Source organism: Cebus imitator, unplaced genomic scaffold, assembly GCF_001604975.1.
Source record: "Cebus imitator isolate Cc_AM_T3 unplaced genomic scaffold, Cebus_imitator-1.0 Scaffold594, whole genome shotgun sequence".
NCBI lineage: Eukaryota > Metazoa > Chordata > Mammalia > Primates > Cebidae > Cebus > Cebus imitator.
The window spans coordinates 656,380-726,836 of NW_016107909.1; the positions used below are offsets into that span (position 1 = coordinate 656,380).

General features: G+C 36.6%; 1 protein-coding gene across 1 annotated transcript; it reads left to right on the forward strand.

Moving 5' to 3' along the window:
- Positions 1 to 4,484: 4,484 nt before the first annotated feature.
- On the forward strand, positions 4,485 to 54,840 carry TMPRSS11A (transmembrane serine protease 11A). Its single transcript, XM_037734241.1, has 10 exons — positions 4,485 to 4,631; positions 16,835 to 16,956; positions 18,808 to 18,926; positions 32,229 to 32,296; positions 34,266 to 34,426; positions 39,104 to 39,142; positions 40,323 to 40,494; positions 43,817 to 44,076; positions 48,287 to 48,429; positions 53,500 to 54,840. Exons 1-10 carry the CDS (start codon positions 4,621 to 4,623, stop codon positions 53,659 to 53,661), a joined length of 1,257 nt encoding a protein of 418 aa, XP_037590169.1. The 5' UTR covers positions 4,485 to 4,620; the 3' UTR covers positions 53,662 to 54,840.
- Positions 54,841 to 70,457: the final 15,617 nt, after the last annotated feature.

Here is a 70,457-nt window from a genome sequence, read left to right on the forward strand (position 1 = left end):
TCCTAAGTGAATAAATTCTTACTTATCCAGTCTTTCATTCAGCCCTCCATGATCAACCACTCTCAAAACCTTATGTCAGGAGCCAATACATAGTCACCAATTCTCACAATTCTTTTAGTACGTAGTGTCTTTTTTACCTTATCACGCCCTGTATGTTACTAGCTGAGCCACTGACCTGGTTGTCAGTTGAAGAGGTGAGACTATCTTGTGAGGAGGCACCTGTTGCCTTTTGGGAGAAACAGCTCTATAGCTAGCCGGTCACAGTGGCTCACACCTGTAATCCCAGCCCTTTGGGAGGCCAAAGTGGGTGGATCATGAGGTCATGGGTTCGAGACCAGCCTGACCAATATGGTGAAACCCTGTCTCTACTTAAAAATATAAAAATTAGCTGGGTGTGGTGGCATGCACCTGTAATCCCAGCTACTTGGGAGACTGAGGCAGGAGAATTGCTTGAACCCGGGAGGCGGAGGTTGCAGGGAGCTGACAGCACGCCATTGCACTCCAGCCTGGGTGACAGAGCAAGACTCTGTTTCACAAGAAACAAAACCAAACAAAAAACAGCTCTATAGCATCTTTCAACAGGGGAGAAGAGCTAGCTCAGGGGGTCTGCAGAACCAACATCCTCAAAGACATGCATCCAGTTGTCCCATTTTATATTTCAAGTTCCTGGGTTTTTCCAATTAGGACCCTGACCAAAGCATAGCAAATCAGCTTTGACTAAGCATTCAAACTCTGGGCATCTAACTATTAGATATTTAGCCTGCTGCTTGGCTATGTCTACTCTTCCTCTGTAGGAAATAAGAGCTTTTTTGTAACTGGTTCTCATACTTAGCCTTGAACGTATTTTAAACGGCCTTCAGTTTCTCCTTATCCCTATGCAGGATGATGATGCAATTTAGCAGTAACCAGCCAACTCCACTATCTTTGTAAGAGGTATTCTTCTCTCCTATCTTTCAGCTGCCTGAACTGTCACCTACAATGGTGTTCCCTCCATCAGGAACACCAAAAAGTTTTCCCAGGCTACTGCTGATGAGATCTTTTACAATGCAGCTGCCACCTTATGCTTGGGATTGTCTCTGCCTTGCAGCCATTCAGCATGGCATCCTCTACCCAACAAACAGTGAGGTAAGCTAATCAGTTCCACATTTTCTAAGACCACTCTATCAGACCTCAAGATGAGATTTGAGGTGCAAGATAACTACTAAGGAAAACGTCTGTGAAGAAAATAGTATGCTTGTTGGAAGAGTCACAGAGACACTTAATGCCATGCAGCTCTGACCCTTGTGTAGTATAGAAGGAAGTAAAAAGAGTTGGATAGAAAGAGTTGCACATTGCAGTGCAGCTTTAAGAAGATTTGGCCAAGCCTTTGGGAAGTCCTCAAGTCAAAGTGACTCATCAAAGGAATTCCACATCTTTCAGAAATGGGCTTACCTTAAAAACCCTGCTGTGCTTAGTCACAGGCTAGGAGGAGCTCGTGGGAAATGTGGCCTCAGTATGAGTGCAGCATTGGGCTCACAGCACAGAAGCTGAGCCATTTATCAATTATATTCCCCAGAGCATGAGATCTTAGAGACACACATTTTCAGGATCACCACAACCATAGAACCTTACCTAAAATGACGCAAAGGTAGGCTTCAAAAACTGATTAGCGATCTGAGTAACAACTGATCATGTTAATACTAAAAAAGGAAGAATATTTTTGCAACATAGGGTAAGGAATAAATTGTTTCAGAAATGCTTAGAAAGTATTAAATGCAAGGCAAAAATAAGATACATTTGACTATTGACTATTTCTGTTATGCAACTAATAAACTAACACTATAGATAGAATTGAGGAAGATACTTAAATTATCTAAAGTGGACAATGCACTGATATCTACAATATACAGGATAATCCAGCAAATCAATTAGGAAAACAATAATCTCAGTAGAAACATGGGTAAAGCACATGAAAAAAAATTTACAAACACAAAAACCTAGCAAGGATATTTTTTAAAAGGCGCAAATAATGAGTATTCAGAAAACTACAATTAAAACAAAACTAAGGCACAACGTTACATCTAATAAACAAATGGAATAATTTGAGTGTAGGCAAGGATGTAGAACCTTCACAGAATGCTAGTAGTAGCAGCAAATTTTAGTTGAATTACATATATGTATGCTCTATGACCCAGGAATTCTGTAACAGCCAATATCATGTACGAAGTCACTTTCAGGTTGTATTCCAGTACATTTTCTTCAGATTAGACTAGAATCAATAATCTATCTTTGTATTTAATTGTTGAAGGACGAAGAACGGTTTCCTCACACTGAATAAAGATCCCAAGGTGGTTAGAATAAGTAGTAAAGAATTACCCTAGCATTCTTTGCAAAATAATCAACATAAAATTTCATTTCTCAGAGTTGCAGGCAATATAAAGAGAAAGTTTTGGACATTGGACTTCTACTTAACTCTGGTAAATAAATATCATATTTATAACAAATACTTGTAACTAACTGCACTAACTGGCACTCACAGAGACCCAGGAGTTTTGCATACCCCAGACCCAGGAATTATGGCAAGGTAAGAGATCCATCCATGCATGCCCCTCGAAAGGGGTGAATATAGGAACCCAAATGGCATGGTTATGCAGGCCCCACTCCCACGACACCACACAAGTTAAGATCCACTGGCTTGGAATTGGAGCTCGCCAGCAGCAGCAGCCTGGAGACTGAGATGGAGTGAGTTCCCATGTAGATCGTGGCCAGACTGATTCTTTAAGTGGTACCCAGAACCGTCTCAGGAACCAGGACCTCCTTACTGTGTGGGGCCTCCCTGTGGGAATTTCAACTACTCCAGCAAGATTCATATGGACAGAACTCTAATGTCTTCCTGAAATGGAGTCCCCAGGGGAAGGGCAACTGTCATTTCTGTGTTTCAGCTGCCTTCGCCTTTCCAGGCTGCTGACTCTGGAGAAGCCAGGAAGTTGGTGCAGCACATCTGCTCTGCCAGGAGGCAGTCAGATTGTTTCTTTAGGCAGGTCTCTGATCCAGTTACTCCTGACTGGGTAAGATCTCCCAACATGAGTCTCCAGACACCTCCAACAGGAGTATTCAGCATCAGGTTGGTGACCCCTGGAATGGAGCTGCCAAAGGAAGGAGCAGGCTTCCATCTTTGCTGTTCTGGTGAGATCTTCAGATATGGGAGGGACCAAGGCAACTAGGGTCTGAAGTAGACCCCCAGAAAGAACAGAAGCCCTGAGTTGCCTGACTGTTTAAAAAACAAGCAAACAGAAAGCAGCAACAACAAAATCAACGGAAAAGATCTCGCAAAACCCTATTAAAAGGTCAGCAACCACAGAGATTAGAGGTAGATAAGCCCACAAAGATGAGAAAAATATGGTGCAAAAATGCTGAAAACTAAAAAAGCCAGAGTGCTTCTACTCCTCCAGATGACCACAACGCTTTTACAGCAAAGGCACAGAACTGGGCTGCAGCTAAGATGGCTAAACTGCCAGAAGTAGTCTTTGGAAGCTGGATAATAACAAACTTCACTTAGCTGAAGAAGCATGTTCTAACCCAACACAAAGTAGCTAAGAATCATGATAAAACAATACAGGAGGTGATAACAAAAATAGCCAGTTTAAAAAGGAACATAACTAACCTGATGGAATTGAAAAACACAACACAAGGACTACACTATACAACCACAACTTTCAGTAGCAAAATAGACCAAGTGGAGGAAAGATAGACTTAAATAGTAGCCAAGGGCTGCTATTTCCCCACCCACAACTTCCACAATCAGCTGGTGATGGGGAAAATAAACTATTATTTTTTAGAGCTAGATTTTTATCAAGCACCATTCATATAGTAATTCTAATTGATAAAGAGGAGAGTCTTTGGTATCAGAAAAACCTGGAGGGAAATGCTGACTCTATCATTTACAGAAATATGAGACTAGTCAAATTATTTCACATCTATGAGCCTCAGTTTTTATTTCTGTAAAATGAGGTTAATTCCTCCCTACTGTTGTGAAGTATTAAATAAGATAATGCATGTAAAGTATTGATGGCTGGCCTTTGATGAGTACTATTTATTTGCAATAATTATACTTTCATTTTAAAAAATTTCAACTTTTATTTTAGATATAGTGGATATGGAGATACCTGCTGTTCAACAAGAATTTACGGAGTATTTCTTGAGTCATATTTATATTATGTATTTAGGTTTTAAGAAGATCTGAGTGTTTTTATCGAGAGCTTTTAAGTAAAAGTTTCTTTAAGATACTTGTATACTTACCAATAATCTTCTTTAAACTTTTAATTCTAGCATATTCCTAAGATATTTTTCATTCAAATCTTTGTAACCAGTTTCTTCTCCTTTAACAAAATTAGTCCACACCAAAAATATATATATTGCTTTCTGGTTGGGACTATGCTGTCTCTGGCTTTCTTCAAGGTATTCTATGGGTTGAAACCTCTGTTCAGACTTGTCCAACTAGTTTCATTTCAACTACTTGTAATTTGTTTCCTTATTTCTTTGAGCCGTAGACTTCCTATGTATCTAGGGATGTCATATAGTTGATTAGAAAGTGGAGTTCAGTGGGTGCAGAGCTGCAAGATCATATTCTTCCTCCTGTCCATGATGTATCGGTAAGTTCAGTTCTGTTTTATAGATGGCTTGCTTGCTGTACTGTCTGCCAGTGACCAGATACCTGATGTGTCAGAGGACTGCTAGTGAGATGTCTTTAGTGGAGTCAATCTGCATTGGATTTTTAAAAATTTCTGGAGTTATGATAGCATCCTGGATTAATTAATCTCTGTGTTTCAAATCAATGTTTTTGTATAAAAATTGTTAGCATTATTTCACGTTGCCAAGTTAGTAGTTAAGATTTTAGAAAAGGTTAATTAAACACTATGTTATATTGTATCCTAACTGGTTTTAATTTTGTGTGTGTGTGGAAGGAGGGTGTTTATGTGTTTTAAAGCAAGCCTCCTTTCAGCAATCTTGACAAAATTAAGCCTCTAAAGCATTTTCTCTTTTGTTGTGTTTACTTGTCCCTTATGGTGAGTACTTGTGGGACTAACGCAGATTGAGAGGTAAATAGCTGCAGAGACACCTGCCTCCATTTAGAAGACCCAGGGCTTCCTTGTGGGAGGATAAGAAAACAAGCTCAATATTGGGAAAACATCCCTATTCTCTACAATTCTTCCCATTATATTTTGAAGAAAAAATATACGAATTACTTAGATATTGTTTTTCAAAATGGGTTTTCCATGTGCAAAGAATAGGAAAAAATAAGATTCCTTGGCATAACTCTATATACAGTTAAAATAATGATTTTAAACATCCATGATATTATTAAATATATAATATTTGATAATATTTCACCATTGTTTAGACTTATACTATTTTCCAAACATCTTTATGTATGTTATTTCCTTTAATAGCCAAGACAGTCTTGTGGCTAAGTAGAACAATAATCGCAAGTATCGTTAACTCCCACTTTAAAGAAAGGAATTTGAAGAAAGCAGAAGTTAGGGGACGTCTCCCAGTCTAGAGCACTGTCAGACACCAGAACCATGACTATAATTCCTTGGAGTCCTCAGCTCCTTAGAGTCCAGACTTCCTTATTAGCTTCTGCAACCTGTCAGGGTGGCTAAGATTCCACCCTGACAGGTGGAATTCAGAGATGATTTTCAGAGGTGAGTTTCAGAGATGATAATTTGATACTAGATTGACCACTAAGTTAGTGAACTTCACTAGGCTTCCTTAAACACTCATAAAATGCATGCTTGCATCAGTCCTTCAGTATGCATACAGTAATTGACAAAAGGTCTCTGAGACCCTCAGAAAGGGTCTCCAATGCTTTAAACATAATCAGCACTCCATAAATATTTGCTGAACAAATTAATGGGCAAACATGTAAATATCTATCATTAATGTTTGACTATTAATAATTATTTTAAAAATTTAATAACTTCCTATTAAATTATTAAAGCATATTGAATGAGAAAATGCATATCCATGTCTGTAGAATTATGATATTGTAAAACAGGTTTCCAGTTTTTCATATTTCATATTCCACAAATTATTTTTTAAAAATATCAAACTTATAGGCACCAAACATGTTCTTTTCTATAAACGTTGATATATTTATGGGAGTCTCTGCAGCTAGGGAAGTAAGTTACAGAGGTAGAATCAGTGGGCAATGCCATTGTCCTGGATATCAGTGACACCTATGGATAAAGAAAGGAAACAGGCTGGGCAAGATAATCCCTGCACTTTAGGAGGCCAAGGCAGGCAAGTCGCTTGAGGTCAAAAGTTAGAGAGCAGCCTGGCCAACATAGTGAAACCTTATCTCTACTAGGAATACAACCATTAGCTCGGTGTAGTGGCGTGCACCTGTAGTCCCAGCTACTTGGGAGGTGGGGGCAAGAAAATAGCTTGAACCCGAGAGTTCGAGGTTGCAGTGAGCTGAGATCACACCACTGCACTTTAGCCTGGGCAAGAAAGTGAGAGAAAAAGAGGGGGGGGGAAGGGAGGGAGGGAGGGAGGGAGGGAAAGAAAGAAGGAAAGGAAGGAAGGAAAAGAAAGAAAGAAGGGAAGGAAGGAAGGAAAAGAAAGAAGGAAGGAAGGAGGGTAGTAATATCACTGATTTGATAATGGAAAGAAAAAAATGAAAAAGATAAAAAAGAAAGAAAGTTAGAAAGAGAAAGAATGAAAGAAAAAGAGAGAGAGAAAGAGAGAGGGAGGGTGGAAGGAAGGAGCAAAGGAAGGAAGGAGAAAGGAAACAGTAGGAAACATTGAATGGTTATGGTTTTTTAAAGACAAATTCATGCAATATTAGTTTAGGATCTGGAGGATTTGCAGAAGGTGTGAGGTCACACCAACAAGCAGGTTTAAGAATTGAGGTAAAGCAGATGCTTAATTACTACAATACCCTATGTTTCACCTACACTCATTCCACAATATGTCCTACAGTCATGCTCGCCATTCTTACTTCTCCATTAGCAAGAAACACAATGTGGAGGCCTTGTCAAATAGATTCAATTTGTATCTTTGCTCTTTCTGCTGTCATGAACCTTGGAACTCTTCTCTATGGGTTTTGTTACCCTCTTCTCTGTATTGCAGCGATGCAGGGATTTTTTCTGTTTCGATGTGAGTCTCTGTTTGAATTTTCCTTTAGAAATAGCCATATACCTACTTTTTTCCTATACTTCGTTAATTGAGTGATTCACTCACTTGGACACCTCAATTATCTCTCTTATGAAAGACTGAAATACCAAATGACTTCTTCGGGTGAGATTCCTATCCTGTTCCCAGAGGTCTGGCATCTCTCTTTTTCCATAGCTCTTTATTTTCAGTACTGTTTAATAAATGCAAAAAATCAGAATTCCCCTCTTCCTCATCACATTTAGAGAAAAAGATAGTCCTGGGCAGGTCCTTTGTAAGCTTTCATGTTTTATATTTTAATTTCACTTCAGATGATTGTTTCAATCAACTTTCAATTTACCATGAGCATTTCCTAATATATTCTAAAATTATACCTTCAGAATTAAAACAAAAATAGAAAATCTCCATGTTAGTTACTAATTATTAAACTTGTTATAAATTATCAATTAAATATTGATAATTTTAATTATCAATTAAATATTGATAATTTTAATTATCAATTAAATTAATTGATTTAATTTGATACCAATTAAGCTTAGATTGTAAGAATTTATGATCAGATAAGCATATGATTCCACACTGGGTGATGATTCAACAGCTACCATTCATTATACACTTATTAAATTTGAATAATTTGTGCACATTATCTCATTTATTCCTTATAATCTTCATATGAGTTAGGCCCTATGCTTGCCCTATTTTACAGGCACAAAAAGGTTTCCCAGATCACAGAATTACTGGACATAAACTGAAGCTATCCATATCTTCCTATTCCCAACAGTTTCATAGATATATTTCTGAAATATCTCTGGCAATGACAAGAAATTTACCCACTGGAGATATGAAAGTAATATAAGCAACATCTCAATACACAATATTAAAGGCTTTTATGTCATTATCAGGTGATCTGGTTACAAACAAAACAGATAGCTTTGAAGTCAGACAGATAAGTCCTTCCCTTACCTTAGCTCTGTGACTTGTGTTGCTTTTCCTCTCTGAACCCAAGTTTCCTCACTAGTAAAATGGTAATAATAAAGCCTACCACATCAAGCTAAAGCAACAATTACATGAGCTCACCTATATGACAACTCTGACCCAGAATAGGACTTGTGCTGGAGTCCTTCATTTACTCACTTCACGCCTTTACGTCTCTAGGCAGTATTTATTATCATCAATTTACATGTGAGAAAACTGAAATTCAGAGAGGTTTTATAAACTTCTCAAGATACACATTAGAGTCATAAGCAAGGACTGACACCAAAGTTTGCTGACTCTAAAAGGTATTTCCATATCTGCAATACCAAGATGCCTATAGAAGGTCTCTCTTTTTCAAGAAAAAATCTTAAATTCTCATTTTTGTTAACTTAATGGAAATTTATTTGTGTTACTTTAAATATTTACATAAAATAAGTTTACAATGTTTCATGATTTTCAATGTCATAACACAGCTTGAGCAAAAGTACTAAAGATTGTACCATAATTTGCACGAGGACAGAGAAACCATGTCTTATTCATCCCTGCCTCCCTAACCCAACATGAAGCCTAAAGTATAGTAGAGGCCCATTAAAGCATTGTGGGAAACAAAAATAGGTTGCTGGGTGGATGGATGGATGAACAGTTGAATGAATCCTGAAATAGACAAAAGAAAGGACAATGATGAAATCATAAATATTGTAATGGCTGATAATTCTTAGAAGTAGTTTGTTAAGGCATATTTATATTGGACAGGACTCTGACACAGGCATTTGAATACAAACAATTCCTTTTGCCCACAGGCATATCATTCCAGCATGAGCCTTAACCTCCAACCTGATACGTAGCTTACAAGCCTTAGTAGGTGATACTGTACCTAGTGCCAAAACATGTTAAAGCTAAGTGTACCTCCACACACATGTATGTGCACAAACACACACTGCGTAATGTTAAGCACTACCTACCTTTTCTAGAAAAGTAGAACATTCTGTAATAAGTTTTATTTTGTGATTCAATCCCTTATTTCCTTTTTAATATTGTACCAATTAAACAGCATCTTCCTTTTATTATGTCATTCTAGGCCACACTGGAGTACACTTTTTGTTGCCTAATGTTGCATTATAAACATTCTGGTACTTCCTGTTACCCAACCTATCTAAACTTTCTCCTATGGGGCAACTCCAAGATGATCTTAAAATCCCAAATGCTACTGTTATCAAAATTACATACAAAATATATCCTCACACTAAAATGCTCATTTTTCTCAGCATGACTAGTTTCTATCAGGTATGTAATAATAATAACAATAAAAAGAATGATGATAACATCTCACATTTATTAATTATTTACTCTATGTAGGGTACATTTAATATGTATTCATGCATTTACTCTTCATGCAAATCTTTTGATAGGTAATTTTATTCGCATTTTACAAATGGAAGAGCTAAGATACAAAAGGGCCAAATTCTTTGTCTCACATTGAAAAACTAGCAAGTGGCCGGCTAGGATTTGAACTCAAGCAGTCTGGCTCCAGATAGTGGCTCTTATTGTTAATGCTATACCACTCCCAATTAGAAGTCAGCTCATTCAAGTCACATTAATTTAAATGTGATCAACAGTGAGTATTTGTGTGCTTGTTCTGAAGTAGCAGGGGATTGAAGTACCCTCCATGGAGATGAAGGACATCCATGGGGAACCCAGGAACGGTTCTCTCAATCCCCTTCAGGCTTAATCTTCTCAGTTATCATTTAATTTTTCCCTTTTTCTGTTTTGTTTTGGTTAGCTTGCCCAATTTATGTCCCTGGGACCAGGATGAAGGCGTTTTTCTAGATAGGTGAGGAAATGAAGTATTTTCTTTCCTCGGTCCCTAACTTTCCTTCCCTGAGTTCCTTGAACTCAGCTCAGCCTGAATCTCTTCATCATTTTACACATGGAATTACGTTTGGTCTGGATTCACAGTGGTATTTTATTCAATGTTGCAACTCCCTCTTTGCTCCACCTCACCCCCACTCCTATCTGGGAGGTAGGTGTAAAGGAACAGAAAATGTTTTCTTTGCTCTTTCCTCTTCTATTGACCTATCTGACCATGAGGTATCCCATGAGAATACATTGAGAACCATGTTTTCAAACCTTCTGTGGAGCAGAAAGAAATACTTTTTACCACCATCACAGTAGAGATGTGAGTAAAAAGTATATTTGAAAACCTTTTATTTCAGTCTAATTCAATAAACAGTTTTCAAGTATGTAAGAGCTAGGTGGTGTATTAGGCCCTGGGGTTATATTAGTTATCAGACATTTAAAAAAACTAAGAAAAGCTGCTCATCTTCAATCTCACTTGAAAACATGCAAGACACTAAGACTTCCAGAAGTGAGGATTCTATTTAACTTTATTTAAACCAGGGGTCCCCATGTCCAGGGCTGCAGACCTGTACTGGTCCATGGCGGGTTAAGAGCTAGGCAGCACAGTGGGAGGTGAGCAGTGGGAAAGTGAGCATTACTACCCAAGCTCTGCCTCCTGTTAGATCAACAGAGGCATTAGCGTCCCGTAGAATCATGAACCCTATTGTAAACTGTGCATGCGTGGGACCTAGGTTATATGCACCTTATGCAAATCTAATGCCTGATGATCTGAGATAGAACAGATTCCCAAGCCATCTCTCCTACCCCTGTCCATGAAAAACTTGTCTTTTCACAAAACCAGTCCCTGGTGCCAAAAAGCTGGGGCTGCTGATTTAAACCATTTTTTCCAAGCCTGTTTGAATATGTGAAAACTCTCTTTTCCCCACTACTCGGAAACACTGTTTGAGAAATTCCCCAATGATGCATATGATTTATTTACCATCTTCAAGATCCTGCACACTTAGGGAGAAGAAGATATGTGTACGCATAACATATCAAGAATTGAAACATATAGAGAATATTTGGAAGCACAGAAAGAAGTGTCAAATTAAATAAAAGCCTTTGAAGTTTACAAACAAACCCAAATACAGTCACTAATTTTTTCATACACACCTACCTCACAGGCCTCCTTCCGATGACATTACCTTGGCCACCATTTTGGGAACCTCTGTGGGGATGGGGAGGAAAGGAATTCTAACTTTTTGAAAGTATGTGAGAATTTAAAGCCAGTGGAAAGGGGAGAGATATGAAAGCAAAATGAAATTCAAAACATAATCACAATGAAGATTGGTTGAGCTTCCTATCAGAAAAACCACCTCTACACTCATTTTATAAAATCTTTCACTTATATCTGTGCTACTTGAAGTTCCACAAATTATTCATTTAGGTTAAAAGGAAGCCCTTTCCGAAGAAGGGGGGAAAAATCTTTCTCTAGGGCAATTTGACATTACAGAGAAAACAGGCTTCTAAGTCATAGCAGCCACAGTAGGTTGTAACTCTGCATATTGACTGTGTGAATTGAGCAAGTTATTGCTCTCTCAGAGCAAGTTATTCACATATAAAATGACGACAAATAATTCTACTGACGAAAGTGTTTGGAGAATAAAATGGGATAATAGATCAACAATCCCTACAAAGTCAGCACTTCCTAAATAACAGTTCTGTATTCTATCATTTTGGGTATTAAATGGTCATTCTAAAAGAGTCATAGAGTACCCAGAGAGATACCCACATATCAGAGTATATTAAGTCACCACAAAATGTTGCTTTCCTTGTAGCAAATAACTAAGTTCAGTCCCTGAAAAAGAAACACAATTTCCTTTAGTAACAGGAGAGTTATGCTTGGCTTCTATGAGAACTTTCTTTCAGGAATAGCTACTAAGCTAGGAAAAGCGAAGCGAAGCTTTCTGGGTGAAATGGCTCCATGGAATTTAGTACCTTAGGACCTTTGTTCAGTTGCATTAGGAGTTAAGTAGTCTTGTAGTTGGGCCTGGAAAGCTGACCAATAATCTTCTTTAAAATCAGATAGTATATTTTGTACTTCTTTATGAAGACTTGTGAAAAAATGTCCTATTTGTAAATTGGCGTTTGTGTAATAGTCACATGCATCTACATTTATACACTGGTAATATGTATCTACAAAAAAAAAGTCCCCCAAAAAGAAGAGACTTGGAGCTAAGAGATAAAATGTGGTTGATCTTGCAGTGGCCAAATTAGCTGCCTGTTTTTCTAGGAAAAGTAAGATCCTTGTGAAGTAAAGGGTTTACAATGTTTTTGTCTTGACTCAAGTTATCTTTGAGCTCACATACACAGAAATTACCAGCTTAGAGCTTTGTTCCTAAAAAACCTGCAAATCCCAGCTCTGATCATTAACAATCTGTACTTCTCTATATATTCTTCAGTGAATGTGTCTTTTAGTCTGCAAGAATGCAGAAAGCAAAGTCACAAACTTATTCAAATTATCACCATATTTTCATTGACAACATCTTTAGAAAAAACCTGGCATGACTACATCCTTCTAAATACCAAATAATCAAACTGGATGAAGGTCTAATGGATGTGAATTGGTCTAATTGGATTTCATGGAAATTATAGGTTGTGCCACTCTGAGTAAGGATAATGTGCTACTGTGGGTAAGGATCATCTGTACTTAGGGCACCCACATCCATTGGGTGTCTCTGTCCCAGAGGGATCTGCCCCATCTCTTGTTTGGCCAGCTGACCTCCAAAGGTGGCACCTGCCTTTGCCTTGGCCCACCAAGGCTCTTCTACATCTCCAGGGCTCCTTCTTAGCCACCTTTACATCCCCAAAGACTGCAGAGTGCCAAGTAGTCATAATCAGGGATTATTTTAGCCTTCTTCCCATTTTAATTTTTAAGAGTTTACTTTGTATTTCCAAAATTGTTACTTAAGTAAAATATCCCTTAGCTATTTTTAATTCTATGCTTAACATAAAATTCCCTTTTCATCAAATAGTTCTCCCTCACCACCTCTACAAAAATTAAAGAATATTCAAATCTTACATGCTTTCTTTGAAGGCTATGGGTTTCTTTTCCTTTCATTTTCCTGAAAGTCATAGTATTTTCACTTTTAGCAGGCAGAATTCTAAGAGGGCCCCCAAGATTCCCACCCTTCGGTGTACACAAATTTTCTCCCAATTGTCAGTCAAACACTAATCTAGGTGCTGCTGTGAGGAGATTTTGTAGATGTAATAAAGGTCCCAAATCAATTGATTTGAAGATGGTAGAGTATCCTTGATGAGCCCACCCTAATCAGATGACATTTTTAAAGAGTCTGGGCTTTCCCAGTAGAGAGATTCAAAGTGTGAGAGATTTGATGTGAGGAAGACTCTCCACGGCTGGCTTTGAAGATGGAGATGGCCAAGTGGGAAGTAATGGATAGCATCTGAGAGCTGAGAGAGGCCTCTAACTCACAGCCAGCAAGAGAACAGAGACCTCAGTTTAGCTTTAAGGAATTGAGTTCTGCCTAAAACCTAAATGAGCTTGGAAGAGGATCACAAATTTCAGATGAGAAAGGAGCCCCAATCAACCACCTTGATTTCAGCCATGTGAGATCCTGAGCAGAAACCCATCTATGCCACATACAGAGCTGTGAGCTAATAAATAGGTGTTGCTCTAAGCAGAGAAATTTGTGGTAATTTGTTACAAAGCAAGAGAAAATTAATACACCTCTGTTTGTTTTATGAGCACAAGCAAAGCACAGAAAAATACGGAAGCAAAATGGTGCATCTTTAATATCCATAAGGTTAGATTCCAAAAGGCTTTACCAAGTATATTTCTTTTCAAATCTGAAGTAATATTCCACAGATGACTAACATGACTTCTCCATAACGGAAAGGTGATGATATATTTTTCCTGTTTTTGAGACAGAGTCTCGCTCTGTCACCCAGCCTGGAGTACAGTGGTGCAATCTCAGCTCACTACAACCTCCGCCTTCCTGGTTCAAGCAATTCTGGTGCCTCAGTCTCCCAAGTAGCTGGGATTATAGAAGTACACCACCACACCTAGCTAATTTTTGTATTTTTAGTAGAAAAAAGTTTTCACCACATTGGTCAGGAGGGTCATGAGCTCCTGACCTCAAGTGATCTGCCCACCTCAGCCTCCCAAAGTGCTGGGATTACAAGCATGAGCCACCACACCTGGTGGTGATTCATTCTTGTTTTTATTTATTCCTTGTTTATATTCATAAAAGTGGGCAGTAAGTTGAAAATATATTCAGATAGGGTTTAGTAGCTGTAGCTTTAACCTATGGTTTCTGCAGCTTTTGTAATCTGGCAGTGTACATCTGCTTCATTACCTAAATGTTTCCTCAAAAGGAGAAACACTCTAACAACTTATCACCCTAGTCTGTTGGCCACCATTTTCTCTCTGATGCTCACAGCTCCTTCTGTGGAATTTGAACATATGACTTCCATGACACTTGATCAGTGTGTCAATGGGTATGGAACCAATCTTCAGCTCTGATCCCATGGTTCAGTTCCTAGCAGTGTGACATTATGTGTGTCTTGGTGGTGGGAGATGTGATTCTTTCATCAACTTTCTCTATTTATCTTACTCAGAGCAACCGTGCTCTAATGGGAAAATAGATTTAAAGCTTATAAATTTCCTTGAGTTTTAACTTTTCTCCTTTGGTCTTTTTTTCTTTTCAAATGACTTGGAGACATATTGATAAGATTCTATGAGAAAACAAAGAGTCAAACAAATTGAACATGTATGAGTGAATGAATAGATTAATATATAAATGATGATAAATTTTTTCAGTAATTTGAATGAAATCAATGGAGGGGCACTGAGAATAAATTTGTGTCCTAGAAGTTAGAAGATCTGAGTTTGAGATGACTACTAGTTCTATTATACTGGAAAAATTACTTCATCATCACTGGACTTCATTTTTGTCATTTGGAGAGTGATTGTTTTACACTAAACAGTCTTTAAGTTCTCCGTCACTTATGAATTTATGTTTTAATTCATTTAGGAGGTTAAACAATGTCACGTTCCATGGGACTTCTGTTTGTTGTTATATTCAAGCATGTTAGCGCGTGTCTATCAGAGGAACTGCTGCCTTTCCACAGCCAGTTCTCTACATAATTTTTCCTCAGTCAGTGCACACATGGTCAATATTTACTCAATAGAATTCAGGTCTTTCAAATTCCACTACATTGCTTGATTAATTTTATTACTTATGCCAAAGCTATTATCTTCTTAACTATTTTATGTCCAAACAGTTTTACCTTTTATCCTGATATTTATATATAAAAATAGTTTTATATTCAAAACAAAAACTTTTTATAAATCAACCAATTCTGTGAAAAAAATATGAAAAATATCCTGTTTCTAAAGAAAAAAATCTAGGCTACCAATATATACACATAAAGAGATAAACTCTGCTAAAATGTATAAATAAAATTCACTATTATAGCAAGTTTTCGAGAACAAGCGTGAGAGTTAGACCGCCTGGGCCCTTAAACAGATATCCCATCTCTCATCTTCTGTTATTTCCTGCGTAATGTTGGTATCATTCCTGCCTGACTCTCATAGATTTATACGATTCCTACTCTGCATCAGGTGCCTTATTGGGTCATAGCGGTAAAAAGAGGAACAAGACTAACGCAGCTCATTGCGAAGTTATCTGTAAGTCAACATGCATGGAAACTAATACTTGATTCAATGTGATAAGCACTGTTGCTGATCACAGGTGCTGGTGTGATGCAATATAAAATACACAATACCACCTTTGAAGTATTCTTGCCAAATAAGTTCAACCAAAATCTAATCAAGGCTTCAGATCTAAAGAAAACCTAAAGGTAATCCAACTTATAGGAAATGAGGGATATAGAAGAACAAGTTAAATAATACCACAGGAAAGCTTTCAGACAAGTCCAGAATGTAAGACGTTCTAAAGTATGATTAGCTTGATCTCTTCAGCAGTCAATGTCATTAAGAACCAAAAAAGAGGCAGGATTCTTTTAGATTAAAAGAAATTAAGAAGGCATAACAACCAAGTGTACTAGATGGTCCTTGATTATTTCCTAGTTTTTACAAACCATTTGTAATTATAATGAAACTAATGGAGGGAATTTGAAGATGGACTAGGTTTTGATGATATGGCAGAAATATCATTAAACTTTTCAGGAGTGCTAATAGTATCACGGTTATGTTGGATATATCCTAATTGTTTATAATAATGATTTGGTAAAAAGTCATGATGTCTTATTTCACATTAAAGTACAGCAGCAGAAAAAAATGAATGAGCCAAATAGAGTAAAAGTGTTAACAATTGATATAACAACATGATATACATATAGAAAGATAGATAGGTGTTCATTACACTATTCTTCCTAATTTTTTATGTTTGAACATTTTCATAATAGTTAAAAATAAAAGACAAAAATAAATAAGATATTAGATTTAAAATCACTCTGTGAGCTCTAAAAGGATAGATAGATAAAAGAGATAACAAAGTGCCGGAGAAAGGTGGAAAAGTCCTTTTTCAAACATGTGTGCCACCTTGGACCATGACACTAGGAGAAACTATTCCTCACCACCACAAAGAGGCCACCAAATGCCTCTAGAATAGAAACCAGGAGAAACACTGGGATTCCCAGATCCTGATGTGTTTTTTTTATTTAACACACCTTCTCAGACCAAAATGACCTTGAACAAAATTAAAGACAAATGACTTCTTGCAGGGAAAGGCAGGCTAGAGCAATTTGAACTTTTCTAAGGAAAGCAGGAAAACCTGCAAGCATTACAATCTGAAAGTAACCAGTGCGTCCTTCCTTTTTGCAGGACAGTAGGATTTGGCACCCGAAGTAGAAATCTGAAGCCATGGATGATTGCCCTTCTCATTGTGTTATCCCTGACAGTGGTGGCGGTAACCATAGGTCTCCTGGTTCACTTCCTAGTATTTGGTAGGTAAAATTAAAGATTCCACTCTATTTGATTTTGTTTTTCTGCAAAGCTTTATTTACTTATATGTTAATAAAATTTTATCTAAAAAAATTGCACACTTACCTGCAAATTTCCACAGTCAGAGTATTTTTAATTTTTTCAGCCATCTAATCAACAAGTAAGCACTAAATTCTCATTATATGCGAGTACTTTTCTGGATACTCAGGATACAGCTTTGAGCAAAGTGGACAGATTTCTAATTTCCTTGGAGTTCTCAATCCAGAATTATTTTGTGTATTTACACAAAAAGATCAAAAATTATCATTGTCTGAAACTTACTAGTAATTATAATAAAGAAGCAATTACTTATTATATATTAAAATGAAAAGCTATGATAAATTAGTTATTAAAATTGGCTCTTTCACCCATGAACTATCATTTTCTGTCTGACATTTCTAGGGCAAAAGAAAAGCACATGTCTACTAAAATAAGAAATTTCAAAATGATTGAAAACCTATAAGTATGACATGATATTACCATTTACTTTTCGAGAAAAAAATGTTACTCTTTCCAAAACAATATTCAGAGATCGTATTTTTATCGACTAACGTATTTGTAATTACACAAATAATGCACTTCAAGATCCTCTTTTTACATTGAGTCTCTTTCTGGGAAGAATACAAGCCATTTATATTTTTTGACAAATCTCTACAATGTTACTCTCACATGGATGTATGTGATAAAACAAATAACTCAGGCTGCTCACTTTAATGGGCTTACCTGTTGTCAACTTCCACAGAGTCAATGGGGGAGCAAAGACTCTATTTGGGGCCTTAAAGGGCTTAAGGTCATAGTAATAGGCCTTTTATGACAACCCCAGCTGTAGTTTATACCATTGGCAAAAGATTCTCAGATCAGTTTATTTGGTTGCATAAAAGCCACTTTACAATGAGAGTAAGGTTTGAAAACAGTGTGGATTATATGGATAAGCAATCAGGACGTCTAAAAAAGTATTACAAGGTCCACATTTTTCCCACTTAAGACATATGCTATTGAGATCCCTCTTTCTTTCCTTGGTTTGTAGTCTAGAAACCCACTGCCTCCTCCCCGAGCCAGGTTTCTCAAAGATTTAGGTTGTTTTGTGTGTGTGTGTGTGTGTGTGTGTGTGTGTGTGTGTGTGTGTGTGTGTTTTCCATTCTTTGTCTTTAACTCTGTAGCTTTCTTACCCTCTCTTGGCCTTACTCCTCAGATTACCAAATTCCTCAGGACTCTCAGCTGCTTTCTTTGTTTACATTTCCTAGCAGATTTATCCCTGTTACACACCTTCAATCTCAGACAGCTCTTCTCTACACTTTCTTTTCAGGTTTTTCTTAGTGTGCCTGGCTCTCTTGTTACAAATCAAAATTTACAAGGACGTTTATCTATCTCTACTTCCACTAGAGTGTACGGTGGTACACATTTCAACTCAGCAAAGGGAAATGTAGCAATGAAATGTTCAAGCTCTACAGTTAGACTGTCTGGGTTTAAAATTTGGATAGGCCACCTACTAGTTATAGAAAAAGTTACTTAATGCCTCTGTGCCTTACTTTCCTCATCTGCAAAATGAAGGTGATACTGATCTCATAGAGCTGGTATGAGGATTAAATGAGCTAATACATGAAAAGTGCACAGGACAGTGCCTGGCATATATTAGGAACTCAGTAAATGGCAGCAATTATAATTAATATAAAACATTATTATTTTTTAAACAAAACTCCATTACAAAGAAATTCAGTCAAATATTCAAGACTTTATATTAGCCCCATTGTAGCTGGGTTCTAAAAAATCTTTGTCCAAACCATTTAGTTTCCTATTCTTCATTTCCATTGCAGACCAAAAAATGGAGTACTATCGTGGCTCCTTTAAAATTTTAGTTCCACAAATCAATAGCAATTTTGGACAAAGCAACACTTACCAACCTAAGGACTTACGAGAGACGACCGAAAATTTGGTGAGTCAGGTAAACTTTTTATCATAAAATAATGCAAGTGGAAGGGATTCGGTGGATCATTTCTCCATTTCTAAAATCAAGATTTTCAGACCACCCACATTAGAATCATCTTGCATATTGCTAGGCCCCATCCCAGAACTGCTTAATCAGAGTCTGAATAGATGGGTAGGTGACAAGAGGGGAGTAAGGGAATCTGCCTGTCTAACAAATGGGTGATTCTGATAAGCCACTCTTTCTAATTCAACCACCTTATTTAAAGGTGAGAGAACTGAGGCCAAGATATCATAGCCCATTTCCTCCCCAATTCTACCACAATGTTTCCCCAATAGAAAACCCTAATCATACCAAAACTAGTTTTTATAAGACCCCATACTTTTTTGTAAGACCACATTTTAAGATTTTGAGTATTTTCAGAATTTATATTCATTTTGTCTTGCAAATATATTGATAAAGACAAAAACTCAGACTTGCTGTGTAATAATCAAGTCAAATGCTAATAATTTTATTAAAGCTAAAGACTGCCCCCCAAAAGAAAAAAGTACACTCAGTTGTATAATCATTCCACTCAGGATGCCCATGAACTTCTCACTCAAAAACTGTGTTCAAATATTTTTCTAATTAGGAAGCACAGAAGCAGAGGTTTCTTTTAAAAAGAAAGAAATGACAAATATATTGGTTTTAGTCAAAGAACCATTTTTAAGACATTTTCTTTCTCAAATCATTTGTCATTTTTTCATGTCACCACTTGCTCCTTGTCCACAGTAAACTTAATGGCATCATATTTACAATAATATCATAGAGTTTATAATCTCTATTTTCAGTTAACAATTTTTAAATTTTATGGTCTCATCTTTCCCAACCAATAATTAATGTCTACAGATTGCTATAGATTCTTCATTCTTTCACATGCAGAGCATCTTATAAAAGAGCATTTGCAGTCAATTCTTGAGTTACGCTAGAATGAACTTGGAAACTGCACCTATACACCCAAATATCTCCTCTATTCCTCTACTCCTAAGTGACTCCACATAAAGTCCTCAACATAAAAAAAGAAAACTCTTAACTTGCCTTAGTTAAAAAGATAAACACATTCTTTGAAAGATGGAAAATGTTATAGTTTAATTGGAAAATTTGAAATATGCTTTATTTATGTTTTATAGCCAACATTACTGTTGTTACTGTTACTGTTGTTGTAAGTTAACTAAGAAATTCTGTCTTTACTGAAGTAAATCAACAGGAATGCAATAGGTCTTAAAAGAAGTGAGAGAAATGCGGAGGTGCACGTTGAACAGAAACTGTATTTAAAAGTGGACTTTTAAGTATTATTAGTTAAGCATATGTTCCTTCAAAGACTAGGGCTAAGTTAATTAAGAACATATCATCATGGGTACCTGCAAGGCCCTTCTCTGGTTGTCATTATTTATTTATCCTCCTTTAACCCTATAGCATAAGCCCTTAGCCTCCCCTTTGCAGGCAACCATTTTATGTTTCATGTGGTATTCTTTTGCTTGTATTCATTCTTACAAAAATATGTTTTGTTGTTTTGTATGCACATGCTTTTAACTTATATTTTGTGTTATAAATCACTTTTGTTTCATCTCTTTTTACTGAAAATTTTAAAAAATATCTATGTTATTAAATATACCTTTAATTTATTGCTGTTAGCTGCTAATTCATAGTGTGTATCCAGAATAGTTTACCTGCTTATCATGCCAAGAAATGCCACACTAAACAGACTCCTATTTATCCCCATATAGATCTATGCAAGTACTTCTGGAAGCAGAATTACTAGGTCATTGAATTACTTATACTTAATTTGACTAATTGGTGCAGGTTTGCTCTTCAAAATGGCTGAATCAGTGTGCACTCTCATCTACAATGCATGAGCATTTTTATGTCCCCACATCTTACCAAAACTTAGTGTCTTAGTATGTTTAAGTGACTACAAACAAAAAATACCATAGGCTGGGTATCTTAAACAACAAACACTGATTTCTCATAGTTGTAGAGGCTGAAGTTTCCAAAATCAAGATGATCAAGACTCTAGCAAATGTCTGGTGAGGGACTGCTTCTAATTCAGGGAACACCACCTTGCTGTGTCCCTCATGGCAGAAGTCATACAAGAACTTTCTTTTGTAAGGACGCTAATAACTTTCATGAGAACTCCACCCTCATGACCTAACTACCCTCCAAAGGCCCCATCTCCTACTATCATCACTTTGGGAGCTAGGATCTCAAAATATAAATTTCAAGGAACACAAACATTCAGTCCACAGCACTTGGTATTGTTTGGCTTTCTAATTTTTGCCACCCTAATAGGTATAAAGTAGTATGGTTTTGTAATTTAATTTGAATGTTTCTAGTTGTTAATGAGTTTGTGTATTGTTACATATAATTATTAACCTTTTGGACTTTCATTTCTATAAATTAACTATACATATTCTTTGCCTGTTTTTCTGTTACACTTGCTTTTTTGCCTCATTTGTATTACTTTGCAGAAGTTCTTTATATTTTCTAGATATTAATAGTGTGTTGGTTGTAGACACTACACTTATCCATTCTGTCTTCTACTAATATTGACCATGTTGTCCTTTATGAAACAGAAATCTATAGCTTGGAAGTAACCATTTTTATCATTGTTTTGTCTATGATTATATTCTGATGCTTTTCTTTAAAAAGTCCTTCCCTTCTAAGATATAAAAATATTTTACTATTTTTTTATTAACTCTATAGTTTTACCTTTTACATTAGGTCTTTAATACATGTGGAGTCCACCTTTGGATGTGATGTTAGGTAGATTCAGTTTTTATAATTCATATAGTGAGCCAGTTTTTTAATATAACTAGTTAAAATATCTTGGCTACTCCTAATAAATAGTATGATTATTGAGTTCATTGCATGCATTTCTTGGCACCTGGGTCTTGCAATAGAGAAAACATGATCTGTCTCCTCAAATTGCTCCCAATCTTTTTGGAGAGATGTGAGTAACACACATGGAATTGAATAATATGACATGATATAATTAAGAGCTAAATTATATGTTGAGAACAATAAGTGCAGAAAAACTTCAAAACCCCACAAGAGTTCCCATGGTCAGAAAAGGCTTTATGTTATTTTACCTCTGTTTAAATAAGACAGGTGTTTTTCTCCTCCCATCCCCCACCAAATTAGCTTTAAAAGAATTACAGGAAGACTTCATGCAACATCCTGAGCCACTCCTGTTTATTGTTGCTAAATCCTAATGAATAGAACAGATTCTTCTGCCTGTCCTATGTGGGTGCTAATTAGACAACCAAGGAAGACAGGTTGCAGTTCATCTTCTTCCTCATATTGGGGTTTACTGATTTGAAGCAAATGGAGATGCAAAAGTAAAATGAGTTCATATTCATATACTGCTATAATCTATCCCTGTTCCCTGAGATAGTAGAGCAGACATATGTCATCTCTCATATCATCCTTCAGAGAAGAGTCTATTAATCAGATATTACTGCTGTCTGATTACTGCAGGCTGCAAGCTGGCCATCTTTCAGGCTGAGAAGCATAACGACCAGCAGAAGCTGAGAATATGCACTTTCAAGGAGGGAAAGATAAGACAGGAATTTATGCTGAATTAGTTAGCTAAGTATACATGTTCATTAAGTTCTAGGGGTAGTCATGAATATTTATGAAAGGAGAAACATGGCTTTGTGCAATTGAGTTTCATGCTTCTTCATGTGTTGCATGTTCAAAAAATGGTGGTGTTAGCATGCTCCAAGGGTGGAGTTTTCAGCCATTTGATGTTAAAAGGTGAAGCAGAGGGCACAAAACCCTTACTATGCGTCCTCTGTGAGTCAGCTAAAACCAGTTTGGGCTGCTAGCTAGATTAACAAAATTTTATAAAGAGAGAGAAGATACAATAAGCACAATCAGAAATGACAGAAGTAACACTACAACCAATCCCACAGAAATACAAAAGATTCTCTGAGACTATTATGAATGCCTCTATGCAGATAAACTAGAAAATCTAGAGGAAATGGGTAAATTCCTGGAAAAACACGACCTTCCAAGATTGAATCAGGAAGAAATTGAAATCCTGAACAGACCAATATTGAGTTTCATATTTAAATCAGTAATTTTAAAGAAACCTACCAACCAATAGAAAAAAAAAGGCCAAAACTAGATGGATTTATAGCCAAATTCTAACAGAAATACAAGGAATAGCTAGGACCAATTATAATGAAACTATTCCAAAAAATTGAAGGAGAAGAGACTTCTTCCTAAATCATTCTATGAAGTCAACATTATCCTAATATCCAACCCTGACAAAGACACAATGAAAAAAGAAAATTATAGGCCAATATCCCTGATGAACATAGATATAAAAATCCTCAAGAAAATACCAGCAAACCAAATCCAGCAGCACAACAAAAAGTTAATTTGCCAAAATCAAGTAGGCTTTATTTCTGGGATGCAAGATTGTTTCAACATATGTAAATCAATAAATTTGATTAACCACATAAACCAAATTTAAAACAAAAGCCATACAATTGGCTAGGTGTGGTGGCTCACACATGTAATCCCAACACTTTGGGAGGCTGAGGTGAGCAAACTACATGAGGTCACAAATTTGAGACCAGCCTGGCCGACATGGTGAAACCCAGAAGGCTGAGGCAGGAGAATCGCTTGAACCCAGGAGATGGAGCTTGCAGTGAGCCCAGATTGTGTCATTGTACTCCAGCCTGGGCAACAGAGAGAAAATCCATTTCAAAAATATTTAAAAATTAAAATCATACAATCATCTCAATAGATGTAGAAAAGTTTTGATAAAATTAAACATTCCTTCATAATAAAAATTCTTAACAGATTAGGCATTGAAGAAACATACTTCAAAATAATCAGAGCCATCTCTGACAAACCCACAGCCAACATCACACTGAATAAGCAAAAGCTGGAGGCACTCTTCTTAAGAACAGGAACAAGACAGGAATGTTCACTCTCACCACTCCTATTCAACATAGTATGAGTAGTCCTAGAAAGAGCTATCAGGCAGGAGAAAGAAGTAAAAGGCATACAGATAGGAAAAGAGGAGGCCAAATTGTCTGTTTTCACTGACAATATAATTCTATGCCTAGAAAACCCCAAAGACTTCACAAAAGGGTTCCAGAACTGATAAGCAACTTCAGTAAAGTTTCAGTAAAATGTTGTACAAAATTAATGTACAAAATTCAGTAGCATTTCTAAACAATAATGTCCAAGCTCAAGAACACAATCCCATTTACAATAGCTGCACACACAAAAATGAAGTACCTAGGAGTACATCTAATAAAGGAGGTAAAATATTTCTATTAGGAGAATTACAAAACGCTGTTGAAAGAAATCAGAGATGACACAAACGAGTGGAAAAATATTCCATGCACATGGATTCGAAGAATAAATATTGTTAAAATGGCCCTACTGCCCAGAGCAATCTACAGATTCAATGCTATTCCTATCAAACTACCGACATAATTTTCCACACAGAATTAGAAAAAAGCTTTTCTAAACTTCATACAGAACCAAAAAAAGCCTCAATAGCCAAGGCACTCCTAAGCAAAGAGAACAGAGCCAGAGGCATCACATTACCTGACTTCAAACAATAAGTCTACAGTAATCAAAACAGGATGGTAATGGTACAAAAACGGATATATAAACCAATGGAACAGAATAGAGAACCCAGAAATAAATCCACGTATCTACAGCCATTTGATCTTTGATAAAGTGAAAAAAAAAAAAAAAAGCAATGGAGAGAGGACTTTCTATTCAATAAATGGTGCTGGAATAGCTGGCTAGTCAGATGCAAAAGAATGAAACTAGACCCCTACCTATTACTGTATACAAAAACTAATTCAAGATGGATTAAAGATTTGAATGTAAGACCACAAACAATTCATATAAGAATATTAGAAGAAAACATAGGAAGCACTATTGTAGACATCAGTCTTGGCACAGAATGTATGACTAAGTCCTCAAAAGCAATTGCAATAAAAACAAAAAATTGACAAGTTGAACCTAATTAAACTAAAGAACTCCTGCACAGTAAAAGAAACTATCAACAGAGTAGACAAACAACCTACAGAATAGGAGAAAATATTTGCAAACTATGCATCTTAAAAAGGTCTAATGTCCAGAATCTGTAAAGAACTTAAACAACTTGACTAGCAAAAGAAACCAAATAACCCCATTAAAAAATAGGCAAAGGGCATGAAAAGACAATTCTCAAAAGAAGACATACAAAGCAGTCAACAAACATATGAACAAAAGCTCAACTTGACTAAATATCAGAGCAATGCAAATCAAAACTACGATGAGATACTATCTCATACCAGTTAGAATGGCTCTTATTAAAGAGTCAAAAAATAATAGATCCTGATGAGACTGTGGAGGAAAGAGAATGCTTAAATACTGTTGGAAATATGAATTGGTTAGGCCACTGACGAAGGCAGTTTGAAGACTTCTCAAAGTACTTAAAATAGAACTACTATTCAATCCAGCAATCCTCTTACTGGGTATATACCCAAAGAAGTATAAACTTTTCTCCCAAAAAGACAACTGCACTCTTAAGTTAATTATAGCAGTATTCACAATAACAAAGATATGGAATCAACCTAGATGCTCATCAATGGTGGATTGGACAAAGAAATTGTGGTACATATATATACATATTAATATAATGAAACACTATGAAACCATAAAAAGGAATGAAATCATGTACTTTGCAACAACATGGGTGGAGCTGGAGGCCATTATCCTAACTGAGTTAACACAGGAACAAAAAAAACAAATATCACATGTTCTCACTTATGAGTAAGAGCAAAGCCTTGGGTACACTTGGACAAATACGGGACCAACAGATACTAGGGAATACTAGAAGGGGAAAACAGTAGTGGTGCAAAGACTGATAAGCTATCTATTGGGTACTATGCTCACTACCTAGGTAACAGGTCTATTCATACCCCAAAACAGTATCACACATACAATCATGTAACAAACTTGCATATGTACTCCCAAATCTAAAATAAAAGTTGAGTTATTTTTAAAAATAGTCTGGAGATGTTAGCTAGTATTTAGGAAAGGATCAATGGTGAAACTGGTGGGTTGTTATGTTGAAACTGCAAAGACGGTGGTAAAGGCCAGTGGCAGCCTTGGATGATTGACTGGTTGGCTTAAGGTGATAAATCAGTCATCTGTTTCTTGTTTTCTAAAGCTGGAGTCTGCTTACTTCTTAGGAAAGAATTCTGGGTAAAAACTAATAAGGAAGAGATATACTGAAGTGTGTCCACCATCCCATTCCATCACGGCTAGGAACTCAGTTTTTAAGGTTTATCTGAGGTCCCCTTGGTGAAGAGGGGACCTATTCAGTCTACTGGGGGGCTTAGAATTTTATTTCTATTTCTAAAATGCTTGGAGTCTGGCTATGTCTAGAAAGAGAGATTGGAATTGGAATCTTTAAGAAAAGAAATAAGCAGAGACTAGCAAGAAACTTCATGTTCAGACTTAAAAATTTTGATCTAGAACATGACTGAGTTGTTATTTGAAAGCTCAGACTTATGCTTATTCTGTCATTGAAGATAAAGCAAGTCTAAAAGAGGAAAATGTGTATCATAACCCCTACCTTCAGGATCTTTAATTTGAATCCTCAAAGAAAAAACTAATCATTTTATATTTCATATCTAATCTAAATGTAACACCACAAGGAAGGCACTATGTCTCCTCTTTACAGGTAAGAGAACCAAGCCTCTAAAGTTAAGGCCCATAGCTGGCAAATGATGGAGGGAAAACTTGAAGTCAGCTAGGTAACTCCACACATGTGTTCTTTCCACTAAATTGTTCTACTGTCAGGAAGGGGCTCAGCTAAGAGAGAAGACAAAATAATTAAAACCTAAATCAGTTCTTCTCCCATAAAATTTTTTAAATCCGTAAAGATTATAAATCTTCTATGCTGTACTAGTTCATGTTTTCTTAATAGATACATTGGGTATACTTATTATAGAGTATTCTCATTCTCATTTCCCTGTATCAGTTTTTGGTGAGGAAGGCAAAGGTAGAAGGAACTGTAGTAGAGAAGAGGGAAGTTGGCATATCGTATGTATATCTAGTGTGAGCAATTTATAGTTGGAGGAAAGATGTCAAGGGGTATGCTTTTTGCAGGAAGGCTTTTGAGAAAAGCAGCAGTATGGACTATTTCTAAATTTCCTGATAAAGTTGTAAGTATAGCATAGTCTTCACAGGAGAATTTATTTAGTTTATCATTCATCATTCAGCAAATACAGCATGATGTTAGGCACTATAAAAGTCTAAGAAAAATGATTCTTTCTCTCTCTTTCTCTCTCTCTCTCTTTCTCTCTTTCACTTTCTCTCTCTCTCTCTCTCTCATAAACTAATCAAATTTAGAGATTTAGAAGACAACAAACCTGGAGAGGACATGAATCTTCTAAATAATGACCTTCCCTTGTTTTGGGTACTCTGGTTTTAAATATCTTTAGTACAACTTTAAATAGATGCAAATTAGATATTTTCCTCCTTTAAAAAAGCAATTCAAAGATCTAGGCTTTGGTGGTACACTGAAAATTCATACTTTATTCTTTAAAATCCTTAATTGCAAACTTTTAAATTCTATAAATATTTTGCCTCTTAATATCAGAAATATAAACAAATTTGGAATACAGATATCTAATGTAGTGCTACTTATTACATGTGATTAGTCACTGTTGTCTGTACATTTCCTTCTGACATTCCACAAAGAAACACTAAAGAAGGACCAGTGCAATCAAAGAAATGACTGATGACATCACAAAATACCACATCCCATTTGATGATCTGATTACATCTTTGTTTAGTGATCAGAAAGTCAGAGTCTCATGTCACCCTCCACGCCCATACACCTTGTATGACAATGGATCCAACTGCTTTCACCAATAGACACAGCACTTAAAGTTATGTTGCAGTTAAACCTGACCCCAAGAAGGCCAACAAGCCTCAAAATTCTATGAGCATCACTCAGTACTCAGGTTGACTAAGGTCTATCCAGGCTTGAGAGAATGGTTCACAGCTGACTTCTTGAATCAAAATAATCCTCGAGTTTTATATAGACATGATAAGAATATTAAGGGATTGCAATAAAAACTACCAAGATTATGGTTCTTATTTTTGGAGAGCAAAGAAAACAGGCTGCCTTTAGAAAGGGGTGCAACAGTTTCTGATCTGCTTACAAACTGCTTGCTGCCCATCAGTGGATAGGAGGCCTTAGTGGGAACCTACCTGCATGCTCATCTTGAGGTAGGCACTGTGAAGACATTAACATGGCTCTGGTTTCAGTGAGCTCTGTGGCTCACTGCTGTGTCAACTTGGAAAAGTCACTTCCTCTTCTATGAAATGTGGATGATCATAGTACTCACCTTAGAGGGTTGATTTGAAAGCAATTGAGTTCAAACACAATGACATCTGTGCTTGGTGCATATATGGCAGACAACAGTGATTCCTACTATTATAATTATCATAGACTTACCAAGGAGGAGCTTTTCACAAATAACCAATTACCTGAAAATGTTCACAAACAGGAAAAAAAATTCCTTCCAATAACTCATGTGCAATTCATCTTTCTTCTCTAGGAGGATTGATCTCAACCTGATGTAATGCAAGCACTTTAAAAAGTCTTGTAAAATTTCCCTGGTAAATGTGAAACTTTCTGATAAACAAATTCTCACCTTTTTATTCATTTGTTTATTCAACAAATACTGCATACCAACGGTATGCAAAGCACTTTGCTAGATTTTATAGCGTATTAAAAGATAAGTCACCATCTCTACGCATAAAGAGTTTGCCATTTAATAAAAGAGACACTATATTTGTGTAAATAACTACATTAAAGAACAGAAGGTGTAAGAGGGATAAGAAAAATTGAGACAGAAGGAAGATAGATTAGTTTGAGATTAAAGAATATCCCCAAAGAAGGTATTATCTGAGATTGGCCTTGAAGGATTCTTGTGATTCAGGAACACAGTATGAGAAGGGTGCCACAGACCAAAGAAACAGCCTGAGAGGGGCAAGTATGCAGGAAAATGAGGGACTTGCCTGAAAGTACTGGTGGTGTTGAAGAAGGACTGGGCTCGCGGTTGGTCACAGAGGGAGAGGTCCTTGAATGTCCAACATTATGAACAGAGGCTCAAAGGTTCCCATTTCCTGTTTTTACCTTGAGTTCAATCCTTGTAGCAATAAAACTTCAGTGAAGCTTTATTTACTGCTAAAAGTGTCTTTTAAAAAGCCCTCTTATATAATATCCTTTGCATGTTACTCTTATTTTAATTAGGAAAAAGCAAAAACATCTAGTTTTTTCACAGCATGGTTTTGGTTTTTTTCATTCTAAGCAGTTCACCTGGTGTTGTGTTGGGGAAAAACAGCTTTTATATATTATTTATATTCTATATACCAGTCATCGGTGGCATATCAATCTGAGGTTTGTAGTGTTAGCCACAAAACACTCCCTAAGTGAATACATAGATTGCTGTAAGGGGAGCCGGTCAGGAAGCATCTGCAGAGAAAAGCAGGCAACATGTATAAACAGAGTTAATTCAGGAATGAGAGCTGAATGGCTGGGCGAGTCTGTTTGTTTGAGTTGACAGCCTCTCCCTAACTCTTCTATTAAACACCCAACTAACCTTCAATTGCCCTCTTAGAAATTAATCGCAGTGTAATTTACAGCATTTCAAAATCATCAAGCAGAAAGAGATCCTGCCCTGGAACAGGGTCTTTTGTTCAATGCTAGGAGACTAACTCCAACTACAAAATTCTACAAATGCCCTAAAGAGGGAGGTAGGATAGATTTACAAATTGCTAACTCTATTAGGATGTATAGATAATAATAGATCTATAACAAGCTGGCACACAGCTTTAAAAATATAAGTTCCTCTGAATCTTCTGGGAACTTGGAATGCCAGAATGTTGGCAGAAATAATTTTTCTAATGATGTAAGCCATCATCTGTCAGGGAAAGTATTTCAGGGTCTTTAGAAAGCTACTTTATATATAAGATCCATTCAGCAATAAAGCTTATGTTCATCTTTTCTCTGATTTTCCACCTGTTGTAAATTCATTTTATAGAAACTCCTTTTACCAGTCCCTCTATCCCATTTCTCAAAGTGTTGTCCTCAGACTACCTGTATCACCTATAAGATTCCGAGGCCTCCTCTGATCTAGTAAACAAGACTTTTTTATAGAGAGGGTCCTAGAATTTTACAAAGAAGAATCCTTTTTATTATTGTAATCACCAAGGTTACTTCTGCCTAGATTCTTCTTGTTATTTTTTCAGCTCCTATCTTCCCAGACAACCTAATCATTCAAAGATAAAACTGATGCTTGGTTTAGATGTTCATAGCAAGCACCTTAACAGATTGATGATGTCACCTAGAGTCAAAAACTTAATGCAATGCCTTCACCAAGTTACAAATGGCCAGGAATCAATTGTGGTTGAACTTATTTAGAGGGTAATTACAAACCAAACTTCTTTAAATATCCTACTGCTATGTACTTTTCTTCCTTCTAAAATGTATCACTTCTCTCCCTGTTCCATTTTGTTTGCCTCTTTTTTTTTTTTTGTGGACTCCCCCGCCTCCATACTGAGTGGTAAGCTGGCTATGGGTGACGAAAGAGAAATGATTATAATAAAGTCACCCTTTTGAAAACATGTCTTCCAAATGAGTTTCATTTCTAGCATATAAACTCCACACCACCTCAGTCCATTTAGGCTTTCTTTATTTAAGTACCAATAAGGACATATTTTGGATACTAGCAATTTATTTTCTAAATGCTATCTTTGATCTTAAGTTTAAGGCTATTACCAAGTCTCTATCTTTATAAGTTTTATACATTAGGCCAATAAATTATTTGATAACCTATTACTATGTGTTCTGTGAAAGAAATTGAAGTAAAATTTACATGACATTTATCAATCACACATGGTGGCAGTGTGATTGAGTGGGAAGAGGCAGATCCTACAGATAGAAGAGTTGGGTTTCAGTCCCAGCTTGTTAGTATCTGCATGATGCCAGGGAAATTCACAAATGCCTCTGAGTCACAGGTTTCTCTTCTAATAGGAATGAAAATACTTCTTATTTCACAGATTTTCCATAAGAGTTAAGGAAGATAACAAATAATGTGCTTCCTGATGAAGCATTTATGAATTCCTGAGCATGCTAAGGAAGTTATAAACATGCTCCTTGATCCTTGAAACAGCTTTCCCTATATTTGTATGTATGTGTTTTAGTAATGACAGCTGGTTTTTCTTCTCATTCCTTGAGGATTTGGGATATTTTTTGTGCACATTTGGTTTATCTGTTCAACATGAACTGCAGTACCTTGCCTACACTGAGATGACACTATTTCTGCCAAGCGAGTGCTAGGGGATACTGCAAGCCAAATGCTAGGTGTGATAGACCACAGCATCACAGTACTGTGGCAGTTGATGAAAACTGTGCATATGGACCAAAAGCAGTGGCTCTGCTTCTCCTACCTTTGTGACCTAAACTGAGTAACAAATTTGACCTAATACTGCAACACCATCTAATTCTTTTTTCCTCCCTGATTTACCCTACAGTTCACAATCGACAACAATTTAAAAATCTCTAGCTCTCTCCCAAATCCTTAGTGCCTCCTCCTTATACCTTACAAGCAAAGGCCTGAAGAGTTAAGACCTATAACGCCAGGATGGAGGCTAGAGAACCATCAGCAATTAACTGCCAAAACTTACCCAGTATTTTATATGTGTTTAAGCTTCATAGCCTTATGAGTAACAGATCAATATCTTTGTTTTACAGGTTAGAAAACTGAGGCTAAAATTGATTCAGTAACTTTGCCAAGCTTGCCAATTTGTGAGCAGTAGCATGGGCTTATATCCAGGACTGAGACGGCGTTTTCTCTGTCACCATTCAAAGCCTCCCTGAATATCCATCTCTGCTCTGTATCTCTCTGCTACTCCTTCTATGGTTTTGGCAAGATGTCTTCTACTCCAGAGACCTATCATAGTAGAATTATTGGGGTAGATTTTTTTAAAATATGAGTGTCTAGATCCCCTCTAGACCAATCAAAATCAAAATTCTTGAAGACAGCCTCTGGCATCCATAATTTTTTTAATTCAGCAAATGATTCTGTTGCACTGTGAAAGCTGAGAACCACCAATTTAAATCATATTAGTCCTGTGAAAAAATTTCTATTGCTTTAACATTTAATCAAGGACATATTCTTATTATAAAAGATATTATTAATACATAGTTTCTCTCTTGTTGTATAACAGGTGGATGAGATATTTATAAATTCTGCCTTGAAGAAGCACTATATCAAGAACCAAGTAGTCAGACTGACGTATGTATGTTTGGGCAAAGGTGGAATCACAAGACTGGAAGAAAAAAGAACACAGGAGACAGGGACTCTCATGTATTGTGTGTGTCTATGAACTAAGCTTTTGGCTAGAATTTTTCATAAACATGATCTTTAAAGCAGTCTTGAAATATAGGGCTGACCACCATTTTGTCAACAAAAAGACTAAGATTCAGGGAGGGTAAGTAATGTGTTCACACTTCCCCAACTGACAGTTTCCCAAGTGACAGAACCAGGACTCAAACTCCATCAACTTATTGTAAGGCCTGGAACCTACCAGAACTCGTGGCCTTGGGAAAACCCAGTAGCTTGTCATTGCATGCACCAAACTGTATTCTTTTGACAACTATGTCATTTCAAACATGTTAAGAAGGCAAAGTGGGCTACAAAATGGTATCACAAATTTTACCTGTAATGAAGCCTAATGACATGAGGCATGCCTAAACGAAAAGATATTCGTGTTCTAGTAAATTTTCTTTTTGTTGTGGTGGAGGGGGAAAGACTCATATCAGTTGCAGCGTTGCTCGGAAGTTTCAAACATGCTATTTTGAAAATTACACAGCAGAACATATACATCATACACACCAATCCATGAGCCTGTATGACTCATATTTCTTAAAGATAAAGAAAAATAATATATTCAGAGTTTGATTTATTTAAAGAAAATAATAATCACTTTCTTACCAATAGAATAATAATGCTTTGTTGGCAGATGTACTCCAAGTTATTTGTCTTTACTGAGAAGTGACAGAACCAGGACTCAAACCCCATCAACTAAGGCATGCCTCATGTCATTAGGATTTTATAACATGAATTGGGTAATTTCTACAATACTTAGGAGATAAAAAGCACATAAATTCTAGAACTTTCTGGATTTCATTTTTTCTGTTTTCAAATTCTGATTTGCTATATTATGATAACAACATTATCATACTCTTAGGAGCTCCTTGGGATGGCAGCCATCATCACTGTATAACACGTGGTAAAAACGTTAATTCCTCAGATTTAAGAAGTAGAATTAGTCACCTTTTTGACAATTCGACATAAAATTCGAGTTATTTAGATCTTTATATTCCAGAGCTTAACTGAACGATAATACATAAATTGTCTCAGAATTGAAATAATTTCTTCCTCTTAGCCAAAAGATTCAGGAAGATGGGCCTCTAGTGGTTTTTACAGCTTAAAACAATAGGAGAGATAACAGATCAATATGTATTAGTTTCAGGTTTTTTTTTTTAAAACTGTATTTGGTTTTCCTGTTTTAGGAGTATTTAAAAGTTCAGCCAAAAGATTCAGGAAGATGGTCCTCTAGTGTTTTTTACATCTTTTTATTTTTTTGCACAAAAAAAGTATAGGAGAGATAACAGATTAATATGTATCAGTTTCAGTTGTTGTTGTTTTAAATCTGTAGTTGGTTTTCCTATTTTAAGAGTATTTAAAGGTTCAGTTCCTCAGGTAACAGAACTTGAACCTGTTTATAAGATAAAAGTTGAAGAAACTAGGCATGTTTAATTTGGAGAAGACTCAGGGACCACAATATTGTTGTCTTCAAATATTTGGGGTAGAAGAGGAAATTATTTTATGCATGTTCCAACTGGTATACCTAAGCCTTATGGAATGGGAGATAAAGGGAGACATATTTTAACTCAAAATGACGAACTCTTAAAAACAGAGCTGACCAAAGAGAAACAAGGATCTTTAGAAAATTAAACTTATTATCTTTTTAATTACTGCACTGTCATTAGAGGGTCAAATGTCATGGACCCTGTAGAGGTGATTCAAGAGCTAGAAGATGGAACATATGAAATGACCATGGGTCAGAATGACATAAGAGGATCAGCACTTGACACTGTCAGAAACTGAGGCATCATTCAGGGAAGGAAGATACAGCAAAGACTGAAGGACAATTGCAGATGTTTTCCTTGAAAATGTACCTTTCTTTTGTGTGTCATAGTCCAGACAAAGATGGTGTGAAAGCAGATATCATTATGGTGTTCCAGTTTCCTTCTACTGAGCAAAGAGCAGTAAAAGAGAATAAAATCCAAAGCATCTTAAACCAGAAGATAAGGAATTTAAGAGCCTTGCCGATAAATGTCTCATCAGTTCATGTTAATGGTAAAGATGTCCCCTTCTATGTGATATGAAGTTCTCTATTAGGTCCATGTTTTGACTAATCTCAAACTTATTTGACATTATTTCCATTCCAAAAAATAGCTAGAATTCAGATGAAAAAATTCAAGTTAAAGAAGTGACATTTCAAGGTTTATTAGTCTCCGATGTAAGCATGTCTGAGGTTAGTCATCCAGTGGTTTTCCCAACAGTAATTGATTGGTACTCATCCCAAAATAAAGGCAAACATTTACAACTAACAGAGGGTTAATCTCACCCAGCCACTGCCTCTGTGACTAAGCAAGTGAAAATACTAAGGGTTTAGCAATAATTGTTTTTCTGGGTGGGAGCTTCCTAAAACATAAATTCATTTGTTGCCTTATTTTATTGATAGTTTCCATATATGGTGATAGAAAAGTTTTGTTAGCTTTTTTTCCTATAGGCATTTAGGAAAATGGCAAGCCAACTTTGAAGCTGTTAGAGTCATTTTACTATTAATGCTTTAAAAATCAGTCTACAAAAACATCACTGAAACTATGTATATATTATTCCACTTTTTTTGTTGTTGTTCACCCTTAACTCATTATACCATTGTCATGTCTCTAAATTAAGGAGAAAGAAACTTCATCCAAGTCTATCCCTATGGCCTTTACCTGAAGTAACTAATTTCTTTTTATATTCCAGTGAAGTACGCAAGTTCACCTTTATAGAAGTGAAATTCGTGCAAAGAGTTGAGGAATTCAGTAATTACAAGGAGCTAAGGTTCAAATTTAGAAATCTGATTTCTTTAAAGGCTCTAATTAAAAAAGGTTTCTATAGTCAAACATATCTTAAAAATTCTGTCTATGATATTCCTTTCTTGGAAATTCATCCTTATAGTATCATGTTAAAAATTCTGAGGCATCCAGCTAGAAAGAAACTTGTTTACCCTCATACAATAAGCTGTTTTCACAGCATCTTCTTCCAACAGACAAGTACAGATTTCCCCTTCAAATTTCAATGGATGCCAGACCTAAGAGAGTTACAGAAAAGAGTTGGGGCAAGCGATTTTTATCAGACACAAAACAGAACACTCTGCCCTGGTATAGGTCTAGCTGACTCTTCAAGAGGAAATCTGATCAGGAAGTGAAATGTGAGGTAATGGAATGGGCAGATGTTTGCTGAGTCAGCTACTTAGGGAATAAAGCTGAGGACCTCTCCCAGCCAGGGGGGAGGAACTTGACAAGTGCTTAATCCATCTTCTGTGTTAGATAGGGAAGGAAATGAATAGGAGTTGTGAAACAATGGACATTATGATAACTTACATGATGTGTTCTGTGTAATTTCCAATAAATAGTTAATTTGTTAGGAATGTAAAAGCCCGAGCTATCTGAAACCAGAAGTAAAGCATAAATTGTTCATTAGCCACCTAACCTTTGTGTTTTTTATAGGCTCGGCTTCTGAACTTCAACTATTTTAATAATTGTACTAAATTAAAAGTCAGGATATACTAATGGAGAACCTGATTTGAGAGTTACCTGAGGCCAGGTGCAGTGGCTCATGCCTGTAATTCCAGCACTTTGGGAGGCCGGGGTGGACAGATCACCTGAGGTCGGGAGTTCAAGACGAGCCTGGCCAATATGGTGAAGCCCCATCTCTACTAAAAATACAAAAAAAATTAGTCAGGCATGGTGGCAGGTGCCTGTAATTTCATCTACTTGGAAGCAAGAAGAAGAGGAAGTTTATTGAATACAGAACAGCTCACAGGACACCCACAGTGGGCAGCTCCTCTTCGTAGCCAGGGTGTCCCAACAAGTGTTCAGCTCCTAACAGACAGGAAGCCCTGGAGTTAGAAACTCCTCTCTGCAGGCAGGTTGTCCCACTGTGTTCAGCTTTCAGCAGAGAGTAGGCGCTAGAATGGTCTAGCTTCTCTATGCAAGCAGGTAGTCCCATGGTCTCTTAGTCACCTCTTCATCTGCAGGGGCCCAGCTCCACCTTCGGCTCCTCTCTGCCCACCCCGCCAATGCCGTGCCGGACCACGCTGCTGCCCCACCAGTGGGCAACTCAGCCCAGACCCGTTGCGGCAGCTCCCAGGGTGGTGGGCACTGGGGGAGTCCCAGAGATGGGCTCTGGGGACTGTTTACCCCCTCCCAGTGCCCTACCTGCAGCGGCCATGGGCGAGAATGGCAATGTGGGGTTAGGGTCTTGGAGCAGGTGAGGCTCCGAGCCTGGGAGCAGGTCCTGCCTGGTCACGTGAGGTTCCGGGCAGCACAGTGGGCTGCCTCGGAGATGCCGGGCACAGGGGACCCACTACTATCACTGCTGCTCCCGCAGCCACTCCTGCTATCACTGCTCCGGACCGCCTGTAGCTGCAGTCACTAGCACTTAAGAAAGGCATATTCAGTGGACAGCTCAGGAAAATTGTTAAGGCAATTCTTACAGGCAAAAACATTGCTTCCTGGGAACACGTAACTTAGGGACTTCCAATAAATAGAAAACTCTAGAGATTCAAGAGCAAGTCTAGAAATAACTCTTTAGCCCAAGATTTATTTGTAATTTGTCAAATATCTGTATTTTGTTTTGGCAAATAACTGTGTGGTGTGGGCCCTTCAGGAGACACAGTGTGACAAAGCAAAGCTAAAATCAGTTTCTTTGGATTGCAAACGCCAGGGCTGTAGTAATGCAGCTCAATACCTACATGCCAAATGACTTTGTTTCATTTTTCATCTTCATGCTCGTAGTCTATAGAGCCCTGAATATTAACTAGCTTTCCCCCAACTCAGAACGTTGATAGGAGATGGTCGCTTTCAAAACTAAAGTGTTAGTGTTTATTTCCATGTTTATACCTGGAAGGTAAAAATCTTTGGTCAGAATTAGAAATCTTTAACAACTAGTTACTTGTGTATTGACAGTTTGTTTCCAGGCATAATCATTCTCCCTAAAAATTGTGTTATAAAGTTGGTGGAAAGTTTCATGAAAATTGTGATGATCCTAATATCATTCCTGGAAATGGATAACTTGCATGCTGCTCAGACAAAGCTGACAAAGTTTTAACTTAAGAGTTCTAACATTGTGCTATTTTTCACCTTATTGCATTAGTAAGGACAAAATATATAGTTTTATTAAAAATGAAATAAATTTACTGCCTTAAACTACATTTCACAAAAACTGAGTTCCTTCCAAAGAGTAAGCACTAAGAGCAACTGATAGTCCTGAGGAATTGATTCTTTACCATACAATGAGTTGGGATGCCTTTAATGGTATTCTTGAATTGAATATTTTCAAAAACTCCCACTTGGTAGACTTCATCAACACTAGTTTCTCCAGTGGAATTTATAGAAAGTTAGTAGAATGAAACATTCTCATTTTGTATAATGGAGAATACAATGCTGAGAATGTGTCTGAGAAACATGGCATTGGTAGGAAAAAGTAGAACAGTTAATTATCTGCTCAGTAAGCTAAGTCATTTTAACTTGAAAATCATCACAATTTTCATGAAACCTTCCACCAACTTTATTTTTCCCAGCTTTAGTAAGGTATAATTGACAAATAAAAATAAAAATATGTATATAAGTTTAAATATTTGTTTCCCTAGTCAAATTCCTCACTTTTTTGGAAGTTGACAGAATTTAATCTTGGATTATGTCCAATAACTAGCTTTTACCAATATTCAGTAGATTTTGGATAAGAATACGTAATAGTTTATTCTTTTAAAAAGCAATTTTATTATTTAGGAACTGTGTTTAGAAAGCATTTAAAATATCATTTATGTGAGAGTTTTCAAAGTTTTTCATCCTAAACCCTTTAACCAAAAAAAGGTTTATGTGAAGTTCAAAGTAAATAAAAGAGATCAAAGCAGATCTGTTCTGGCTGAGGCTGTTTGAGACCTGTAAAACAATTTACTTTTGATATAATTTGGCTGTGTCCCCATCCAAATCTCATCTCGAATTGTAGTTCCCATAATTCCCACATGTTGTGGGAGGGACCTGGTGGGAGATAATTGAATCATGGGTGTGTTTTCCCCCATACTGTTCTCTGGTAGTGAATAAGTCTCATGGGATCTGATGGTTTATTAAGAGGCTTCCCCTTTCACTTTGCTCTCATTCTCTTTCTTGCCTGCCACCATGTAAGATGTGCCTTTGCCTTTCTCCATGATTGTGAGGCCTCCCAGCCATGTGGAACTCTGAGTCCATTAAATTTCTTTTTCTTTATAAATTACCTGGTCTCAGGTATGTCTTTATCAGGTATGTATTTATCGGTTTGTTTGAAAACAAATACAAAAAAAAATAAATAAATAAATAAAAATAAAAAAAATAAAAAAAATAAAAAGAAAACAAATACAACTTGTTTCCTCTGTTCCATTTATCCATCTTCTGAAGTGAAATGCAAAGAAGCTTTACCCTGAACTGCTGGAAAACCATAGTTCTCTATTAATACAAACTATTTGTAGGCTTAAATCATCCACTATTTGTGCCTTACTCACCTGTTGCTTGAAATAGTATACACCTAATTTGAGGTTGCCTATAAGTCTCTACGAAAAATGATACACAGATGTTGGTATATCAGAAAGCCATTCTCCTAATTGATCTATGTGTTCAGCTTTCTAGAATCCATATATGGTCAGTATCCTCTGATTATTCCTGATCATTGAGACCAACCAGGAAAGTATTAAATTATCATTCTTTGTTTTGTTTTGTTTTTCAGCAATGAGCTCATCAGCAGGGGAGTCAACTGTCCAAGCAAGTAAGTTGAGTTAGCTGATATAAACAAGTTCAATTTCCACATCAGAAAAGAAATCTTCAAATATAAGCTCATACTTGCCCATCTGTGCTCCAAATTTTCTTTGAGTCATAATAACTGTTTGTACCATGGATTTATATTTTTTCTGACTCTAGGACTAATCTTTTAGTCATGTTCAAGAAAAAATTTTCCGTAATAACCTTCTGGGGCAATTTGAAGAAAGTATATATTTCTGATTGAGAATACTGGACTTTTCTAATTTTTTAAAATGCCATAAAATGTACTTTCTGCTACAAAATAAAATAATGAGAAAGTAATTCATGGGGAGGAGATAAAACCCATTGTTTGTGATTGATAAATTATCTATGAAATATGCTGAGGTCAAGAGTTCAAGACCAGCCTGACCAACATGGTGAAACCTCATCTCTACTAAAAATACAAAAATTACCCAGGCACCTGTAATCCCAGCTACTCAGGAGGCTGAGGCAGGAAAATCACCTGAACCCAGGAGGCAGAGGTTGCAGTGAGCCTAGATCACACCACCATATTGCCTCCTGAGCGACAGAGCGAGACTCTGTCTCAAAATAAAAAAAAATAAAAAAGATGTTTAATATATTTATCTTCATAGCTAACAGTGGCTATGAAGATAAATCACTTCAAATCACTGAAGCCTATGTTTCAAAAGATTTTACAAAAGCGGTGACGAATTTGAGCAGTGATGTTCATGCATTTGCCTCTGTGTCTTGCAAACACCTTAAGTGTTATTATTCATGTATTTATTCATTCAAAAAATATCTTTTAACATCCAAAAAGTGCCAGAAATTAGATTAGGAGTTAGTGATACTACTATGATAAAACATGATCCCTGCCCTAAAATTAGAGTTCCAAAATAGAGAAAGACATAAACTAATTGGGAAGTATCAAAACAGTGTGATAAATGCTAGACATAGGAAGTGCACAGTGCTATGAGAGTCAATTGAAGAGTTAGCTAACCTGGTCTCATGGTGTAAGAAAGTGAACCCTGAAATGAGAGAGAGAAGATGCCATGAATCCAGTGACAGGTTGGGTGAGTGTCCTTGGCAGGAGGAGTAATATACAAAAATGTCTTCAGGCAAGTGAGAATGGGGTCATTTCTTGTAATTACAAGATGTTTCTTATAACTTAATGATCTCATCTTTTTCAGGTTGTGGTAAACGAGTTGTTCCATTAAAAGTCAACAGAATAGCCTCTGGAGATGTTGCACCCAAGGCAGCCTGGCCTTGGCAAGCTTCTCTTCAGTATGATAACATCCATCAGTGTGGGGCCACCTTGATTAGTAATACATGGCTTGTCACTGCAGCACACTGCTTCCAGAAGTAAGTAATTGACCTTAAGTTAGAACTCACTTCTGCTAAAAAGCCCTGAGTTTTGTCACATTCTTGATAACAATTAATGTCCCAAATATTACTGAAGTAAAATAAGAAAAAGCTATTTCAGGATCTTTTCTAAAATAATGTTACACTTGCATACTTCATCGGAAAGTTTGATGGGAATAAAGGAAGTAACAGTCATTATTCTAGTATTCCTCTATCAGTTCCCCAAAGTTTTTAATAAGGAAACTGTAAGGAATCAGAACTATTTTGTGATAACCTAACACAAAATATTCACTGACAACTTGTAACATTAATCTTTTGTCAAACAATACTTTCCGCTTAATACTAATGTCTGTTTCTGCCAAACTTGGGCCAGTCTCATGCTGATCATAAATAATCAAACTAATTCCAAAGTAAAATGGAAATTTTCAGTAAGTACAGGAAATTGGTAACGTGATGATGGAGAACCACAGATCAAATTTAAAGCATTGACATCTGAAGATCTGTGGGATTAGAACAGTTCACTACCAGAATGAGAAATTGCTGGCATGATAAAGACAGGCACTCCAAAAGAGATTCCTGGGAGTATCAAAGGATTCAGAGAGGCCCTTGGGCTGCTCAATATGGCCTCCGTATAATAAGACAAAAGCTGAAGTGAAGAATAGCAAATTGTGCTCTCATAAATTGCTTTCAAATGCATACATTTTATTAAATACATGATAAAATGACTTTTTAAATAACTTTTAATTTTACTTTTCAATATAACCAGTTATTTTTATTACATTTAAAATTTTAGAATTTTTTCTAAGTAGATTAACTCTATCACCTTTCTTCTTCATTACCAATTATTATGGTGATAACAAAGGCTTCTTGAGTATTTCTGTATAACAGGTGGCAGGAGGATTTAGTGGGAAAAGTATGTCCCAGGCAGGTGGAGAGCTGGATCAAATGTCTGTGACCATGGGCAAGTAATTAAACCTTAGTGTATTAGGAAATAGACTAGATCTTCTCACATTCTTTTTGGCCTATAAAATTCTAACTTTGGTTACCATAATAAACTTCATCTGCCTAAGAGCATAAATCTTTATAGAGACTCTTAATATTCTAAAGAATATACATATTAAGAATCTAGGCCGGAAATGGTGGCTTATGCCTGTAATCCCAGCATTTTTGGAGGCCAAGGCAAGAGGACCACTTGAGCCCAAGAGTTCAAGACCAGCCAGGGCAAGATAGTGAAACCCCATTCCACATGGTGGTGCATGCCTGTCATCCCAGCTACTTCAGAGGCTCAGGCAGGAGAATTCCTTAAGCCCAGGAGTTTGAGGCTACAGCAAACTATAATTGCAGCACTATACTCCAGCCTGGGTGACAATGCAAGGCCCCATCTCTAAAAAATAATATATTTTTTAAAAAAGAGTGTACATAAATTGTTAGTGTTTGAAAGATGTGAGAGCTCAATAAGATATATTAGAAAGCCAGAAATCCCCTATGCTGGTGTCTGGGTTTTCAAAGTAATGGAGAACTTACTTTGCCAAAGTTAGCCATTTTTGTGGTGGATAGTTTTATTTTTGCAAATATCTTCACAGCATTGAACACTGAATCTGCACTCTATTAACATCCACCATTAATATTTGTTTTTTTAATCTGGAACGACAGCAACCAAGTTCATTTCTTCACTCATATAACAGTTATTGTTTAGTTTCCTTTTTCAAACCAAAGATGAAAGGAGAGAGAATCTTCAAACCATAAGTGAAAATAAATATCATTACTGTGTGCCTTAGTTTGCTAAGGATAATGACCTCTAGCTCTATTCATGTTCCTGCAAAGGACATGATCTTGTTCTTTTTTTTTTTTTTGGCTGCATAGTATTCCATGGTATAATATGCCACATTTTCTTTATCCAGTCTATCACTGATGGACATTTAGGTTGATTCCATGTCTTTGTTATTGTGAAAAATGCTAGAAGGAGAGGATCAGAAAAAAAATAATTAATGGGTACTAGGCTTAATACCTGAGTGATGAAATAATATGTGCAAAATATATATATAACTTCATTTCACAGCACCAACTTCCAGATGCCCTACCATATTGCATATTGTTTCTTCTTCTCTCAACATTCTAGACTTTGTCAGTGTCTCACTTAAAATATGCTTCCAATAACTAAATATACCAAGACAGATGTGTGACTAGTGTCAGACATGACAAAGTAAAGCAAGAAGACTTCTGAAAATACAAATAATGTAAATTGGTCGGAGACAGGGTTCTATAAAGGAAAAGCAGAGAGAGAGGCAGGCAGACAAATGATGTGAATCAAATAGTTTAACCTATCGAGACTTTATTTTCCTTAAGTGAAAACACTGTCTTCACTAGATGATCTTTCATTGCTACTAAATGATTTTTCTGATTTCTGCATGTACCCCAATCCCCCCATTGTCCAATCCCACAAGCTAGAAGTCAACCACATTTGATCATCTCTCAACGGACTATGTAGTCATCTGACAGTCTTTACCACATCCATTCTTGACCTTCAATAATCCATTCACCAGAAAGAACCAACATGATTTTTAAAAATGTAAATAAGACTACACCACCTTCTGTCTTAATTATCCAGTGGATTCCTGTTTCACTTGAATAAAGTTTAAGCACTTTACCATTACCATAAAGCATTCCAAAATCTAGTCCCTGTTTACCTCCCCAAGCTCACCCCTAACCATTCTTTCCCTGCAGTCCATCTGGCCCAAAACCTTGGGATTTTTGCCTGGAAACTTGTTTGCCTCATGTCCTTACACTGATCCTCTTTTACTACGTCTTAGTCCAAATACATTCTTAAGATAGTCATAATGACCCGTTAGTACCCTCTCCTGTTACCCTATTTTATTTTGTCCATAGCCTTTATCACTGTTTAAAGTTATTTACCTACTTGTTTATTGCTTTGATCCTTTTCCTTCTCTGGAGTCTTATACTCCTGTGAGCAGGCACCTTATGTCTTGTTCATCACTTTATCCTCAGCAGTTCAGATAAGGCTCAGCACATAGTTTCTCAGTAAATATTTGTTGAAGTGATAAATGAATAATATTTTATGTGCATTACAATTCTAAAATTTAATAGTTTTAAATTAAATGCCAGTTCTAATATGCTGTTTATATATATATTTTATCTTTCAATATATTAGCAATAGACTATGTGTAAATGATCAAAGAAAACTATAGCTTCAGCCAAGTATTCTCAGGATCATATTTGTCTTACATCAGCCTAAATGCAATTAATGTAGTTCATATACTTTGGGCAGCTTATATATATTCTGTTCATTTCTAACCTTTTCCAGGTATAAAAATCCATATCAATGGACTGTTAGTTTTGGAACAAAAATTAACTCTCCCTTAATAAAAAGAAATGTCAAAAGATTTATAATCCATGAGAAGTATCGCTCCGCAGCAAGAGAGTATGACATTGCTGTTGTGCAGATCTCTTCCAGAGTCACCTTTTCGGATGACATACGCCGGATTTGTTTGCCAGAAGCCTCTGCATACTTCCAACCAAATTTGACTGTCTACATCACAGGATTTGGAGCACTTTACTATGGTGGTGGGTATCTCAGGATAGCTTACAGAGCACTAAGCTCTGTGTAGGGCAATGTGATTTCATCCTCATCAATATTATCCTGACAGCCATTTCCACACAGTCTGGTTGGATTAGTTAGGGTTCTTATTTTGCAAGTGACAGAAATTCAATTGAAATTATCCAATGTAGAATAAAACACAAAGAAACAAAAAACTTCAACAAATTTGGCTTATGCAATTTGGAAGTCAAAAAAATGTAGTAAGTTTCACTTCAGACATAGGCGTTCATATGATGTCATCTGGCTCTGCATCTCTGAATCTGAATTTTTTGGCCCTGCTTTTCTCTATGTTGGCTTCCTTCAGAAGGATGCTAGCTTCACCTAGTGTCAGAGGTGGCTAACAACACCTCAATCCTTACATCATCATCAACCAAGAAAAAATACATAGAAAGGAACATTTATTTCTTTTCTTTGCCAGAATTCACATTAATTTCTATTGTTCCAGTTTGTGCCTAGGAGTACTCAGATTGACCGGCTACTCAAATACTCTTTATGCCTATGTAGCAAAATTTGCTTCTAAAGAGGCTAATTTAAGTGTGATGGTGAATAAGAATAGTGTAGAGATAAATTGTCAAATCATTTGCCCTCTATGAAAGTATTCAACTTGATATACAAACTTAGTCTTGTAAGAAATAACAATGATGGCTGGGTGCTGTGGCTCACGCCTGTAATCCCAGCACTTTGGGAGGCTGAGGCAGGTGGATCACAAGGTCAGGAGTTCGAGACCAGCCTGGCCAACATGGTGAAACCCCATCTCTACTAAAAATACAAAAATTAGCTGGGCATGGTGGCACATGCCTGTAATCCCAGCTACTTGGGAGGCTGAGGCAAGAGAATTGCTTGAACCGGGACCCTGGAGGTGGAGTTTGAAGTGAGCCAAGATTTCACCACTGCACTCCAGCCTGGGCTACAGAGTGAGACTCCATCTCAAAAAAAAAAAGAAAAAGAAAGAAAAAGAAAAGAAAAGAAATAATAATGATTTAGCTATTGAACGTTCAGGCATTCTTAGTGAAACATGCTCTAGATTCTACCATGTGATGGAGGTACATATGTATAACAATAGTTAGAGAGTTTCTTTAACCCTAGGCTTGAGAAAAAGGAAAAGGACTTTCTGAGAATGTGTAAATCTGTTTGCGGGAGTCTATACAATTTATTTATATACAAGAAGTTATAAAGAATAAGCTTTTGATTCTCAGTCTCCCTTTAAGGAACTAGGAATAACTTTTCACTCACTTAGGCATGAATGGGTTTTAGGGTCTCTAGATTTTCTCCATTTGTCCCATGTGGTTTTGTTTCATCTTACACAGACTGAGACATGCATTTCTTTCTTTAAGGTCATATTACCAATCACAGAAAATGTTACCTATAGTTTATTAATTCCAGTAGGTTAGTGCTGCTGTAGGCCTGACACCTCCCTAGGTCTGCACTCTCTTGATGGATTTTCTCTGAAGATAGGGCTTGCATTCTTTGCTTCATAAAAAGGGGAAAGACATCACAAATCCTCCTTGGCTTGGTGGGAAAAATCATTTTCTTTCAGGAGTTTGAGGTTGGTACAGAAACATACCAGTCATAATGCTTTGTGATTGGCAACAGAATCTGACACAGAGCACTCCATTCAATCTATTAAATAGATTAAATTGACCTATCATTCTTAATCTATTAAGTACATTAATAGATTAAAAGTACCTTTCAGTCACTTACCAAAAGAGGCCATCTTTAAATCTGTAAAGAAAACGTTAAGAAACTTTTAAAAATTGAAATTGTACAAAGTATATTCTCTGATCATAATGGAATCTAACTAGACATCAGTAACAGAAGATAACATAAAAATCCCAAATCCTTAGAAATTAAATAACCTAGGTAAATAAAGAGAAAAACCTCAAAAAATTGTAAAAACACATAAAACTAAATGAAAACAAAAAACTATAAATATATGCCAGGTGCAGCTAAAATAATGTACAAGAGAAATTCAGAAAAAATGCATATTATAAGAAAAGATCTCAAGTCAATAATTAAGTTCTCACTTCAAAAAACTAGTAAAAGAGAAAAATAAACCTAAAACAAGCATAAGGAAGGAAATAGTAAGGATAATAGAAATCATTAAAATTAAAAATAAGAAACAATAGAGAAAATTAATTAAAAAAAAGTCGATTACTAGATAAAATCAATATTTTGCAAGAAATGTCATTAAGCATTACTACAGAAGATGAGGTGTAGTTTAGGGATGTCTGGAATTTATGGGCTATGCTTTTCATAACTTGGAATACATTTTACCAACTAGTTTGCTGAAAAAGTGGATATGCACTGTCATCTACTTACAATATGTAGATTGTCAGTTTCACCTTGCTCTTCTCAGCATTGGACATGAATTTTTTTAATTGATAACATAGTAGGCAATATATATGTGTGTGTGTGTGTGTGTGTGTGTGTGTGTATCTATATATGTATATATAAACCAGTTATATTCAAAGAACAGAATAATTCAAAAAATCCCTTAGCATATTTTTGAGTTTCACACTTAACTCTTCTGAGCACTTTAAAAAATCTGTTTACAAACATATCTTCAGAAATAAATATTGGATATAGTCTACTAAAGAAATTGGTGTTCATGTTAGGGATTTTTCAAATGTACTTATTTTTTTTTAAGTTGATGTATAAAATAGCATTACTTACCATGTACATGATTTTTTGAAGCATAGTACATATACATTGTGAATGTTACATCTAGCTAATTAACAAATGTCTTATTTTACACAATTATCATTTTTGTGGCAAGAACACTTAATATCTACTCTCTTCGCATTTTTCAAGAATCATCAGTAGGTTACCAGATGCTGGAAGTCTTTACAGGGGGAGGGACTGGGGAGATCCCAGCCGACAAATTCATATTTGCAGTTAGATAGGAGGAATAAGTTCAAGAGATCTATCATACATCATGGGGACTATAGCTGATGATATATTGTATTCTTATGTTAGTTTTTCTTACTCTGCAACAAATTACCACAAACAGTTTAAAACAGCACTCATTTATTTTTATCTCACTGTTTTCATGAGTCAGAAGTTCAGACACAGCTTAGTTGGGTCCTCACCTGAAGATCTTACCAAATTGTAATCAAAATGTCAGCTGGCGTTGTGGTCACATCTGTGGCTCCCTTGAGGGTTTCCTGAAGGTTTGTTGGCAGAATTCCATTACTTGCAGCTATAGAACTCATGACAGCTTGCTGCTTTTAACTCTTTAGGAAAACACCTCCGAACTCCAGGAAGGCTCATCCTATTTGAAATGGCTCAGCTGATTAGGTCAGACCCACCTTTGATAATCTCCTTTTGATTAACTCAAAGTCAAACTCATTAGAGGTTTTAATTGCATCTGTAAAATTCCCTCACCTTTGCCCTATAACATAACCTAATCATGAGAATCGCATCCATCACATCTTCAAATCTTGCTCATACTTGGGAAGAGAGGAATCACACAGGAATCTTGGGGACCATCCTAGAATTCTGCCAACCATGGGGTCATGGTTTTAAAACCAATATATGGTTTCGTATAAAGGATCCCTGAACGCTTGTGCTATTCTTAGTTTTCTATGTAGTCTGCCATAATACTAGTTTCTAAAACTCAGAATGTAGCTTACAGTCTGCATCCACCAACTTGTAATACATTAGAAGTGAAATCATTTCTATTTAATTCATTTTATATATATGTATAATATATAACATATTTCACATATTTTTATATACGTGAAAGCTCATCATAAACTTTAAATAATAAATGTGCATAGTATTATAGGCATTATATCAAGCCAATGGAGAAAACTATCTAGGCATGAAAAGTTTCTGAGAACAATCTGGAACCCACAAATATAAGCTTTACAAAAGATGGAATGCCTTCCTGAAATACATAAGCTGATTATTTTTAAGGTTAGATTTTTCCAGAAAAAGAAACCAAATGGCTTTCTTGCTTTGAGAAGTCTTTATAAATATGTGATTGGACAATAATTATCACTGGATGTTCCAGATTTAACCAGAAATTCTTTTATCTAGAAACTGCTTATATTATTAACCTCATTCTGTATTGACAATTTTACTATGAAAAAAAAAATTAGGAAAAATCTGCTTACTTTACTTTGGCCAAAGATGCTGATTGTAAATATTAAAATAAATTTATTTTTTCTTAAGGGCCATCTCAAAATGAACTTCGAGAAGCCAAAGTGAAAATCATAGGTGATGATGTCTGTAAGCAACCACAGGTGTATGGCAATGATATAAAACCTGGAATGTTCTGTGCTGGATTCATGGAAGGAATTTATGATGCCTGCAGGGTAGGTTGGAGTAGAGGATTTTTTTATATTATTAACCTAAAAATTTTTATTTGGCTCAGGAAATATTATATGTTCTTTATATAGGGACAAAATATAGACAACATGTCAGCTCAAAAAAGTTATAAATGCAAATTTCACAACACAAAATATTTTTAAATGTTTTCTTAAGAAAAATGAAATAAGAGTTTCTCTGATGCTGTCAAACAAATAAAATCAGAATTTCTTAACCTGGAATCCAAAGAGTAATAAAGCAGTTTATTTTTTCAAGGCGCTCACATTCAAGAAAGAAAATAATCATAAATGAAGAAGTATAAAGTGATGTTATAAATACTATAATGTAAAGCAAATATTTTTCTTGAAGGAAACATTTTTGGAGTAAGTATCAGAGAGATAAGATGTAAATAAGGCCTGAGGAATAAATAATACTTATCCAATTTCAGAATAAGAAAATAATGTTATAGGAAAGAAAAAAATATAGCCAAAATTATAAAGGTATGAAATTACAATTCATATCTGAGAGAACTCCAAGTAATCTGTTGGGTCTCAGCATGAGGAGAATAAGAGGAGAAACAAGTTCACAACCATGAGAAGGTGGATTAGGCCGTGGTGTGAATCCATGGGCCCTCTCCAGTGGCCTCCTCTGCCTTCTAACATGTATCTTTTCCAATTAAGGTATGAATGTGTTTCCTCCTGGAGACACTTGCTATTTAATATGAGATTCTTTAAAACTCCAAGGAGGCCACTCTATGTGGAAATGATGGAATGGTATTGATGTCAGGTGGCAGAAAGCCCTGTCCACAACCTATCCCACATGGGCAACCTCTATCAGAAAAAGAGCAGGGAGCTATGTAGCATAGGGGCTGGGCAAAAGCTGGATCTGGTCCATAGCTAGTTCCAGTGGCTGAGAATGTGGAGGGGGGCAGCCAGAATTTGGGGACTCCAACAAAAGGTCCATACCAAGGGAAACAGGTGGAAGGTGGCAACAGGAGCCTGGGAGCAGACAGGACAGAGGAATTCAGGTGAACCCTGAGATTACTGAAAAGCCTTAGGAGGGATCGGTGGTCATAGAAAGGCTTCCCTGGATTGGGGAGCAGAGGTAAGCTGTTGAACTGGAAGCAATAGCAGAATCACAAACCTGGATCAAGTTGTCAAAGTCTTTCATTTACAGCTTTCCTATAAGCAATTCTGATCCTTTTCTCAGTTGTGTTTAGGTCTTGCCTGGCTAGACCTGTGGTTGAAAAAGTAGGGGCTCTTTCTTTCTCCTTTCCCCACAAAGCAGGCTTTAGGATCAATCATGCATATGCAGGATGGGATTTATTAAGTTATATATCAATATTTGGTAAATTGGAGAAAGGAAAGCTAACGGTGGTGCTTGCACTTCTGTTGTATCAGACTAGACCCCTCAGCATGTGCCCCAATTACAATCACTGAATTCCTGTCTCAGATCCTTGTACCCGAATTGCTGCCCTGATAACTTCCCCTGTTTTTCTATGACTAGAGCTTTGTTTTATCACTTACTTTGCACAGTTAGTGACTTAGGTGGAGAGAGGAGTGGAATACCATTTTAAGTAAGACTGATATTTTGGGAGAGCATCTAAAGCTGAAGTTTGGGGTCAGGCATGAGCTAGAAAATGGGTATGGAAATGTTTAAAGACTTCACAGAGAGTACTTGGAATTCCCCATTTCTTCCTATCCTGAATAACCAGTCTTATCAATATCACATCTCTACTTTCCCCACCTCTACCACCTCTTTCAAAACATATGAACTCCAGAGATGAGAAGTTTGTACTCAGGACACTAAACATAGTAGAAAGCAGAGGGGGCCTGAAAAGGTGGGATTATGTGAAAGCAGGCCTCAACCTATTCCCATGCTTTCTCTCAAAATGTTGCAGGCAGATGTACACATTCTCTCCAACTTTCTCCCAGTGAAAGAGATTGCAAGATTCTTCTCTAGAGAAACCCACCATCTAGATTAAAAAAAAAAAAAAATACCTCCACACACTGATATTTGAGAGGCCCCTACCAGAATAAAGAGTATCAGTCTAGAAGCCCTCCTACCTGTCTTAGTTCATTTTGTGCTGCTGTAACAGAATGCCCAAAACTAAGTTCATATAAGGAACAGAGATGTATTTCTTACAGTTCTAGAAGCTGGAAAGTCCAAGGTTGAGGGCCCCACAACTGGTTTTCTTTCCTCATCATCCCATGCAGAAAGGTGGAAGGGCAAAGAGAGCACACAAGATGGATGGAGGGAGAGATCAAACTCATTCTTCTATCAGGAACTTACTCCTGTGATAACAAACTCACCCCTCTATGATAATAATATTAATTCACTCATGAGAGCAGAGCCCTCATGACCTAATTACCTCTTCTTGGGTCCCATCTCTCAACACTGTTGCTTTGGGGATTAAGTTTCCCCAACACAAACTCTTGGGCACACATTCAAACCATAGTACCACCCATCATAAAAGCACAGAGTTTCCAATCTGGTTTCTAGCAAAATGCACTAGAACCAAACAGTAAGAATCATCTCTGGAAATGTAGCAATAATATAATTATAATTTTAAAAATCCAGTGGAAGGATTGGAAGATAAAATCAAGACAATCTCTCCGAAAGAACAAAAAAGACAAAGAGGAGAAAAATAACAGGAAAAAATAAGAAAAATGGAGGATAAGCTCAGGAGGTCCAACATCAGGAGTAGGAGTTCTGAAAACATAAAACATGAGTGTACAATATAAAAAAAAATAAGGAATGCTTCTTGTTCTGAAGCTTACATGCATCCTATTGAAGAAAAGGTCCAAGTAGTGCTGGGCACAATAAATGAAGTGGTTCTTTCCAAGACATACCATCATAATGGGTCAGAAGCCAGGGATAAGGAGAACAGTCTTCACACTTGGAAGCAAGAAGCGTCATAACTGTGTAGAAATCCTCCACAGTAACTCTAGAAGGTAGAAGACAGTGGAAAATGCATTCAAATTTCAAAGGGAATATTATTTCAACCTAGATTCCTGCCCATGCTAATTAAATATCAATTGTGAGAGTGGCATTAAGAATTTTAGACAAGCAATGACTCAAAAATATGTATTTATGATACCCTCATTATTATTATTATTATTTGTTTTTTATTTTACTTTAAGTTCTGGGGTACATGTGCAGATCATGCAGAATTGTTACATAGGTATATACATGCCATGGTGGTTTGCTACATCCATCCCCCCCATCATCTACACTAGGTAGGTCTCTTAATGTTATCTTTCCCCAATTCCCCCACCCCCTGCTACCCCTCCCCTAGCCTCCCAACACCCCCAACAGGCCCTGGTGTGTGATGTTCCCCTCCCTGTATCCATGTGTTCTCATTGTTCTCACTTATGAGTGAGAACATGTCGTGTTTGGTTTTCTGTTCTTGTGTCAGTTTACTGAGAATGATAGTTTCCAGCTTCATCCATGTCCCTGCAAAGGACATGAACTCATCCTTTTTATGGCTGCACAGTATTCCATGGTATATATGTGCCACACTTTCTTTATCCAGTCTGTTATTGATGAGCATTTGGGTTGGTTCCAAGTCTTTGCTTGTAAGCTGTGCTGCAGTGAATATACATGTGCATGTGTCTTTATAATATAACTATTTATAATCCGTTGGGTATATACCCAGTAATGAGGCTGCTGGGTCAAATGGTATTTCTATTTCTAAATCCTTGAGGAATCGCCACACTGTCTTTCACAATGGTTGAACTAATTTACACTCCCACCAACAGTGTAAAAGCCTTCCTATTTCACCACATCCTCTGATACTGTCTTTCTTAGGAAACTACTTGAGAGGGCACCTCAGCAAAATGAGGGAATAAATCAAGAAAGTGGAAGACATAAGACCTGAAACTGTGAATCCAACACTAAAAAGTGGTGACAGGGCCGGGTGCAGTGGCTCACGTCTATAATCCCAGCACTTTGGGAGGCCGAGGCGGGTGGATCACGAGGTCAAGAGATCGAGACCATCCTGGTCAACATGGTGAAACCCTGTCTCTACTAAAAATACAAAAATTAGCTGAGCATAGTAGCGCACGCCTGTAGTCCCAGCTACTCGGGAGGCTGAGGCAGGAGAATTGCTTGAACCCAGGAGGCGGAGGTTGCGGTGAGCCGAGATCGCGCCATTGCACTCCAGCCTGGGTAACAAGAGCGAAATTCCCTCAAAAAAAAAAAAAAAAAAAGTGGTGTCAGATAAAGCCAGCACCATACGTCTGCACCAGGCTTAAAGTAACCAGCCCAAATTTGAGCACAAGAAATAAAAAAAAGTGTGGGGGTGTGTGTATGTGAATATGGTGAACATCTTCAGAGGAAGCAAAAGAACTAACAAGCTATCTGATGTCCTTGAACATTAGTAAACATTATTGTGAGATGTTTGTAGATCTTTTGGAACGTTCAACATTTACTAGGTATATAGAATACTAACCACACTAAAAAAAAAGAATTATTAATTCTAAGAAAGCCAAAAAATTCCTGTGATCCAAGTATGTTACTTGACTTTTCAGTTAATACAATTTACAAACTCCATTAAACGTAGGCTAATTTAACCAAAAATAGAGATGTTATAATGTAAAGATGTGGTATGGAAAAGTTGCAAAGAGGTTGTAAAACAACTAAATCCCTAACTACACAAGAGAAAATCAATGTTTACTGTCTAAGTCTAGACACTGCAATTTGAGTATGATAATCTAGTGATAAGAAGTTAGATACCATAGAGATTATTAAACAATCATGAAGTGGATACCTCCTGGAGAACAGCATGCGTGAGGAAACGTGGGACATAATTCTTTTTCAAGCCTCTTCATGTTCTTTCATTTTTGTCTTTTTTAACTAAGTGCTGTTTACTCTAACAAAATAAACTTAAATTTTTAAATGTGAAAGTTAAACCTTAAGGCTCTTCGTAATTTTAAAATCCGTCTCAATTAAGTACTCTGTGTTGATAGTCTATACATGTATTGTCTAGCAGCAAAATATGTGATTCATCAAAATATCTTAAAAGAGCTTTATGTTTAGCTAATTTTCATTCTGTTTTCCCACCCTTTTATTTTTAGGGTGATTCTGGGGGACCTTTAGTCACAAGAGATCTGAAAGATACCTGGTATCTTATTGGAATTGTGAGCTGGGGAGATAACTGTGGTCAAAAGGACAAGCCTGGAGTCTACACACAAGTGACTTATTATCGAAACTGGATTGCTTCAAAAACAGGCCTCTAATTCACCATAAAAGTTAAAACAAGGAGAGCTGTATGCAGGTCATATATGCATGAGAATCCAACTATTTAGTGGGTGTAGTACAACAAAGTGATATTAAATTACTGGATCTGGCAACATGAAACACAACGTAACTTATTTAAAATCACTTTAATCAACCAATAATCCTTAGCCAATTTATAAGGGACTTTTATTTGTAAAGTAATGGATCTGTTTAGCCTGGGTTGAAAAATACAGTAGAGATACTTAGCTCTTTAAATCACAAATGTTGAAGTACAAATGAGACTCAATACAAATTTTTGAAGATAGTCCATGAGATTTTTAGAATGTCTTTGTCAAGGGTCTCCTTTTAACTGAGAAATTTTTGAACGGACAAAGAGTTCAGGAAACCCTTGCATAATTCCCTACATTTCTCTAGACCTCACAAATACATTTTTTTTCCTTATTCAGTCAGATTTTCCAAAGCACTTTTCCGTCATAAGAAATGAATTTTCTACTTCTAAACCCTTTTGAGGGATACCAATAAAAGAAAGTCATATGTAGGAAATGAAGTCTGATTGTAAAACAAGCCAGAGATCCTCTAATGTTTTTTAAGTTATAAAACCTCTAATTTTTTAGTGACTTCTCTATACACACATGCGCATGCACGCGCACACACACACACACACACACACACACAGATATTCCTATCCTACAGATATAACCAGAAAAATCCTGGTTAATAAATAATATCTATACAGTGATTAGTTAATCAAAACTATGTATTTGTTAAAAATTTGGGGGAAGGTGATGGTAATTTCATGAGTAGTCTCAAAACACTACTCAATGAATTAGGCATTTCATTGACACACTTACATATTTTGACCACAAGGGGGAAATTTTGTACATTATTATTGTATGATTAAATACCTGAAAAAAATGATAATTTACTAATTCCTTCAAAAAAATAAAAGAACATTGCCTTCCTCTGTAGCTAGAAAAAATGTATGCCCTTGCATTGCTACAGCCAAATAGCTTATAAAGCTTATGGCAATGTCCCATCTATTGCAACCATAAAACCCTAGTTTTAGAAAAATTTAAAAATAAACATAAAATTTGAGCACCTATTGCATATAACACATGAACAAAGTGGTCCAAAAGAGACAACATACTCCATAAGCAATGTGTCTCATGAAGTAATTAAAAGAGTATTTTAATACTCTTTAATTGTATTACAAAATACATGTATTTTATAATACAATTAAATTGAAGTTTTGTGGAAGCAGCCATTCTGCTTCCACAGAATATGGAATGCCTGTGAAACATTATGGTCTGCAGGCTGGGGAGTCATTTACTCATGTAATCCAAATATGAGACAAATCATTGGAACAATGAACTTACTTTATAATAATTTCCCTCAGGCACTATTGAGAGGCATGAAAATAATCCTAAAATATCTAAAAGAGATATGCAGTTCATTCATAAAACATTTGATTCATAATTTAGACTCATAGAATTTTAGAGCTTAGAAGAAATTGCATGTCACATAGGCTAATACAGTTGTTATGTGTAAGAGAACTGAAGCCAGAAAACAAAAATGCCTCAGTGAAGCAGTAGGTAGTCTTGCATCGCCAATGGGCCTAGAACATAGGTACCAATTTCACCTTCCCTTTTTCTTACAAAGTGTCTTTATTATCCCCTATATTTATTGAATCATCGGATCTACAAAATTTTAAGTGAGAGCTATAAAATTTGTCTTAAGGTAGAAAACTCTTAAGGTAAGAATTTTAAATGATGAGATTCATTTAGGCAGCTGGCTGCCGATTCTCTGAATTCACTTCAAGACAAAGTTTCTTCTTCATATATAAATATACATAAGCATATAAGTTATTCTATATTATGGTGGTAAAATTTAATGCTGACTTTAGTTGTTCAGATTCAGGAAATGATCTTAGAACTATAAATATTGTATTTTTAAACTATTTGGTGCAGCATTTCATTTTGGGTCACATGTAAGCAGATATTGATATGTCATTTTTAATCTAATAAAGTTGGTGATCAGAGCATTCTACAAACAATATCACTGAGTTTGTTTTAGGCCAATATCATGAATCTTTCAACGGTCATTAAAAATCACAGCTTTTTAAAATAATAATTTGGATCACTCTGAAGCTGAGTTCACAAACTTGGCACTATTAATATTTTGGTCTGGATAATGTTTTATTGTAAGGGGCTATCCTGGTCATTGTAGAATACTTAGCAGCATCCCACTAGATGCCTGTAGCATACCCCTTTTCCCAAATTATTATAACCAAAAATATCTCCAGACATTGGCCAATGTCCCCTAAGGTATAAAATTGGCCCCTATTGAGAACCACTATTCTGGATCCATTTGATCATTTTTAGAAATGTGAGAGACTCCTCAAAGTTATGACACCAAATACTAAGAAACTGTAGTTTTCTGATCAAACTGAATATTCACTATCATGTTCCAAAAAGAAATAACAGAATACATGACTAGTGCTTCAGTCTGTGGCTGTTTCAAATACAGACTTATCTCCCCACACATAATGTGCTCAAAGAATTTATCTTATACTTCTGCCTAAGCTAGAGGATAGTCATAGAGGACCATTAAATTTTTTCAGGAAGATAGGGCTTTATGAGAAACACCCTCTAGCAGAGTTTCTTTAAACACTCTGAGAAGTTTCTAGATTGACCACAATCTGCAGTCGGAAATATGTTTCACATCACAGCTCCATACATATACAACAAACTACATACAAAATTTGAAACAGAAGTTTCATAAAACAATATTTACCCTTACAAAATGTAATGAAATCTACTGTTTTCTATATTATTGTACTCTTTGCTATTCAATGCTATTCCAATTTAAAAAAAAAACATTTACCTCATCAACTAAATTGATTTCACAATCTAATCAATCATGACTGGCAATGCCAATAAAATGTTCTCAAATAATCACTCACTATTATATTTTTTGTATAAGTTTAAGGGATACAAAGCGCAGATCTGTTACATGGATACATTGTACAGTGGTGAAGTCTGGGCATTTAGTATATTATTAACATCCATTTGGGGAGGAGTGGAACAAGATAACAGAATAGAAGGCTCCACCGATTGTTCCTCTCCCCAAAAGACACCAATTTAACACTGTCTACACAAAACGATCACCTTCATCAGAACCAAAAATAATGTGAGAACTCACAGTATCTGATTTTAACTTTATGGTACTGAAAGAGGCACTGAAAAGACAGGAAAAACAGTTCTGCATCACTCACATCATGCCTTTCCCATGCCCTGGAAGCAGCAGTGTGGTGCAAAGAATATTTTGGCGTGCTGGGTAAAGAGAAATGACAGCATTTTTGAGACATTGAACTCAGTGCTGCCCTATTATAACAGAAAACAAACACAGACTCAACTCAGCTGACACCCACCCATGCAGGGAGCATGTAAACCAGCCCTAACCAGAGGAGAATTATCTATCCCAGTGGTCCAACCTTGTGTTCCTGTGAGCCTCATCACCATGAGCTAAAGTGTTCTGCAGCTTCAAATAAACTTGACAGCCAAGCTAGGCAACAAGGATTGAAACACTTAGGTGAGTCCCAGTGCTGAACTAGGTCCAGAAAGAGTGGATTGGAGACAACATGTAACCTACTGAGACACCAGCTGAGAGAGCGCTTGCATCACCTGTCCCCTAATCCCAGGCTGCACAACTCATGGTCCCAAGAGACCCATTCCCTCCATTTGAGGAGAGAGGACAGAATAGTGGGGAGGACTTTGTCTTGCCTCTTGGATACAAGCTCAGCCACTGCAGGATAGGGCACTGGTCAGAGTCATGAGACCCCCTTTCCAGGTCCTAGCTCCTGGATGACATTTCTAAACACACCCTGTGCCAGAGGGGACCCTGCTTCCTGGAAGAGAAGGACCCAGTTTTGGCAGGATTCATCCCCTGTTAACAGAAGAGCCCTTGGGCCCTGAAGAACCAGCAGCAATACCTGGGTACTATGTTGAAGGCCTTGGGAGAGACTCTAAGATGTGCTGGGCTCAGATGAGACTCAGAATATTCCAAGCTGTGGTGGGCAAGGGGTGAGACTCCTTCCCACTCAGAAAAGCAGAGGGAAAAGCAAAGGGGACTTTGTCCTGCACTTTAGGTACTAGCTTGGCCACAGGAGGATAGAGCACCGCATGGGCTCTTGGGGTCTCCACTAAGACTTGACCCTTGGTGGGTATTTCTGGACCTTCTCTAGGCCAGAAGAGAGCCTATTGCCCTAAAGGGTGAGTCTCAGGCCAGGCAGAATTCACCAGATGCTGAAAAAAAAGCCCTTTGGCCTTATGGGAATATCACTGGTAATCTGGCAGTACTCCTATGGGCCTGTTGTGGCCATGGGGTGAGTCTCCTCTGCCTTTGGAAAGAAGTGCATCTTGTGGTTTGAGTGCCAGCTCAGCCACAGTAAAATAGAATGTCAGGTAGACTTCCAAAGCTTTTGACTATAGTCCCTGGCTCCCAGAAAGCACCCTGGATATGCCCAGGGTGGGGGGAACTCACCACCCTGAAGGGAAGGATACAGGCCTGGCTGGCTTTGCCACCTGCTGACAGTAGAGTCTCAGGGCCTTAAATAAACATAGATAATAGCCAGGAAATGGTTACAGCAGGCAGTGGGTGAGACCCAGGTTTGTCCTGGCTTTGGGTCTGACACAGCACAGTTCTAGTGGTGTTGGCCATAGGGATGCTTGTGTTACACCATCCCCAGTTCCAGGTGTCTTAGAACAGAGACAGAGAAAAAAACTTCATTCACTTTGGAGAAAGTAAGGAAAGATAACAATAGTCTCTGCCTGGTAATCCAGAGAATTCTTCCAGATCTTGTCCAAGACCATCAAGGCAATACTCTATGAGTCTGCAAGAACCATAGTGGTACTAAGCCTGGGGTGCCCACTTAAAGCAGATAGAGGGCTTAGCTCACAATATTCAAGGCCTTTTGAATATTTGGAAAGCTTTCTCAAGAAGGATGGCTGCAAATAAGCCCAGACTGAGAAAACTACAATAAATACCTAGCTCTTCAAAGCCCAGACACTGAAGAACATCTACAAGCATTAACAACATCCAGGAAAAATGTGACCTCATCAAATGAACAAAATAAGGCACCAGGGACCAATCCTGGAGAAAAAAAGATACATGAACTTTAAAACAGATCATTCAAAATAGCCATGTTGAAGAAGCTCAAAGAAATTCAAGACAAGACAGAGAAGGAATACAGAATGCAATCAGGTAAATTTAACAAAGAGATTGAAATAATTAGAAAGAATTACACAGAAATTCTGAAGTTGAAAAATGCAATTGGCATACTGAACAATGTATCAGAGTTTTTAAATAGTAGAAGTGATCAAACAGAAGAAAAAAATTAGTGAGCCTGAAGATAGGGTATTTGAAAATAGTCAGATGAACAAAAGAAGAAAGAATTTTAAAAATGAAGCATACCTACAAGATTTAGAAAAGGACAAAGTAAGAGTTTTTGGCTTTAAAGATACAATAAAGAGATAGAGGTAGAAAGTTTTATTCAAGGGATAATAATGGAGAGCTTTGCAAACCTAGAGAAAGATATCAATACCCAAGTACAAGGAGGTGAGAGAACACCAAGCCAATTTAATCCAAACAAGACTACCTCAAGGCATTTGATAATCAAACTTCTAAAGGATGAAGATAAAGAAAGAATCCTAAAACCAGCAAGAGAAAGGAAACAAATTACATAAAATGGAGCTCCAATACATCTGACAGCAGACTTTTCAATGAAAACCTTAGTGCTCGGGAAAGAGTATTCAAAGTGAATGACATATTCAAAGTGCTGAAGGAAAAAATATTTACCCCAGAATAGTATATCCAGCAAATATATATTTCAAACATGAAGGAGAAATAAAGACTTTCCCAGACAAACAAAAGCTGAATGATTTCATCAACACCAGACCTGTTCTACAAGAAATGCTAAAGGGAGTACTTCAATCAGGAAAAANAAAAAAAAAAAAAAAAGGATGTTAATAAAATAACAAATAAGAAGGTACAAAACTCATTGATAATAGGAAATACATAGAAAAACACAAAATATTATAACACAGTAAATGTGGTGTGTAAACTGTTCTTATCTTAAGTAAAAAGACTAAATAATGAACCAACCAAAACAATAACTATAATAAGTATTCAAGACAAAGACAGTACAATAAAATATAAATAGAAACAATAAAAAGTTAAAAAGCAGGAAAACAAAGTTAAGGCATAAAATCATTGTTAGTTTTTTGTTTGCTAGTTTGTTTATGCAAACAGTGTTGTTAACAGCTTAAAATAATGGGTTATAAGATAGTATTTGCAAGCCTCATGGTAACCTATAACCAAAGAAAACATACAACAGATACACAAAAAATAACAAGAAAGAAACTAAATTATATTACCAGATAAAATCACCTTCACTAAAAGTAAGACAGGAGAAAAAGAAATAAGGAAGAGAAGACCACAAAGCCATCAGAAAACAAATAACAAAATGGATGAAATATGTCCCCACTTATCAATAATAACATCGAATGTAAATGGACTAAGTTCTTCAATCAAAGGACATAGAGTGGCTGAATAGATTAAAAAAAAAAAAACAAAAAACCCAGTGATCTGTTGCCTACAAGAAGCATAACTTCAACAACAAAAACACAGCGATGGAAAAAGCTATTCCACGCCAATGGAAACCAAAAAAGAGAAAGAGTAGCTAAACTTATATTAGACAAAATAGGTTTCAAGACAAAAACTGCATGAAGAGACAAAGAAGGTCACTATATTAATATAAAGGGGTCAAGTAAGCAAGTGATATGACAAGTTTAAATGTATATGTACCCAATACTGAAGCATCCAGATATATAAGGAAAATATGATCATATCTAAAAAGAGAGATAAGCCCAATACAATAATAGCTGGAGAATTCAACATCTGACTTTCAGCAAAGGACGGATCTTCTAGACAGAAAATCAATAAAGAAACATCAGACTTAATCTGCACCGTACACCAAATGGACCTAATAGATATTTACAGAACATTTAATCCCATGGCTGCAGAATACACATTCTTTTCTTCAGCACATGGATCATTTCCTAGGATAGACCATATGTTAGGTCACAAAACAAGAATTAAAACATTTTTAAAAATTGAAATAGTATTTAGCATCTTGTCTGACCACAATAGAGTAGAATTAAAAATCAATAACAAGAAGAATTTGGGAAACTATACAAATATATGTAAATTAAATAATATGCTCCTGAATCACCGGGGGTTCATTGATGAAATTAAAAAAGGAAATTTAAAAATTCTTGAAACAAATGATAATAGAAACACCACACACTAAACCTATAAAATACAGCAAAAGCAGTACCAACAGAGAATTTTATATGTATAAGTGTCTACATCAAAAAATGAAAATAAAACTTCATTTAAACAACCTAATGATGCATCTTAAAGAACTAGAAAAGTAAGAGCAAATGAAACCTAAAATTAGTAGATTAAAATAAATAATAAAGATCAGAGCAGGAAAAAAAATGAAATTTAAATGAAAAAAACACAAAAAAAATCAATGAAACAAAAAGTTGGTTTTTTTGAAAAGATAAAATTGACAAACCATTAGCTGGATTAACTAAGAAAAAAAGAGAGAAGATACAAATAAATAAAATCAAAGATGAAAAAGAAGACATTACAGCTGATACCACAGAAATTCAGAGGATCATTAGCAGCTTTGATAAGCAACCATATGTCAATAAGTTGAAAAATCTAGAAGAAATGAACAAATTTCTAGACACATGCAACCTACAAAGATTGAACCATGGAGAAATCTAAAACCTTGACAGACAAATAACAAGGAATGAGATGGAAACTGTAATAAAACATCTCCCAGTAAATAAAAGCCTGGGACCCGATGGCTTCACTGCTGAATTCTACCAAACATTTGAAGAAAAATCAATACCAGTACTACTCAAAATATTACAAACAATAGAGGAAAAGGCAATACTTCCAAACCCATTCTACAAGGGCAGAATTACCTTCATACCAAAAGCTAGACAAACACTAGCCAAAAAAGGAAACTACAGGCCAATATCTCTGATGAATATTGATGCAAATATCCTACAAAAATACTAGCAAGCCAAATTCAACAGTACAGTAAAAATATTATTCATCATTATCAAGTGGGATTTGTCCCTGGGATGCAAAGATGGTTCAACATATGCAACCAATTAATGTGATCCATTATATCAACAGAATGAAGAATAAAAACCATACGATCATTTCAATTGATGCTAAAAAAATCATCTGATAAAATTTAACATCCAATCATAATAAAAATCAGCTAAAATCTGGGTATAGAGGGAACATACCTCAATATAATAAAATCCACATATGACAGACCCATAGCTAGTATCATACTGAATGGAGAAAAACTGAAAGTCTATTTTCTAAGATCAGGAACATGAGAAGGATGCACATTTTCACCACTGTTATTTGAAATAGTACTGGAAGTCCTGGCTAGAGCAATGAGATAGGAGAATAAAATAAAGGGCATTCAAATTAGAAGGGAAGAATTCAGATTATTCTTGTTGGCAGATGATAAGATCTTATATTTGGAAAAACCTAAAGACTCCACCAAAAACTATAAGAACTGATCAAGAAAACCAGTAAAGTTGTATGATGCAAAAAATCAACATAAAAACATATGCCAACAGTAAACAATATGAAAAAGAAATTAAAAACATAATTCCATTTACAGTAGCCACAAATAAAATTAAATAACTAGGAATTAACTGAAGACGTGAAAGATCTTTTTAATGAAATCTATAAAACACTTATAAAAGAAATTAAAGAGGTCACCAAAAAATGGACAGATATTCCATGTTCATGGATTGGAAGAATCAATATTGTTAAAATGCTCATAGTATCCAAAGTAATCTACAGATTCAACGGAATCCCTAGCAGAAGAGCAATGACATTCTTCAAAGAAATAAGAAAAGCAAGTCTAAGCTTTATATGGAATTTCAAAAGACCTGGAATAGTCAGAGCTACTCTAAGCAATAAGAACAAAACTGGAGGAATCACATTACTTGACTTGAAATTATACTGCAAAGCTATTATAAGCAAAACAGCATGGTACTGACAAAGAAACAGACACATAGAACAATCGAGCAGAATAGAGAATCCAGAAACAAATCCACACACCTAAAGTGAACCCATTTTTGACAAAGTTCCCAAGAACAAACACTGGGGAAAAGACAGTCTCTCCAATAAATGATGCTATGGAAACTGAATATCCATATGCAGAAGAATAAAATTAGACCCCTATCTCTCACCATCCAAGAAAAATCAAATCAAAATGGATTACAGACATAAATTTAAGACTCTAAACTATGAAACTACTACAAGAAAAGACTGTGAAACTCTCCAGGACATTGGTCTGGACAAAAAGTTCTTTTTTTTTTTTTTTTTTTTTTTTTTTTTTAAATGTTTTTTTTTTTTTTTTTTTTTTTTTTGAGACAGAGTCTTGCTCTGTCATCCAGGCTGGAGTGCAGTGGCGAGATCTCAGCTCACTGCAGCCTGCATCCCAGGTTCAAGTAATTCTTCTGTCTCAACTTCTTGAGTAGCTGGGACTACAGGTGCATGTCACCATGCCCCAGCTAATTTTTGTATTTTTAATAGAGATGGGGTTTCACCATATTGTTCAGGCTGGTCTCAAAGTCCTGATCTCAGGTGATCCATCCTCCTTAGCCTCCCAAAGTGCTGGAATTACAGGCGTGAACCACTGCACCTGGCAACAAAAATTCTTAAGCAGTAATACTACACAACCACAGTAATGAAAGCAAAAAAAGGACAAATGGGATCACATCAAGTTGAAAAGCTTCTGCACAGCAAAGGAAACAATCAAAAAAGAGAAGAGACAAGCCACAGAATGGGAGAAAATATCTGCAAACTGCCCATCTGACAAGGGATTCATAACTAGAATACCTAAGGAGCTCAAACCACTCTACAGGAAAAAAAAAAAAAAAGTCTAATAATCTGATTTAAAAATGGGCAAAAGATCCGAATAGATCTTGCTCAAAAGAAGATGTGCAAGTGACAAACAGGCATACAAAAAGACGTTCAATGTTGGTGATTATTGAAGAAATGCAAATAAAAAGTACAATGAGATATCATCTTAGCCCAGTTAAAATGGCTTATATCTAAAGACAGGCAATAACAAATGCTGGTGAGGATGTGGAGAAAAGGGAACCGTGCACTGTGGAAATGTAAAATTAATACAACCTCTATGGAGATCAGTTTGAAGGTCCCCGAAAAACTAAAAATAGAGTTACCATATAATCCAGCAATCCTACTACTAGGTATATGCCCTCCCTCCAAAAAAAAAAAAAAAAGGAAATTAGCATATCAAAGAGATATCTGTATTCCCATGTTTGTTGCAGCACTATTCGTGACAGCCAAAATTTGGAAGCAAACTGACTGTCCATCAACAGATAAATGGATAAAGAAAATGTGGTATTCATACATGGAATTCTAACTAATGAACTTCTCTTCAAAAAACCCTTATATAAGCATACCCCAAATCCATAGCTATATTTGGAAATAACGCCAAAAGCAAACCTTAGCCATGCAGCAATTCACATTCTGTTTTTTGTTTTTAGTTGATTTACCAGTGTTTTTCTTCCTCTTTCTTTATGGATTTCACAAATTGGAGTACTTCTAAATGACTATGATAAATATTCACGATTATATTCCTCTGATTGAGACCCTTCCTTGCTGAATTTTTCTAATGGGAGACAACAGATATAAAACTAAAAATCACATATGATATCTATTTTTAAAAGCTCATAGAAATAGGTATTTTAAAATTGATTTTAAAAATGATACTTTGCACATAAATTTTGGTTATCTGTATAACACATTATTCTTTTATTGCCATTAATAATGAAGATTTAATTGGTAAACTAACTTTTTGAACTATTGTAATATTTTCTAAGCTCAGGAGACTCTTCCTACACCAGAAGTCACTAAATAAATAAAGGGGAAAAATACTAAATGTTACACTGTAATCCAAAAAATATACCAATGGAAGTGATCTGGGGCTCATGAGCTAACAAAGCACTGAAAAACAGTAAGTGAGAGCATCAACACTCTCCATATAAGGAGGTGCCTGGAACATCCAAATTTAGAGAAAGACTCGGTAACTGAAACAATTCATGTATATTGGTATAATCAACATTGTGTTTCTAGTACATTGCTTTCTACCATTTATTTCTTATATTTTTTTGAAAACTTCCTAATCATCTATATTTTATTCCCTCAATACACACCCATCCCCAGAGCAACGGAGACCTTAGTAAATATTTTTAGGTACTTCCCTCCCTTGGTGGGAGACTTACTACTATTTATCATTTGCTGTTATTATTTGTTATAGTCTAATCGCTGTTTTAAATGGATAAATGTTGCTTCTTTTGAAGCATCTAAAAACAAAAATCAACAAAACAGTTTTTAGGTCAAAACTTAATGTAATTTTACTTTCCACAAAACTTCTACTTGTTCATCCTCTCCAGTGAAACTACATCTTTGCCAGAAGCCTGATTTGTGTTTTTGCAGAGGCCTGGTTTGTGTTCCTTGTAGGTTACTAAAAAGAGCACTCACCACAGGAATTCATAACATGAGTTCTAAGGCCTTTAATTTATAGCACTGCATAGCTATAGATATATTTTGCCAAAATAACTACTTTAAAATATTACCATATATTTACATCTATACATAATAAGACAATGTCTCTGACTTTTAAAGGTTGTAATTAATTTCCTTCTACTACATTATATAGTATTATCACTGCCTGAGAATTCCTTTTTTATTTTTTTGAGACAGTCTTGCTCTGTCACCAGGTGCCAGGCTGGAGTACAGTGGCACAATCTCGGCTCACTGCAATCTCCGCCTCCTGGGTTCAAGCAATTATCCTGCCTCAGCCTCCCTAGTAGCTGAGACTACAGGCGCATGCTACCACGCCCAGCTAATTTTTGTATTTTTCAGTAGAGAGGGGGTTTCACCATGTTGGCCAGGATGGTCTCGATCTCTTGACCTCGTAATCCACCCACCTCGGCCTCCCAAAGTGCTGGGATTACAGGCATGAGCCACCACACCCGGCTGAGAATTCCTTTAAGATGAAAAGATAGATATAAATGTCAAGACACTGGAAAAAAACAAATCAACTCCATGTCCCACTCAAATTATACTTAGTCATAACCTGAAAAAAAACATATTTCATAGCAGAAAACAAAGCAAAACAAAAAACCTGTGACTTCTCTGGAAAAGTGAAAATAATTTATTTATTCCACTTCCAAATGAACAGGAAAATATAAGGTATTTTTAATGACTTATAACAATCACAATGAAATTAATTATTAAAAAAATAAATCCCTGGGAGACAGGAGAGGCTCCCTTCAATTCTAAGGTATCTACCCAGTTAGAATGTTTACAACAACGCAAATAGTGATGTTGACTAAAGCCCACTAGGTAGACAAGACAAATCTGTATCTGCAATAGATTTCTATTCCTGTGAAAAGAAATGGCTGGCCCTTCCAGGATGGAAAGTATTCAGTATAGCTATCTTGCCACCAACCGTCCAACTGGCCTCCTTGAGTAACAGAGTTATCCAGTGGGTGTAGAGTTTATCTGTTAATGGCAGTTTGGCATTCTGAGGAGGTGAAAGTGCATGGTTGCTGCTTGGTTGCTTTTACGTCCAACAGGTAGATAATGAAAAGTTGAGGACAATGAACATAATTGAAAAAGTTGAGTATGTGATCCAGAGACTCCTGTTGGTAGATTATTAAGAAGCCCTAACCTTATTAGTTGATGAGCAGGAAAAGAGGATTACCAAGCACAGAATTGGATAGAGTTGCTGAATTCCAATGATGGTTAAATGCTCAATTGAAATAGATCTGCTCTTCCAAAGTCAAGGCTCTAGTTTAGAAAACCTGGGACTTGTGGCGCCTAAGAGGCAAGTTAGCTATATTAAATGCATTCGTTAAACCTTCCCACCTTGGCCTCCCTAGTAGCTGGGTCTACAGATGTGCACAACATGCTCAGCTAACATTTTAATTTTTTGTAGAGATGGGGTCTTGCTAGTTTGAATGCACCTCTACTGCATGCTGACCTAGCTCACTACTAGTGAAAGTTTCAACAGATTACCACCTCTTGTTAGAGGTTGCCAGATTGCCACCTACCAAAAAGTCCTCATTACCAGCTGGGTAGTGAAGAATCCAGTCCCTAAATCTCATCTTGATGCCTGTTTTCCTGAAGCTGTCTTGGTATCAGCTATTAGAAGTTGGGCTTTCTGCACAGCAAACATTTACACAAGGCAAAGTACAAAAGTTTATAGAAAAGTAGCACCTGTTAAAGGAGAAGGAAAGAAGCAGGATTGGGCAGGGGTAGCTGTCAGACAGCAGTGACAATCTGACAAAATTTCTGCCAGACCAACAGGGAACTCTGAAATAAAGGTTACTTGTTAGAGAAATCCACACTGAGTGGAAATAGCCAGATTCTTATATCATCACCTTGCTCAATCATTGGCTTGGGGACCACTGGGAGAAGAACACGTCCTTGGCTTGAAAGCTAAGGCAGGCCCTGACAAACCTATCAGGCGGTCAGGTTGTACTAAGCACGTCCTTTTTTTTTCCTGATGCTTTCACCCTGCAGCCTTGCTGACCCTGGAGGGACTGCCCCACCCAGGGCTAACTAAATCCTAAAGATAGCGAATGACTAAGGACCAGCCTTTCATATGCAAGTCAACCTTTCCCATCTGCCTTATGGAGCTCTTATACTCCAAGCCACTATTAGGGCCCTACCCTAATTACCCCAAGGCCAGGTATCATGTAACTAATGACAGACCCTACACCTGAGAGTCCCTGAAATTATTCAAACTATCCAACCCTAAGCCTGCTTACCTTGTCCCACCTGTTCCTTACCACAGAAACTACAATAAAGGCTCTTCCTTATAGTACCTCTTTCACCCCTTTCCTCCTGAGTGACCCTCGTGCTACCCTGAGTGGCATGGTATGCACCCTCCTCTTGGGAACTCTGAGTAACTATCCTTTCAGTGACAATCATCTCCTGATCGGTTAGCATCAGCATACCTAAATAAAAACCAAATCTACAATTAAAAGACAGATACTCATACTTTTTGCAGCTAAGCACCAAGCTTTGTTTTGAAGAAGAATCTGAAGGATATCTCCACATATGCTATAAGAGTGAATTTTGTAACAGCTGAAACATAGCTGCAGTACAGTAGAAAGCAGTGAAGTTTAATTCACTCACTCAATAATTCAAAAATTATTCAAATTATTTGAGTAATTTATATAAATTATTTAAATTATTAAATGAATGATTAACCCCATGCCAGGTAGGGTGACAATTTCTGAGAACATAGCCATCCTTTCTTTTGTGGACTACTCTATTGTCTACTGTGTAGACAAATTTCAAAAAAGTATGCTGAGGCGAGGCACAGGGGCTCACTCCTATAATCCCAGCACTTTGGGAGGCCAAGGCAGGAGGATCACTTGAGGCCAAAAGTTTAAGACCAACCTGGCAATCTACTAAGACCCCATCTCTACAAAAACCTAAAATATTAGCTGAGCATGGTTGGGCACACCTGTGGTCCCAGCTACTAGGGAGGCCAATGTGGGAAGATTGCTTGAGCCCAGGAGTTCAAGGCTCCAGTGAGCCACAATCATGCCAATGCACTGTAGCATAGGCAATGGAGTGAGACCCTGTCTCAAAACAAAATAAAACAAAAAAGTATACTGAGTGTTGTAATGAGTATAAGAGGAGAAGTAAACTGATGCTGGATCACCCTGCAGAGGAAGCAACCTACTCCAAAAGAAAAAGCCTGATTTGGGAACAAAGAAAAAAATTATTGAAAGAGATAGGAAAAGATAATCCAACATACGGGAACAGAAACGGAAGAGACAGACAGCATATTCAAGTAACTAAAAGAAATTCAATGGACAGAGTGTAGAGTATTAGAGGTATGGTGGGAATGAGCATGGAAGGTGGGCAAGGGCCAGATACTACAGGGCATTGCCACCCATGTTAAGGAGAACAGATTCTATCTTAAGTGTATGGGAAGCTACTGAAGAGTTTTTAAAAGAACAGTGACATAATTCAACTTGTAATCATCATTCTTGTAGCTGAGTAAACCAGAGTGGGAAAAGGATTAGAGACAGAAGGGCTAATCAGAGGCTGTGACAGTAATCAAGCTGATGATTACAGTGGCCTGGAGTCATGTGGTGGCAGTGGTGATGAGAAGGAAAGAAATTTGTTCAATAAATATTTATGTACATAGGACACCAAGAAAAGAGATGGAGTGAAGGATGACACCTTAGTCTGTTAGGTTTCTGGGGTTCAAAACTGGGTGAATGAGAGTGGACTTGTGGAAACAGGGAATACTGGAGAAGCAGGTTTAGAAAAAGAAAAGAAGAAGACGTGAATACAGAGCACGATGGAAAGATTAGCCTCCCAAAGGATGAGGCAACCTATTCTGCTATAACAGGAAGAATATGGGCAGATGGGTATGAATCTGTAGACAAGATAACAGGAAGTGCAGGGAGTGTCCATCTGAAGGCTTCTCTTTTGTTTCTCTAATAGTAGAAAGATAATTCATCTGTTGAAAGCAAGTGCAATGATTAAGGGATGGAAAATACATGTTGGGGAAGAGAAGAAAGATTTGAAATGGCTTTAATAAATGCCATGCTTGACGCTGACTAGGGAAACCCAGCTGTATTCCTAGGCAGTATGGAAGGGCCAGCTAAGACAAATAGTCATAACTTCATAATACAATCATTGTTAAAATAGATACTACATATGATAGTCTTCCGTATTTGTACTGTTCTGGTTATCAACCAAATAAAAGATCACTTAAAAGCCTTTGTGAATATACTAAATACTTTAATAACAGAGTTTATCAGCCAGACCCTCCAGTAGGGGAAATGATGTATGATGTTGCATATTAAAGGTATTATATTTATTTACTCTGAAAGCTTCTCCCAATGTGGAGAAAAATTACAAGAGTAAAATTTGTGAATGCATGTAGGAAAGTGAAAATTACTCTCCATATAAGAAAACAACTCTATGCATCTCAAAGGGAATTGAGGCAGAGAACTTAGGAGATGTGTAAAGGATGCACACCTCTTCCTTAGCAAGATTAAAGAATGCCTATAGTCAAGATGTTTCTTTGGCCTTCTATGGTTAAATGCAGGTAAAAAAAAAATTACTTGTGGAAAACAAGAAAATCACTGACTGTCAACGTGAAAGCCATCAGTTTGTAAGGAGTGTTGGATTTCTTAAACCATGTTTGTATGAGTGCTTTAGGAATAAGACTGATTTGTGGAAGCAAAGTAACATGCCAATCTAAGTAGGGGGCAATATTGTGGAAACATCCAGGACCAGTTTCAAATTGTATGAGTTCTCCACCCCTTAGCAATAATGACCCCCCCGCCAACACACACACACACACACACACAAACACACACACACACACACACACACACACACACACACAGCCTTGAGAACAAGTACACTGCAAACTACTGAACATGACATGTGCTTTACATTTATTAGTTCATTTGATTTGATTTGACCAAATTTACTTTTCGTAATTCTATGAGAATGGTATTTTAACTCAATTTTTACATGTAAAAAAACTCTGAGGCTCACAGAGATAAGTAACTTTTCCGGACCTTGCTAAGTAGTAAAGAGAAGAGTCAAT

Coding starts and splice junctions, on each gene's coding strand:
- TMPRSS11A (XM_037734241.1), top strand. Junction 18,927..32,228: donor GAGAGACGACCGAAAATTTG/GTGAGTCAGGTA, acceptor GTTGTATAACAG/GTGGATGAGATATTTATAAA. Junction 40,495..43,816: donor GCAGCACACTGCTTCCAGAA/GTAAGTAATTGA, acceptor AACCTTTTCCAG/GTATAAAAATCCATATCAAT.